Raw genomic sequence first — 72,089 nt, forward strand, 5'->3', positions numbered from 1 at the left:
AATAGACTGTCACCTAGAACCCATGCGTGAAAATCGCACCGCATCCGCACTTGCTTGCGGATGCTTGCGATTTTCACGCAACCCCATTCACTTCTATGGGGCTTGCGTTGCGTGGATTATCGCACCGCAACGCACAAAGAGGAGCATGCTGCGATTTTCACGCAACGCATAAGTGATGCGTGAAAATCACCGCTCATGTGAACAGCCCCATAGAAATGAATGGGTCAGGATTTAGTGCGGGTGCAATGCGTTCAACTCACGCATCGCACCCGCGCGGAATACTCACCTGTGCGAAAGGGGCCTTAATGTTTGTGTGTGTGTGTCATTAAAAGATATCAACACTATCCACTATAACAGTGACATCAACAGCACTCTCCCCCAAAACAGTGACCTCCACAGCCCCCCACCCCTTAACATTGCCCCCCCCCACAGTGCCCCATCCCTTAAAATTGGACCACCACAGCAGCCCACCCCCTTAACTTTGACCTTTACAGCAGCCTTCCCCTTTAACAGTGACTTTCACAGCATACCACCCCCTTGACAGTGACCTCCACAGGAGCCCGCCCCTTTACTGGATCGGGGGCGTGTCCTTTTGAACAGCTCACTGTAATACAGCAGCACTGTGCTGTCTGAGTGTGAGCTGCAGGGAGAAAGTCGCCCTCCCTCCCACCCCTGCAGATGACAGAAGTTGATTTTTACCTTCATTTTTTCAATCCCCGGAGGCTCAGGAGTGGGAGGAGCGTGGCCTAACCAGTTCTGGGCGTGGCTTAGTGGGACCTGGGGGCGGGGTTTATGTCCTTTGATGGTGGGCACATTGTGGAAGGGGGTGTGATACGATATATCAGTATAAATAAGCAGTCTGTGCCTTCAGTGTGATTGCACTGTAGATATGGAGAACTTACAGTGTACTCATTCCAGACAGGAAGCATTCATGATATGTAGGTTCCCCCTGTAACAGGGAGAAGTCTGTCAATCAGGAATACATTACATTCCTGTTGCTGGCATTGGCCTGAAACAAGTAAACTGTATGTTTTCATATATGCAACTGAGCCCCTAGGAGCAACGGGGGCGTCGCTGTTACACCTAGAGCCTCCGCTCTCTCTGCAACTGCCGCGCCCTCTGCACTTTGATTGACAGGAGAAAGCAGAAGGGTCTGGGATCCAAGGAGTTATTGTGATTGCCTGGAGCCGGGAAGGAATTTTTACCCCTAAAAGCAGGAAAATTGGTTTCTACTTCATGGAATTTTTTTGCCTTCCTTTGGATCAACTTAGAGGATAACAGGCTGAACTGGATGGACGGATGTGCCGCCTCATTAATGTATGGGGGTAATAGTGATCTTCCTACAGTGGTCTGTTAGTAACAGTACGGTGGTAATATTCAGTCACTATTTAGCTGTATTACTAGTAGTCATGGTGCGGCATTATCTGGATTGGGGGCCACTCAGGTGACGGGTGCTGACCCCCTATCTATGCCCCGCAGTCATGCCACTGATTATGACACTCAGACTCTGTAGCCGATGACATCACAGATAGTGTTTCTAAGGAAACAAGAAGCGTTATCGTGCCAGGATTCTAATGATGACATCACAGATAGTGTTTCTAAGGAAACAAGACGCGTTATCGTGCCAGGATTCTAATGATGACATCACAGATAGTGTTTCTAAGGAAACAAGACGCGTTATCGTGCCAGGATTCTAATGGTGACATCACAAAATGTGTTACCATGGCAGGATTCTAATGATGACATCACAAAGGGAGGCTTAGTATGAGAGCGGCCATCTTGAATGTACTTTATTAACCTACCCTTAATGGAAATAAAACTAGTGGATGGAGTATTACCTGGGGGATCAGTTATTTTGAGACTTGTACTAGTTTTCCGGCTATAATAACAGTCACAAACTTTAGCGCATGCAGATTGTATGGAAAAATTTGTGACTTTAAATATTACACTTTTAAATATTGGTAACGCGCCCCTTCAGGATCCAGCTCGGAGCTTACTTACTATACCCTTCGGATACCCATGGAAAATAGCGGCTGAGTACGGTTTGTGCAATTTGATAATTAAGAGAAATAAAACTCAATTTTTAAAAACAAAAAACACAATGTTTATTTATAAAAGGTTTTGAATGAATTTTCTGCAGCTTTGGTTCCGTCTTCAGGATTGGCTGGATTCAGGTCCGCTAACTTGTAGAGAGGAGGTCGGGGGTCGCACCTCTGGCAGATTTTCAGGGACAGGATATTGTCACCAGAGGTTCCTGACGTTATTTTGTAGTCGGATCCTAGAAGAGAAAATACCCAAATAAAAAAAACTGTTTACAAAAACACAAGGAGAAGACGGAGGGAAGCGGCCAAACTTACCGGACCTGGTGGTGCTCTGCTCGTCTTCACTGGAATTTCAGATGGTTTGGATGGTAAAACCATCTATAGATGGTAAGTGGGCCCCAAGGGGTAGATGGTAAGTGGGCCCCAAGGGGTAGATGGTAAGTGGGCCCCAAGGGGTAGATGGTATATGGCCCCAAGGGGTAGATGGTATATGGCCCCAAGGGGTAGATGGTATGTGGCCCCAAGGGGTAGATGGTATGTGGCCCCAAGGGGTAGATGGTAAGTGGGCCCAAGGGGTAGATGGTAAGTGGGCCCAAGGGGTAGATGGTAAGTGGGCCCCAAGCTGCAGATGGTAAATGGCCCCAAGCCGCAGATGGTAAATGGCCCCAGGCGGCAGATGGTAAGTGGGGCCAAGCAGCAGATGTTATATGGTGGCCAAGGGGCAGATGGTATGTAAGGGCCTATCGGCAGATGTTACAGCCGGCGGCAGATGTTACAGGTTGGCCGCTTTCTCTTCCGGGTACTTAAGGCCCTGATGTTGCTGGTGTTCCCCGGAAGGTCCTCCATCTCCACGTCATCCGGATATTGGCGAGGGCCAACATCCATTTTTTCATCACTCACATCGGACTTCATATCAATATCATCAGGATATTGTCGAGGGCCGACATCCATCTTCTCTACAGGGTTCACCACAGGAATCGTCTTTCGCGCCAACCTCCTCTTCTTCGCGGACTTCCCCATGGTGAGAGACAGCTAGAGATACTGACACTGCTGTCAGGGCGTGACCCCAATTTATGGGCTTAGACCACACCCCCTGATTATTATGTCATAAGTAAGCGAGTCATGCCCATTATGACATCACAAGTAAAATGGTCATGCCAGAGGAGGGGGGGCCAGGGGGACAAGCATCTATTGATGACATCACAATAAGTGCCTTAGCATGAGAGCGGCCATATTGGATGTACTGGACTCACGTTTTTAATATCACATCATGTACATACATGTTCTTGCCTGAAATTTTCTTCATGTTTGTTCATTCTTTTCACATAGATTTTGGGATGAGGGGTGGGATATATGACCACAGGGGACTTTGGTTCCTATAGAAGCCAATCACAGCGCAGCTTTCAGTTCGCATTTGGCTCTTTGAAAATAAAAGCTGCGCTGTGATTGGTCGCTATGGGCAACAAAGACAGTTTTACTGTTAATCTGACCCGATGTGTTAGATGATGGGAGTGATATCATGTGTAAGAGATGGTGGGAGTGATGAATTATGTATAAGATGATGGGAGATATGCATTGTGTGGGACATGATAGGAATAAAACATTGGTTGTATGATGGTGGGGGTGATAAACTGTGTATGAGAGGATGGGAGTGATACATTGTGTGTGAAATGATTGGAGTGTTTACAGATATTTATCTATAATGTAACATTTTCACAATAAAAAAATATTTTAAAGATATTTCTGATACTTTACAGTGGATTATTGTATAATATACAGGACTATACATGGGGGGCAGTGTAATATACAGGACTATACATGGGGTGCAGTGTAATATACAGGACTATACATGGGGGGCAGTATAATATACAGGACTATACATGGGGGGCAGTGTAATATACAGGACTATACATGGGGGGCAGTATAATATACAGGACTATACATGGGGTGCAGTATAATATACAGGACTATACATGGGGTGCAGTGTAATATACAGGACTATACATGGGGTGCAGTATAATATACAGGACTATACATGGGGGGCAGTGTAATATACAGGACTATACATGGGGGGCAGTATAATATACAGGACTATACATGGGGGGCAGTATAATATACAGGACTATACATGGGGGGCAGTATAATATACAGGACTATACATGGGGTGCAGTATAATATACAGGACTATACATAGGGTGCAGTGTAATATACAGGACTATACATGAGGTGCAGTGTAATATACAGGACTATACATGGGGTGCAGTGTAATATACAGGACTATACATTGGGTGCAGTATAATATACAGGACTATACATGAGGTGCAGTGTAATATACAGGACTATACATGGAGTGCAGTATAATATACAGGACTATACATGGATGCAGTGTAATATACAGGACTATACATGGGGGGCAGTATAATATACAGGACTATACATGGGGTGCAGTGTAATATACAGGACTATACATGGGGGGCAGTATAATATACAGGACTATACATGGGGGGCAGTGTAATATACAGGACTATACATGGGGGGCAGTATAATATACAGGACTATACATAGGGTGCAGTGTAATATACAGGACTATACATGGGGTGCAGTGTAATATACAGGACTATACATGGAGTGCAGTATAATATACAGGACTATACATGGATGCAGTGTAATATACAGGACTATACATGGGGTGCAGTATAATATACAGGACTATACATGGGGTGCAGTGTAATATACAGGACTATACATGGGGTACAGTATAATATACAGGACTATACATGGGGTGCAGTATAATATACAGGACTATACATGGGGTGCAGTGTAATATACAGGACTATACATGGGGGGCAGTGTAATATACAGGACTATACATGGGGGCAGTGTAATATACAGGACTATACATGGGGTGCAGTATAATATACAGGACTGTACATGGGGGGCAGTGTAATATACAGGACTATACATGGGGTACAGTATAATATACAGGACTATACATGGGGTACAGTAATATACAGGACTATACATGGGTGCAGTGTAATATACAGGACTATACATGGGGTGCAGTATAATATACAGGAATATACATGGGGCAGTGTAATATACAGGACTATACATGGGGTACAGTAATATACAGGACTATATATGTGGTGCACTATAATATACAGGACTATACATGGAGTGCAGTATAATATACAGGACTATACATGGGGGGCAGTGTAATATACAGGACTATACATGGGGTACAGTATAATATACAGGACTATACATGGGGTGCAGTATAATATACAGGACTATACATGGGGTGCAGTGTAATATACAGGACTATACATGGGGTACAGTATAATATACAGGACTATACATGGGGTGCAGTATAATATACAGGACTATACATGGGGTGCAGTGTAATATACAGGACTATACATGGGGGGCAGTGTAATATACAGAACTATACATGGGGGCAGTGTAATATACAGGACTATACATGGGGTGCAGTGTAATATACAGGACTATACATGGGGTGCAGTGTAATATACAGGACTGTACATGGGGGGCAGTGTAATATACAGGACTATACATGGGGTACAGTATAATATACAGGACTATACATGGGGTACAGTAATATACAGGACTATACATGGGGTGCAGTGTAATATACAGGACTATACATGGGGTGCAGTATAATATACAGGAATATACATGGGGCAGTGTAATATACAGGACTATACATGGGGGGCAGTGTAATATACAGGACTATACATGGGGTGCAGTATAATATACAGGAATATACATGGGGTGCAGTATAATATACAGGACTATACATGGGGGGCAGTGTAATATACAGGACTATACATGGGGCAGTGTAATATACAGGACTATACATGGGGTGCAGTATAATATACAGGACTATACATGGGGGGCAGTGTAATATACAGGACTATACATGGGGCAGTGTAATATACAGGACTATACATGGGGGGCAGTGTAATATACAGGACTATACATGGGGGGCAGTGTAATATACAGGACTATACATGGGGAGCAGTGTAATATACAGGACTATACATGGGGGGCAGTATAATATACAGGACTATACATAGGGTGCAGTGTAATATACAGGACTATACATGGGGAGCAGTGTAATATACAGGACTATACATGGGGTGCAGTGTACAAACCGGATTCCAAAAAAGTTGGGACACTAAACAAGTTGTGAATAAAAACTGAATGCAATGATGTGGAGATGGCAAATGTCAATATTTTATTTGTAATAGAACGTAGATGACAGATCAAACGTTTAATCCGAGTAAATGTATCATTTTAAAGGAAAAATACGTTGATTCAAATTTTCACGGTGTCAACAAATCCCAAAAAAGTTGGGACAAGTAGCAATAAGAGGCTGGAAAAAGTAAATTTGAGCATAACGAAGAGCTGGAAGACCAATTAACACTAATTAGGTCAATTGGCAACATGATTGGGTATAAAAAGAGCTTCTCAGAGGGGCAGTGTCTCTCAGAAGCCAAGAGGTAGAGGATCACAAATTCCCACAATGTTGCGCAGAAAGATAGTGGAGCAATATCAGAAAGGTGTTACCCAGCGAAAAATTGCAAAGACTTTGCATCTATCATCATCAACTGTGCATAACATCATCCGAAGATTCAGAGAATCTGGAACAATCTCTGTGCGTAAGGGTCAAGGCCGTAAAACCATACTGGATGCCCGTGATCTCCGGGCCCTTAAAGGACACTGCACCACAAACAGGAATGCTACTGTAAAGGAAATCACAGAATGGGCTCAGGAATACTTCCAGAAACCATTGTCAGTCAACACAATCCACGTGCCATCCGCCGTTGCCAGCTGAAACTCTACAGTGCAAAGAAGAAGCCATTTCTGAGCAAGATCCACAAGCTCAGGCGTTTTCACTGGGCCAGGGATCATTTAAAATGGAGTGTGGCAAAATGGAAGACTGTTCTATGGTCAGACGAGTCACGATTCAAAGTTCTTTTTGGAAATCTGGGACGCCATGTCATCCGGACCAAAGAGGATAAGGACAACCCAAGTTGTTATCAGCGCTCAGTTCAGAAGACTGCATCTCTGATGGTATGGGGTTGCATGAGTGCGTGTGGCATGGGCAGCTTGCATGTCTGGAAAGGCACCATCAATGCAGAAAAATATATTCAGCTTCTAGAACAACATCTGCTCCCATCCAGACGTCATCTCTTTCAAGGAAGACCCTGCATTTTTCAACAAGATAATGCCAGACCACATTCTGCATCAATCACAACATCATGGCTGCGTAGGAGAAGGATCCTGGTACTGAAATGGCCAGTCTGCAGTCCAGAGCTTTCACCTATAGAGAACATTTGGCGCATCATAAAGAGGAAGGTGCAACTGGTCTCCTCGGTCCCCAGACTTCTGTTGAGTGTTGTAAGAAGAAGGGGAGATGCCACACAGTGGTGAAAATGGCCTTGTCCCAACTTTTTGGGGATTTGTTGACACCATGAAATTCTGATTCAACATATTTTTCCCTTAAAATGGTACATTTTCTCAGTTTAAACTTTTGTTCCGTGATTTATGTTCTATTCTGAATAATATATTAGAAGTTGGCGCCTCCACATCATTGCATTCAGTATTTATTCACGATTTGTATAGTGTCCCAACTTTTTTGGAATCCGGTTTGTAATATACAGGACTATACATGGGGTCTAGTATAATATACAGGACTATACATGGGGTGCAGTGTAATATACAGGACTATACATGGGGTCTAGTATAATATACAGGACTATACATGGGGGTCAGTGTAATATACAGGACTATACATGGGGGGCAGTTGTAATATACAGGACTATACATGGGGTGCAGTGTAATATACAGGACTATACATGGGGTGGCAGTGTAATATACAGGACTATACATGGGGTGCAGTGTAATATACAGGACTATACATGGGTGCAGTATAATATACAGGACTATACATGGGGGGCAGTATAATATACAGGACTATACATGGGGTGCAGTATAATATACAGGACTATACATGGGGTGCAGTAGCCTTCCGGGTGCAGTATAATACAGGACTATACATGGGGTGCAGTAATAATATAACGGACTATACATGGGGTGCAGTATAATATACAGGACTATACATGGGGTGCAGTATAATATACAGACTATACATGGGGTGCAGTGTAATATACAGGACTATACATGGGGTGCAGTGTAATATACAGACTATACATGGGGTGCAGTGTAATATACAGGACTATACAGGGGGGGCAGTGTAATATACGGACTATACATGGGTGCAGTGTATATACAGGACTATACATGGGGTGCAGTATAATATACAGGACTATACATGGGGTGCAGGATAATATACAGGACTATACATGGGGTGCAGTATAATATACAGGACTATACATGGGGTGCAGTATAATATACAGGACTATACATGGGGGGCAGTATAATATACAGGACTATACATGGGGTGCAGTATAATATACAGGACTATACATGGGGTGCAGTGTAATATACAGGACTATACATGGGGTGCAGTATAATATACAGGACTGTACATGGGGTGCAGTGTAATATACAGGACTATACATAGGGTGCAGTATAATATACAGGACTATACATGGGAGCAGTGTAATATACAGGACTATACATGGGGTGCAGTATAATATACTGAATGGACACGTTGTTCAAGTAGCTTTGAGGCATACGGAATAAGTGAAATGGAGAATCTTTGTAACGAACCCCGTAGTAGTAGCGTCTGGTTCGTCTGGTTTACCCGAACGGAAAAGCACGCAGTGAGAATAGCCCTCCGTTCGGTTGCTTGTTCAGTATTTTCCCAAGGTATAACAGCCAGCAATCTCAGCGGTATCACTCCCACACACATCGCAGGTACCCAAACATCAGCCAAAACGTGATGAAGGTTGTAAAAAGACTCTCTCTTTATTGAACAGAACTTGTATTTATACTGTACCCCCTGAAAGGGGGGGGGGGGCCTTCCCAGGGGGAGGCAAGAAACAACAAATAGTACATGCTTTACAGTTTGGTCTCTCCCTTTGTTTGCATGGAGATAATTAGTCCAGACACTGTATAACTTAACTATCTCCAGACAATAAACCCACGAAAATTACCCATTACACAAATTACATGGTACATTTACAGGCCACACAATACACATATATTCACATGGCTCCCCCTAAGTCCATGGGTCGGCATATCCGCCTAGACCCTGTCGGGTTGGCTCAGAGATGTCCGAAGAGCGAAAGCTTTTATGTGTTCAAGTCCGGTTGACGGGACAATCCATCCGCATTCCCATGTTGTTTGCCTGGCCTGTACTGCATAGTAAAATTGTACGGTTGTAAGGCCAGGCTCCAGCGTAATAGTCTTGGATTGTCCCCTGAGACGCGGTTCAACCATACAAGCGGATTGTGGTCCGTCATCAACGTAAAGGGGCGACCATACAAATAGGGTTGGAGCCTCTTTAAGGCCCACACCAGAGCTAAGCATTCTTTTTCCACAGTGGCGTAGCTGACCTCCTGGGGTAAAAGTTTCCTGCTGAGATGCGCCACTGGGTGCTCCAACCCATCTTCCCCCACCTGGCTCAGCACGGCTCTCAGCCAATACATGGAGGCATCGGTGTGCACAAGAAAGGTTTTGTTATAGTCTGGTGCTGCCAACACAGGTGCCTTGCTGAGGGCTAACTTTAGTTGCTGGAGCGCTTCTGCGCACTCCGGAGACCAGGTTGCGAGCTTGGGAAGGGCTTTTTTGGTTAGGTCGGTCAGGGGTTTGGCCAGGGCGCTATATTCTGGGACAAATTTCCGGTAATACCCCGCCATTCCTAAGAATGCTAATACTTGAGTCTTGGTAGTAGGACGGGGCCAATTAGCAATGGCCTCTACTTTGGCCGGCTCGGGACGCTGCTTACCTGACCCCACTCTATGCCCTAAAGATTGGACCTCCGCCATTCCTAGATTACATTTGTCCGGTTTCAACGTTAGTCCGGCGGTCTGGAGGTGCTCTAAGACCCTGGCTACGTGTTCTAGATGGGATTCCCATGTGCGACTATAAATGGCAATGTCATCCAAGTACGCACATGTGAAGTCCTGAAACCCCTCTAGAAGTCTGTCAGCCATTCTCTGAAAGGTAGCCGGCGCATTCTTCATTCCAAAGGGCATAACCTTGAATTGGTATAGCCCAAATGGAGTGACGAATGCCGACTTGGGAATGGCTGCTGGCTCCAGAGGGATTTGCCAGTAGCCTTTGCATAAATCTAGAGTGGTTAGGTAATGACCCCCAGCCATCTTATCCAGTAACTTGTCAATTCTAGGCATGGGGTATGCATCTGTTATAGTGCGGTCGTTGAGCTTCCGGTAGTCTACGCAAAACCGAGTCGTACCGTCTCGCTTTGGCACCAGTACTACCGGAGAGGCCCAAGGACTTTGGGGTGGCTCCATCACCCCTAGCTGCAGCATCTCTTGTATCTCCGCTAACATATTATCTCAAACAGCTACAGGGATACGGTAAGGCTGCTGTCGCAGGGGGTGTCTCCCTGAGTCTCTACTCGGTGTACTGCAGCAGAGGTATACCCCGGGACAGCAGAAAACATCTCCTTGTATGTCTGTAGTAATTGAGAGGCTGCCTGTTTCTCTTCGGGGTTTAACCCCTCGCCTATTTGCACTTGGTCTATAGAGATAGGGTCAGTGGTGAGTAAATCTGGCAGGGGTAAGTTTTCACTATCTTCCCCTGCCGGCGCGCACACCGCCGCTATATCCTCTGCCCGTTCGTAATATGGTTTTAACATGTTCACATGAAAGGCACGTCTGAACCTCTCATCTGAACTCTTGCACACTATATACGTAGTGTCGCTTAGCTTCTCTACTACCTTAAAAGGGCCTTGCCAAGAGGCCTGTAATTTGTCCTGCTTAAACAGCTTCAGAGCCCAGACTTGCTGACCTATGTCAAAGACCCTATCTCTGACACCCCTATCGTACCATCTCTTTTGGCGGGTCTGAGCCGTCTGCAGGTGCTGGCGAACAGATTCGGTGAGCGCCTGCAATTGGTCCTGAAACTCCAGCACATCGTGGACGATAGGTACCCCCTCCTCTCCTGTATTGTCCTCCCAGTGCTCCCGTATGAGATCCAGGGGTCCTTGGACTCTTCTTCCTAAAAGAAGTTCGAAGGGGGAGAACCCCGTGGATGCCTGGGGCACTTCCCGGTAAGCAAACAGGAGGTGAGGTAGGAATCTTTCCCAGTGAGGATTGGACGCTGTGAAGGTTCGGAGCATCTGTTTCAGAGTGCCATTGAACCGTTCACAGAGTCCATTCGTCTGCGGGTGATAGGGTGTACAGAACAGGAGTTTCACGCCACAACTTTTCCGTAATTGTTGGGTCAGATGGAACGTGAATTGCGTCCCTCTGTCCGATAGAATTTCCCTCGGGAATCCTACTCGGGTGAAGATCCTTACTAGAGCTTCTGCCACGGTTTCAGCCCCTATATTGGACAGAGCCACAACCTCCGGATACCGAGTAGCAAAATCTACCACCGTGAGGATGTAGCTCTTTCCAGATGTGGCCGATTTGCAGAGCGGCTCTACTAAATCAATGGCTACCCTGCTAAAGGGTTCTTCAATAATAGAGAGGGGGGAAGTTTAGCCCTATGGTGATCCCCCCTCCTACCTGTCCGCTGACATATCTCACATGTCCTACAGTATAGTTTAATATCTTGAGAAATTTTTGGCCAAAAGAAGGTCTGCGTTAACCTATCCTTCGTTTTGGTCACTCCTAAATGCCCAGCCAACGGAATATCGTGGCTAAGCTTTAGCAGTTCCGCCCTAAACTTCCGGGGTACTACTTGTTGCCGTTTAACTACTTGGGTATCTCCCTTCCCAACTCCCCCCCGTTATCCTATACAACAGCCCCTTTTCCCAACTAAACCGTTCTCCTCCCTGCTCTTCCATGAGTTTCTCTGCCTCCCTCCTGTAACCTGCTAAGGTGGAATCCCCCCTCTGAGCCTGCTCAAACCCTGCTGGGGTATCCCAAAAGGGAGTAGGGGTCAAGGGGGGCAATAGGGACGAATGTCTTACCTGAGGTTCCTCCGGGTGCGCAGGTTCTCCCCTCCATGCTTGAGCCCTGGTAGTAACGGGTAATCCTTCCATTGGAGATTTGCCAGCCAAATGGGATGTAAGGCAACCCACATCATTCCCCAACAATACTTCGGCCGGCAAAGTTTGCATAATGCCCACATCCATCTGTTTACTGCCGGTGCCCCAATTCAAAAGCACCCTCGCTGTAGGAAGCTTGTGGATAGCTCCCCCTTCTACTCGAACTGCCATAGTGCGGTTGGTGCGGGCAGATGGACGAATTTTTCGCATAGAGCTTCGGCCTCCTCCCCATCTACGGTAACTCACTGTCGGTGATGATTCCGGTTGTCAGTTTCCGCCTGTGCCGTATTGGCCTCGTACAAAATGTTCCACTGTTCTTCACTGAACATTAGGCTCCTGCTGGTAACAGTGAGCGGTGGCCTTGTAAGGATGTGCAGCTGGTGAGCCCCCTCTGTTTCTGAGTGGACAATTGGGCTTAATGTGCCCCGGTTGGTTGCACAGAAAACACACTTTGGGTTGATGCCTGGGGTTTGTAGTTGCTTGGTAGGGTACAGGTTTTTGTATTGGGGAAAAAGGGACAAACGGTTTGGAGCTGGCTCGTACCTCTTTGACTTCCGACCGTCTGGTGTCCTGATACTCATCCGCCAATTTTGCTGCTTCTTCTACAGTTTTTTTTTTTTATCTCTCACCCAATGCCTGAGATCCTTCTCCAGATCATCATAGAATTGTTCCAACGTGAGGAGCTGCAAAGCATCCTCCAACGTTGAAGCTTGAGATCCCTGCAGCCAGTTGTGTGCTGCCCTCTTTAACCTGCAGGCCCATTCGGTGAAAGTCTTTCCCAGTCTTTTTTAATTCTCTGAATTTCAGACGATACGCCTCTGGGGTGATGGAAAATCGGGACAACAGTACCTCCTTTATCTTTTGATAATTGCGAATGTCCTCCTCCGGTACTGCTCTATAAGCCTCTGCCGCCCGCCCAGTTAACTTGCTGCTGAGTACTGAGACCCATCTTTCTTCCTCCATTCCCTCTAACATGCATTGGCGTTCAAAGTCTTTTAAAAAGCAGTCAATATCTGCTCCGTTGTCATCAAAATTTTTAAAAGCAGCATGATTTACCTTTTTAGGATATCCATTTGTAAATCCAGGGGAATGTAGTGAGTCCCCTTGCATTGACCCGGTTCTGGATTGCTGCGCTACATGTGCACTGTGGGCGTCCGCAATCACCTGTACCACAGCCCCTTCCGAGGGATTTGGTCCTAGCAGCCGAATAAACATCTGCAGTTTTTTTTCCAGCTCATCTGGTTCCGTATTTCCTCTCTCCATATTGCTGGCTCCGTCACTCTGCATTAGTTCGGCAATTAGTGTAGCTTTCGACTTGTTACTTGCCGCAATGCTTCGAGCTTCCAGCAGGTCTTTTAATGTGGTTCTCTTTAGTAGCTCGTACTGCTGAGCCATTCACTTATTCTCCTGTCCGGGATGTCCCTTCAGGATACGACATCCCTCTGCTTGCCACCAATTGTAACGAACCCCGTAGTAGTAGCGTCTGGTTCGTCTGGTTTACCCGAACGGAAAAGCACGCAGTGAGTATAGCCCTCCGTTCGGTTGCTTGTTCGGTAGATTCCCAAGGTATAACAGCCAGCAATCTCAGCGGTATCACTCCCACACACATCACAGGTACCCAAACATCAGCCGAAACGTGATGAAGGTTGTAAAAAGACTCTCTCTTTATTGAACAGAACTTGTATTTATACTGTACCCCCTGAAAGGGGGGGGGGGCCTTCCCAGGGGGAGGCAAGAAACAACCAATAGTACATGCTTTACAGTTTGGTCTCTCCCTTTGTTTGCCTGGAGATAATTAGTCCAGACACTGTATAACTTAACTATCTCTAGACAATAAACCCACAAAAATTACCCAATACACAAATTACATGGTACAATTACAGGCCACACAATACACATATCTTCACAATCTTGAACTGGGTTTCTCTCATCCGCTCATTAGGGACTGCTTTATACACTGCCTGAATACCTAAGCGGGCGACTGTCTCAATCTCCGTCATCCCCAGTTGAGTTCCCCATTTTTTGCACAAAGTCGCAGAAATTGTATCCTCCCAGGTAGCTCTAAGTATGTTATATATCACTGAGATAGACATCTTATTCTTATGCCCCAGAAACGAGTCAAACTTGTTCTGCTGCCATTCAGTAGATAAGTCCCTTATTAAGCCCTTTACATAGCTTTGTACCTGTAAATAAGGAAACTAATCTGGTCTCCATTTCTCCTCCAATTCACTCGGCAAAGCCCATCTAGCCTCTCTTTCATGTAGCAAATCTCCTATCTTAGTCACTCCCCTGGTTGCCCAGGTCTGGAAAAAGTTGTCACTGTGTCCAGGGGGGAAGTTAGGATTACCCTGTAGTGGTAGATGTTTAGAAAACTGATAAGGGAGGCTAAAAAGCTTTCTCACATTTTTCCAAGTAATGATTGTGTCTCGGAGTATCAGCGACCGCCTTGCTATAGGCGGGAGTTTTGATATCTTAGTATGTAAGAGGGCCATCAAGTTCCAGGGTGATGCCAGCTGACGTTCTAAACGCAAATTAGAATAAAACTATGTTAGGTTTGCCCAATCTAATATATGTCTGCTAAGGCAAGCAAAATTGTATCCCCTTAGATTTCGGAAATTAAGTCCTCCCTGTTCCTTCCTAAGCTTCAGCTTCTTTAATGCGAGGAAATGTGTAAACTTTTTTTCTAGGTCTGCAATATCTGCATGACGTAGAAGCAAGGGTATAGTTTGAAGTGGGTACATCGGCTTTGCCGCCTCCATCATTTTGATCAAGTGGCAACGCCCCATCAGGGAAAGAGGTAAATTTCTCCATCTGTCAAGGTCCCTTTTAATTTTAGAGAACAATGGTGGGTAATTAAATCTATATATGGAATGCGGTGATTTTCCTATTTTAATCCCCAGGTATGTAAGTTGTGTCAACGGTTTAGCAATACCAAATCCCATAGAGCAGATATAGCCCTGCGCCAAAAGAAGCAATTCACACTTGGACCTGTTTACTGAGTACCCTGAATATCTTTCGAAGCCACTCTCAATAGCTCCATCACTTTCCCTAGGTGTTGTTTTGGGCGGGCCAAAAATAAGATTATATCATCTGCGAACAATGCCACTTTTACCTGAGACCCCCCCAACCTTGATACCCTCAAAGACATTGGATCCACATAATTCTCTAGCTAGTGGTTCCAGGGCTAGATTAAATAAAAGGGTAGATAGGGGGCATCCCTGACGGGTGCCTTTCTAAGGATTGAAGGGTTTAGATAGGAAGCCCTGAGTAAAGACCCTTGCCTTCGGGTTATGGTACATCTGGGATAAATATGTCCTAAAAGCTCCAGTGAAGCCCATCTTATCCAGCACAGCTCCCATCCATGCCCAATTAGGATTCCTTTTAACCAATGTTATGGCTGAAATACGTATTCTGTCATGGAACTTTAAAGGTTTGGGTTCCCCAGGGAAAAGATTGATTGGTTTTCTCACACATCAGGCGTTACAACTTTCATATTTTGTGTATCCAGGAAACACATCTCATTCCAGACCATTCTAGCATACTACAAAAACCTTGGGTCCAGTGGGCGAGACATGCTTGTCACACTACACACTCCAGAGGCGTCTCCCTTTTGGCACACAAGTCTGTCAGATGGGAGGTGAAGAGTTTGGTTGTGGACCCAGAAGGACAATACATTTTCGTCTTAGACTTTATTAATTGCATACATTATGTTATTATAGCTGTTTATATCCCCCCCACCAGCTAATATGGCGATACTCAACCAAGCAGCCGCATTCGCTGCAGCGCATCCACAAGCCTTGACTTTGTATGGGCGACTGTAATATGTGTGGGGATGTGCTCGTGGTAGGCTACGGTAGCGGCGGCAGTATTGAGGCAATCATAGACAGTCTTTGTGATACACTGTGACTTTATTCACACCAACGGCATAACAGGCAATGTGCAGACCACACAGGTGCATATCCACATAGTGCATAAAACAAAAGTCCTTCCCTAGAAAATAAACAGCAGGTTTGAGTCACCTTGTTTTGGACAGACCACAGCAGTTCTGCAGGCTTCTAGGCTATCTGCCTTTGTCTCCCTCAGGCCAGAGCCCCTTCGGCTCGTAGCACCACAGGTCCCAGGGCTATCCTTCAATGTGTGCTGCGCCCAGACTCTCCTTCACCAGCACTCACTCTGTCTGTGGAAATCTCCAGCACAGCAAGACACACCCCACCCCCATCATCAGCAGGCTGGGTTCTTAAAGGCCCAGCTCCACCAAAAACCTGGGCTGGCCGTGGGGAACAGTAAGAACCGGCCCGGACACGCTGCGCCAGCAGCATTCGCCGCTGTAACCGCAATGATCCGGTTCTTACTCCACCGAGGCCAGGACCTCTGGTGGCACGTATCGTCCGTCCATTATTATTCCGGGGACTCTCCTACATATCCCCCCCCTTTGTTCACCCCTGAGGGCTTGAACATACCGTTCAAGCCTGAGGGGGTGAACACACGCACAGCAGTGTACCCGGGACAGGGCATCTGCGTTCCCCTGTAAGCGGCCGGCCCTGTGCTCAACAGTGAACTTAAAGTTTTGGAGGGACAAGAACCACCTGGTAACCCGAGCGCTCCCCTCCTTAGCCCGACTCATCCACTGGAGAGGGGAGTGGTCGGTCACCAGACGGAACCTTCTCCCCAGAAGGTAATATCTGAGAGACTCGAGTGCCCACTTGATGGCGAGGCACTCTCTCTCCACAATGCTATACCGGGTTTCTGCTGGGGTAAGCTTGCGGCTTAGAAAAACCACGGGGTGCTCTTCCCCGTTGAGCTCTTGGGAAAGCACAGCCCCTAGTCCTACTCCCGAGGCATCTGTTTGAACTACAAACTCCCGCTTGAAGTCGGGCGTCACCAGAACTGGGGACTCACATAGGGCCGACTTCAAACGGGAGAACGCCTCCTCCTCCTTCTCCCCCCAGCGAACCATCACCGACTTTCTACCCTTCAAGAGGCCGGTTAACGGGGCTGCCAAGGTGGCAAAATGGGGAATGAACCTCATGTAGTACCCAATCAGGCCCAAAAATGACCGTACTTGCTTGGACGTACGAGGCCTGGGCCAATTCCGGATTGCTTCAACTTTATTTACTTGGGGCCTAATGACTCCGCGTCCAATCACATACCCCAAATAGCGAGCTTCCTCTAGTCCCACCGAGCATTTTTTTGGGTTGGCAGTTAACCCCGCCTTCCTTAGAGAATCTATCACTGCCTGAAGTTTTGACAAATGACCCTCCCAGTCTGGGCTAAACACGACTATATCATCCAGATACGCGGAGGTATACTGGTGATGGGGCTTGAGGACGACATCCATCAGACGCTGGAACGTAGCCGGAGCGCCATGTAACCCAAAAGGCAACACCCTATACTGAAAAAGCCCCTCCGGGGTGACAAAGGCCGTCTTCTCCTTTGCCGCCTCCGTCAGAGGTACCTGCCAGTAGCCCTTCGTGAGATCTAGGATCGAAAAATACCGGGCTTTTCCCAGCCGCTCTATCAACTCGTCTACCCGAGGCATGGGATAGGCGTCAAATTTTGATACCTCATTCAATTTCCTAAAATCATTACAGAACCGTAATGAACCATCCGGTTTGGGAATAAGGACAATCGGGCTATCCCACTCGCTCTTTGACTCTTCTATGACCCCTAGACGTAGCATCGATCTTACCTCCTGCGAAATGGCCTGTCGCCGAGCCTCCGGTACTCGGTATGGTCTTAGGCGGACTTTCACCCGGGGCTCGGTGATAATGTCATGCTCGATCAAGGTGGTACGTCCAGGAAGGTCAGAGAATACGTCCCTATTCCGACTAACAAATTCTTTCACCTCTTGTGCTTGTTTGGTCGACAGTCCGTCCCCTATCGTCACCCCAGCGGCGCTCTCCGGAACACCTGGTGACCCCGGGTCACTCCCTGACGTCCCGACAGAGGGCGGGCTGTCTGCAAACAAATTCTCTCTGTCTCTCCAAGGTTTTAGTAGATTCACATGATATACCTGTTCGGGCTTCCGCCTCCCTGGCTGGTATATCCTGTAATCAACTGGGCCCACCTTCTCCTTAACTTCATAGGGTCCTTGCCACCGGGCCAAGAATTTACTCTCGACCGTGGGCACGAGTACAAGAACTCGGTCCCCCGGGTGAAATGTCCTTACCCGGGCGGTTCGGTTATATACCCGACTCTGGGCCAGTTGTGCCGCTTCCATGTGCTCACGGACGATCGGCAACACGACCCCTATTCGGTCCTGCATTTTTCCTATGTGCTCTATCACACTTTTATGAGGCGTAGGCTGTTGCTCCCATGCTTCCTTAGCGATATCCAGTAGCCCACGGGGATGTCGCCCATATAACAACTCAAAGGGCGAGAACCCCGTGGACGCCTGGGGCACCTCCCGTACCGCAAACAAAACATAGGGCAACAGTAAGTCCCAATCCCTCCCGTCCTTAGCCACGACTCTTTAGCATGGACTTCAGGGTCTTATTAAACCGTTCTACTAACCCATCGGTTTGGGGATGGTAGACGGACGTGTGCAGGTGTTTAATATTTAATAGCTTACACAACTCCTTTGTTACTTTGGACATAAAGGGTGTCCCCTGGTCCATCAGAATCTCCTTTGGTATCCCCACCCGGGCAAACATACTCATGAGCTCTTTAGCCATTACCTTGGCCGACGTATGGCGCAATGGGACCGCCTCCGGATAGCGAGTGGCATAGTCTAACACTACCAGGATGTGTTGGTGACCTCGGGCTGACTTAATAATGGGGCCTACCAGATCCATGGCGATCCTTTCGAAGGGCACCTCTATAATGGGCATAGGTACCAGTGGACTGCGATAGTGAGGTTGGGGGCTAGTCAGCTGACACACTGGACAGGACTGACAGAACCTCCGGACTTCCTCATATATCCCAGGCCAATAGAACCGTTGTAGAATTCGCTCCAGCGTTTTCTTAACCCCTAGATGACCACCCAACACATGCGCATGCGCTAAATCCAAGACCATTCGCCGGTAAGGCTGGGGCACCACCAGTTGTTCCACCACCTCCTGCCTCACCTTGTCTACCCTATATAACAGGTCCTGGTTATAGGCCAGGTGAGGAAATACGGTATCGGCGCCGGGACGCTGGGCAACACCATTAACCACCGACACACCTTCTCTAGCCCGTAATAACGTCGAATCCTGGAGCTGTGCGGTCCCGAAGGTTTCTCGGGGTACCTCCAGATCCAGGATGGACGAACTTTCTACTGTCTCACCCGCCAATACTTCTAGGGGAAACCGGTCAGGGTTATACTCTACCTCCTCTACGGTGACCCCTACAGCTGGGGTCCCTGCCTCGGGGTCCTCGGGCTCGGGACCTGGACATTTTCCTTCCCCATAGGTAGGCAACCCGTTCCTCCACAAAGTCCAGAACAGGGGAAAGTCCCTCCCCAATATTGCGGCATAAGGGAGCCGTCTCCCCACCCCGACGACATGTGGTACCTCCTTTCCACACACTGCCAGGGTAACCTTAGTGGTGGGATACTCCCTGCGATCCCCATGTATACAGACAATGGTAAGGGTTCGCCTTTCTGGGAGTTTTTCCGTTACCAGCGACTCATGGACCAGAATTACCAGGCTCCCAGAGTCCAGCAGGGCCTGCACGGAGTGTCCATTAACAACGACATCACACACCGGAGGGTTGTCCGCCACCAGCAGGGGGTCAGCTATATACACCGGTTGGGCATAAAAAAAGAGGACCGGCGAGCGAACCCGCAGTCCATGGGTTCGGATGCCCTAGGGCAGTTGGATGCCACATGTCCCCAGTCCTGACAATGCCAACATCTGATCCTCGCAGCCTCCCTCCTCCCCAGGGTATTCCTCCCACGGACTGGAGATCCACTCCCCTCCTTATGTGGTGGGATCCCTTTTTCAGGATCCCGGGTCGGCAACGGGGGCTGACGTGACTTCGGTAGTACCGCTGAGTCCCGCACCAAATCCTGAGTGGCCATATACCTCTCCACCAGGCTAACCAGTTGTTCCAGGTTGCCTGGATCGCCTTGTCCCACCCAGCGCTGTATGGCTCTCGGGAGGGTACGCACGAACCTGTCGACCACGACCCTTTCAACCATCTGAGAAGTGCTCAATATTTCAGGCTGAAGCCATTTTTTTACTAGGTGAAGTAAGTCATAGGCTTGTGACCGGGCGGGTCGGGACTCGGCAAACACCCACTGATACACCCTGTGCGCTCGCACATAGGTGTTTACCCCCAACCTGGCCAACACCTCAGTTTTTAGCCTCTCATAGTCCTTGGCCTCATCGCAGCTGAGGTCAAAATAGGCCTTTTGTGCGTCCCCCACCAGAAAAGGCGCCACCACCTCGGCCCACTGCTCCAACGGCAGCCTCTCTTGCTCCGCGGTTCTTTCGAATACCATCAGGAATGCCTCTATATCATCTCCCGGACCCATTTTCCTCAGGGCGGATCGGACTTTGTCCCTGGCGGTAGACACAGTCGGGGTTGTTGCAGTTGAAACTCCTTGCAGGGATGTTCGCACCGACTCTTGCATGGCTACCAGCTGCTGCATTAGGAGAGTGTTTGTTTGCTGCTGTGCACACATAGCCTCCTCATGTCTTTCCTTCTGAGCCTGCAATGCCTGTTGCTGCTGTACATTACTCTGAATCAGGTGCTTAATGGCCTCCTCCATCTTGTCAGGAACCATAAAACTTGCAGGCCTGATATATGACATGCAGTCCAACACAACTTTTGCCTCAGGCCTGCCTCACTGCAGGAATGCCCGCTCCAAGCCACCAATTGTGGGGATGTGCTCGTGGTAGGCTACGGTAGCGGCGGCAGTATTGAGGCAATCATAGACAGTCTTTGTGATACACTGTGACTTTATTCACACCAACGGCATAACAGGCAATGTGCAGACCACACAGGTGCATATCCACATAGTGCATAAAACAAAAGTCCTTCCCTAGAAAATAAACAGCAGGTTTGAGTCACCTTGTTTTGGACAGACCACAGCAGTTCTGCAGGCTTCTAGGCTATCTGCCTTTGTCTCCCTCAGGCCAGAGCCCCTTCGGCTCGTAGCACCACAGGTCCCAGGGCTATCCTTCAATGTGTGCTGCGCCCAGACTCTCCTTCACCAGCACTCACTCTGTCTGTGGAAATCTCCAGCACAGCAAGACACACCCCACCCCCATCATCAGCAGGCTGGGTTCTTAAAGGCCCAGCTCCACCAAAAACCTGGGCTGGCCGTGGGGAACAGTAAGAACCGGCCCGGACACGCTGCGCCAGCAGCATTCGCCGCTGTAACCGCAATGATCCGGTTCTTACTCCACCGAGGCCAGGACCTCTGGTGGCACGTATCGTCCGTCCATTATTATTCCGGGGACTCTCCTACATATGGTACTTGACCCCTTGTTGGATAGATTTACACAGGGTCTCCGACAGACCATCCTGTCGCTCCCACTCCACTGGCGGGCTTGGTGGGGGAGATGGGATAGGTGGATGTATGGAGACACAGACACCCCCTTGACCGCGTCTATTCCTGCCATTCCTCTTTCCACCAAACTCTGTCTCGCATTGACTATGTATTCAGCAACTCATCACTAAATAATCGTATCTCCCAGGTCGAATATGGGATTAGAGGTATTTCCGACCGCTCCCCTTTATACTTAGTTGTCACTGCAACTACAATAAGTCCCTTTGGTAGTATGAGAATCCACCCTTTTTGGTTGACCCTGTTGACGCCACATGATCGAATTCCTGATCAATTATCAGTGTTCCTGGCTTGTCAGGACCCCTCCGAGAATCCCTTTGGGAGACACTGAAGGCTTATCTCAGGGGTTGTCTGAAATCTTCTATAGCATACGTTAAAAGTGCTTCTGCTCGACGGGAGTCTGATATGGCACGGGACTGCATCAGTCTGGAGGCTGCATATGTCGCCAACCCTTCTGATTCTAACAAGCCTGCATGGCTTTCCCAGGGCCGCAGTACCTCAACCTCCTGAAAGAAAAGGCTCAACGTAAACTCTTCTTCACTAAGCAATCATATTTTGAATTAGGTAATCAGTCTAGTAAATTATTAGCACACATAGTACACCAAAACCAACATTCTCCCGCGGTGTTGAAAGTCTATAGCACCACAGGATCCACGTTGATCGAAACAGAGGCGATTGCTCACCGCTTCCATGAGTTTTATCAAGATCTTTATAGATCTCACTTACAGGTTCCCATAAGTGAAATAGAGGAATACCTTTCTGCATTGGATTTACCTCAACTTTCTCCCCAAGATGTGGGCTCTCTGGACGCCCCTTTTACGTCTGAGGAAATTAAATTGGCAATCTCATCTATGTCTAATGGGAAGTCCCCAGGGCCTAATGGCATTCCATTGGAAGTGTATACCAAATATATGAACCCACTTCTAGAGCCCCTCAAACAGATGTATGCCAAGGCGTTTTCTGGAGACACCCTACCCCTGTGATTGTGTGATGCTACTATAATAGTTATCTTAAAACCAGACAAAAATCCGCTAGAATGTGGGTCGTATAGACCAATATCTCTGCTTAATATTGTATAATATTATAAGATTTTAGCAAAAATACTTGCCAACAGATTTAATAAGTGTATCCTGAGTATTGTCCACTCTGATTAATCTGGCTTTATGCCGGGGAAATCGACATCGGAAAACATTAGAAGGTAAGGTAGGTACCACACAACAGCAAAGATGGGCCTTTGCGTCTCTTGACGCAGCTAAGGCTTTTAATTCGGTTGAATGGCCATATCTTCTGAAAACTCTCCAAAGATTTGGTTTTGGCCCGGTCTTTATCAAATGGGTATCTATTTTGTATAAGAATCCCAGGTCTAATGTTAACGTAAATGGTATCCCCTCCTCTTACTTCACTCTCGGTAGGGGCACTAGACAGGGGTGCCCATTTTCACCCCTATTATTCGCGTTAGCCATTGAACCATTGGCGATTAGTAAAAGACAATATTAAATGTTTTGTGGCATTGCCCTGGGAGACAGGGAGGACAGAGTAGGTCTGTACGCAGATGATATGGTATTATTTATGTCCGATGTGGAAGACACTTTCCCTCAGGCAATGCGACTAATTAACGATTTTGGCAAATACTCTGGTCTTTGTATAGTGGTCGAAATCTTTTTTCTTTCCACTATACAAGGTCCATGATAGAACCACTTTTTTGAGCTGCCGATTGTTTAACATTTTAAATACTTAGGAATTACAATCACCAAAGACTCAGGATCTTTTAATTCATTTAAATCTTTTAAAGATGATAGTTATTTTGGAACATGCCCCCTATATTGTCTCTAATAGATTTTTTCATCAGCTGAAGTCATTATTCTCACCATTTTTTGGGGGATCAGGAAGACCCAAATTATCACTATCCATTCTAATTCGTCCTAAACCCAATGGTGGTATGTCTTTACCTGACATGCATCTGTACTACATGGCAAGCCAACTTAGATATTTGAAATCCTGGTTACTCTCTAGGATCCAGATGCCAAACTCAGAGGCCCATTTGGCTTTCTACCTAAATACCCAATACCTTTGGCCGGTGTTAGAAAACCCCCAATTATTTCCACAACTATTGTTACCCAATCATAGAGTGGCCATCCAAGTATGGACGGCAGTGAAGAAATTATGTGAGTACTCAGACGTAATGGAGGGGCTTGCACTATGGGATAACCCTATGTTTCCTGATTTATTGTCATTTCATGATGCCCCTTTTTGGGGAAGTCACAATATTTGTCACATAGTCATAGAGGATAGCTATCAAAACAAAGTAGTCATGTCTTTTACCTGTAACGGTCACGTACACACACACACACACACACACACAGGGGGGAGGATAGTGACCACTGCGCTCCACCCTCACCCCTGACCCTGCCTACTTGCCTCACGAGTCCTGATGACAGGGGACAACTGGACGGCAGTCCCTAACTTAGGATACGTGCGGGAAGTGCAGACAAGACAAATAACGGATAGTGAACGGACCGGGTCAAAACCAAGAGGACAATGCAGTACAGAGGGATAAGCAAAGAATGGTCAGGAGAAGCCGGGGTCATAAATACCAGGAGAGTCGAGAAGTACCAAAGGAGTCCGCAGAGAATAGTCAGGTGTAAGCCGAGGTCAAAATACCAGGAGGGATGCGCAGTACAAGAGGAGCAGGCAAAGGATCGGGGAACAGGATCAGGTAAGTAAACAGTTATCCAACAAATGCCAGGAACCTAAATTAACAGGCAACCTGTGGCCAGCAGGCTGCCTGTATTTATTGTGGGGAGTAAGGATCATGTGACGTGGCCAGCCGAGCACCGAGTGATCAGCTCGGCGCTCAAGGCAGACCTAGGAGCAGGGAGCCTCCCAGCTAGCAAAGCCGCCCTGGGAACGAGGTCAAACACAGATCCGAAGCTAAGCAGCAGGTCTGCGGCTGATGGGAGACCGAGTGTGCCTTCGGCACCCCGTTACAGTACCCCCCTTTTACGAGGGACCACCGGACCCAAGACTTCAGGCAATGAAATTTTCGAACAAGTCTAAGAGCATGAACCTCCCAAGATCTCTCTTCAGGTCCATACCCCTTCCAGTGAATCAGGTACTGCATGGAATTACTCACCTTCCTGACATCCACTATTTTAGACACCACATACTCGACAGCATCATTAACAAGAATCGGCAGAGGCGAGGCTTTTGATGGTACTACCGGTTCAAAATATTTTTTAAGTAGAGATTTATGGAACACATTATGAATGTGGAATGACTCGGGCAGCTTCAACCTAAATGATACCGGGTTAATCACCTCTGTGATCTTATATGGTCCAATAAAGCGAGGAGAAAACTTTTTAGAATCTACCTTAAGAGAGAGATTCTTGGAGGACAACCATACCTTATCCCCAACCTGAAAATTCACCCCCCTTTAACGTCTCCTATCAACCTTCCGAGAAATTTGAGCCTTTTCTGAGTTTGATTGAACCCGGGCCCAAACTGTGCACAGTTCAGAGGAGAGCCTATCTGCCTCAGGGTTAGAGGAGGAGACGGATGACCCAGAATGAAAACGTCGATGGAAACCATGGTTACAAAAGAAAGGTGAAACCCCAGCAGAAGAATTGACACAGTCAGTCAAAGCAAATTTAGCCAATGGAAGAAATTTAACCCATAATTGCTGGTCATCAGCAACATACAACCTCAAGAATTGTTCCACAGACTGATTAAAGCGTTCAGTCTGCCCATTACTCTCAGGGTGGTAGGCAGAGGAAAAAGACAATGAAATTTGACATTTTTGACAGAAGGCCTTCCAGAATTTGGACACGAACTGCACACCCTTGTCAGAAACAATATTTTCCGAGATACCATGCAATCAAACAATTTCTTTCACAAAAATAGACGCCAGGGTTTTGGCATTCGGGAGTTTAGACAGGGGAATGAAATGGACCATCTTGCTAAACCTATCGACCACTACCCAAACCACAGTCTTACCCTCTGCCGGCGGTAGGTCAGTTATAAAGTCCATTGAGATATGGGACCAGGGTCTACTGGGAATGGGTAGGGGTCGTAGGTTACCAGCAGGGCGAGTCCTAGGTGTCTTGGACCTGGCACAAACCTCTCAGGCTGACACGTAGGACTTGACATCCCTAGTTAGAGTGGGCCACCAATAAAATCTAGAAACCAGATCCTTAGTGCCCTCAACACCCGGATGTCCACAAAAGGCAGAATCGTGACACTCACCCAACAGCTGGACACGAAACAACTTATCTGTTGGGGTGGATACCGGTGCCAGATGTTGTTCAGACCTAATGCGAGCCGAGATATCCTGGGTTAGAGCTGCTATGAAGATTTTTGCTGGTAGGATGGATTCAGGTGGTACCTCAGAAGGTACCTCAGTAGGTTGAAAAGCATAGAAGCTCAGAGATAATGTGTCCGCCTTCACATTTTGACTTCGCGGCCTGAACGTAATGGAAAAATCAAAACGAGTAAAAAACAGAGCCCATCAGCCTCTTAGCAGACTCGAGAAACATAAGGTTTTTATGGTCAGTGACAACAGTTACACAATGCCTTGCCCCCTCCAGAAAATGTCTCCACTCCTCAAATGCCCATTTAATGGTCAGCAGCTCCCTATTCCCTATGTTGTAGTTTCTTTCCGTGGGAGAGAATTTCCTGGAGAAGGCGGCACACGGTCTCAGGTTAGTGAGGCTAGCAGGACCTTGTGAAAGGACTGCTCCTGCGCCGTCCTCGGACGCATCCACCTCAACAATAAAAGGTCTCTCCTGATCTGGCTGGATCAGGATGGGAGCGCTACTGAATGCCTTTTTTAATTTTTCAAATGAAGAAATGGCCTCAGTAGACCAATTCTCCAAATCCGCCCCTTTCTTAGTAAGGTCGGTCAATGGTTTAGCAATTACTGAAAAATTCTTAATAAATTTACGGTAGTAATTGGCAAAACCTAAGAACCGTTGTAAGGCCTTTAAGGATGAAGGCCTTACCCATTCCTTAATAGCTAGTACCTTACCAGGATCCATCTTAAAAAGCGAGAGGGGTCAGGACATGCCCTAGAAACAGTATCTCCTGTACACCAAAGACACGTTTCTCTTGTTTAGCAGACAACTGATTCTCCCTCAACACCTCTAATACTTGTCTAACATGAGACACATGAGATTTGAAATCAGGAGAAAATATCAAAATGTCGTCAAGATAGACGATGACAAATTTAACTAAAAACTCTCTAAGAATATCATTCATAAAGTTTTGGAACACAGCTGGGGCATTGCTGAGTCCAAAAGGCATAACCTGATATTCAAAGTGTCCTGCCAGAGTATTGAACGCCGTCTTCCATTCGTCTCCCTCCTTTATTCGGATTAGATTATATGCCCCTTTCAGGTCAATCTTAGAAAACCAGGATGCCCCCAGAACCTGGTTAAATAAATCCAGAATCAATGGGAGAGAGTATCTATTCTGGATTGTGATCTTATTTTATTTCCGGTGATCGATACAAGGACTAAGACCACCATCCTTCTTCTTAATGAAGAAAAAACCTGCTCCCTCATAAGGTCTATGGGGGGATAGACCCTCCAGGGTAGGTGATTAGAACACATCAGAATATTCCCTAATGACCGTGGGTAATATATCAGATTCTACTAAGACCCCAGCTTGTACCACAGATAAGCACGAGTCACACTTAGGTCCCCATTTCACCAACTCCCCCCTGGACCAATCAATAGTGGGGTTGTGTAATCGGAGCCAAGGCAACCCTAATACCACCTTGACCAGTAAGTACTCCAGGACTAAGAGGGAACATTTCTCAGAGTGGCACACCCCCACGGTTAAAGAAATCTCTGAGGTACATGACCTCACCATACTACCTACCAGGGGAGTGGCGTCAATAGCCATGACATGGATAGGTGTAGGAAGAGAAAAAATTGGAATACCCAGGCTAATGGTGTACTCATAGTCAATAAAGCTGTTACCTGGCCATTTATTAACCCCCAGAGATATTGTTATAGGTACCAAAAGCTTACATTTCGTAATATCAGGGTGTACCGGGTCTTTAGGTTGCCTTGCCTTGGGAGACTTAACGGAGAGGGCCTTCTTAGGACACTGGTTAAACCAATGGTCAGGATCTCAGCAGTAAAAACACACTCCACGTCTGTGGCGCAGATTCCCTTGAGTCATGCTGACCTGCATAGGTTCTTTAGTAGAGACCTCAGCGTTGTTTCTGGGATAGACCTCAGGCTGGACCACCACCTGAGGAGAAAACTGTCGTTCCTGTCCTCTCTCTCTAACCCGTCGGTCAAGTCAGACTACAAGGGTCATCATCTCCTCTAGAGTCTCTGGAAGCTGATAACTCACTAGAAGATCCTTTAAGTTATCAGACAGACCTGACCTGAACTGACTCCTAAGTGCTGGTTCATTCCATTCTGAGGGAACACACCACCTTCTGAATTGGGTGCAATACTCCTCCGCAGGTTGATCGCCCTGAACCAGAACCTTTTGAACAGTCTCGGCTACCAGTGTCCTGTCTGGTTCATCATACAGGGTACCCAGGGCCTGAAAAAAAAACTCCACTGATGTTAAACAACTGGCGTCAGCAGATAAAGAAAATGCACAGTCCTGGGGATCACACTGTAACCGGGAAATGACAATGCCCACTCGTTGACTCTCGGGGCCAGAGGATACGGGGCGCAAACGGAAAAAAAGTTTACAATTTTCTTTAAAGGAAAGAAACTTCTTCCGATCTCCAGAAAAGGGCTCAGGAAGCTTAATCTGGGCCTCTAAATGTGGACTGGAGGCCTGAGGGATGGAAGTACCTTGTCCTCGCTCAAAAGAACAGAGTTTCTCCCCTAGCTCCTTCTCCATCTGCGTCAGGTTAGAGACATGGTCAGTCAGGGTCACCAGAGGATTCATGATACAGTGATTAAGTTATGGCCTGTTAATCTGTGACGGTCACGTACACTACACACAGGGGGGAGGATAGTGACCACTGCGCTCCAACCTCACCCCTGGCCCTGCCTACTTGCCTCGCAAGTCCTAATGACAGGGGACAACTAGACTGCAGTCCCTAACTTATGATACGTGCTGGGAAGACAGCCAAGACAAATAACGGAACGTTAACGGACCAAGTCAATACCTAGAGAGCTACACAGTACTAAGGAATGAGCAGAGAATAGTCAGGAAAAGCCGAGGTCAAATACCAGGAGAGAAACAAAGTACAATAGGAGTCCGCAAAGAATCGTCAGGTGGAAGCCGGGGTCAAGATACCAGGAGAGATGCGCAGTACAGGAGGAGCAGGCAAAGGATCATCAGGGAACAGGATCAGGTGAGTATTCAGTAGTCCAACAATTAGCCAGGAACCTAGAATTAACAGGCAACCTGTGGCCAGCAGGCTGCCTATATTTATAGTGGGGTCTGAGGGTCATGTGACGTGGCTAGCGTCACATGACCGACAGACAGACAAGTCGAGCACCGAGTGATCAGCTCGGCGCTCAAGGCAGACCTAGGAGCAGGGAGCCTCCTAGCTAGCAAAGCCGCCCTGGGAACGAGGCCAAACACAGATCCTCGCTCTCAAAGCTAAGCAGCAGGTCTGCGGCTGATGGGAGACCGAGTGCACCTTTGGCGCCCAGTGAGACCTGGATCTTAATATTTTTATAATTACATCTAATTAGAAATTTAGTATAGCCGCTGTTTGTCATTTTCCTTTTTTCTCCATCCCCCTCACTAACATCTCTGAGATGGTCACACATGCTCTGTTCCATCCTTCAGCTGCCATCAGCTGGATCTACTGTTAGAAGCTGTGACAGTTACATTGGACCTGCCTTCTGAGCTGTGATAGGTTGAGTGCTATTGCACAAAGGACATGCCTCCGTCAGGGGTGCATCACCAATGAGGCCAGGTGAGGCGATCGCCTCAGGCAGCACCAGCTAGGGGCAAGAGGGGGGCAGCGGAAGGGCCATGGGCAATGAGCGCATTCATTGTGACAAAGGGGTTAAGTTAAGAAATTGGCATTGGAGGGCGGCTGTTTCAGTTTTTGCCTCAGGCAGCAGAAAGGCTAGGTGCACCCCCGCTGCCACCATTATGGGAGAGAGCTGCAGCTGAAAAGATACTCCAAATAACTCTAGCAGAGCAATGACTGGAGAGATCACTGGATCCATGTCAGGTACAGGGCTGGTTCTAGCTGTGTTAGAAAGAGATTCTCATGATGTCAGATTTTTTTATTTTTTTTAACATCAATCATCGGATAACCCTTTTATCATGTCTTCTTCAGTGACTACAGGGTTGGACTGGCCCAATAGAGTACCAAAGAATCCTTTGATGGGCCCATTCTCTCACTATAATGGAACCCTAATGGAACAGGGCCCGTAAGGGCCTGTAAACTCCGAAGGTGGGTCTTCACAATCATTTCCTCTGATGGGCCCAAGGGACTTCATTCCGGCGAGGGACTACATACCATTATTGCAGTGGTGGACCTGCCTTCCTGCTCGGGCTTCAATGCCACATCTAGTGTCTTAAGATGCTCCCTTTGGTGGGTCGTGCTCCACCGTCTCAGATACTGAACCAGGCATAATTTATCGGTTTTGCCTGGCGTGTTGCTGACAAGCTATGAGTACATGTTCTGGATTCTAGGTGCAGATCCAGTGTAAATCCTCATCAAATCCGCTGACGTGTAGTGACGGCCTAATAATATGTGACAGTCGGAGTTTGGGGACATGGCGCTCTCCTTATGGGAAGCACTGACACATAAAAAATGACTATTATTATAAATTGAATTATAAATGGCACATGGTAGGTGAGGGAGGTTTCTCTGTAGACAGTTGTGATATATGAGGCCCATGATCCCATTTTGATCTATTGAAGTTTTTGAAACTCATATCAGTAAAGCAGTCAATGAAAATGTAGGAATATAATAGATTTATTGATATATATATACACATTTTATATATAGGATATCAGCACTAGAAATGATGGAATGTGGAGTAATCGGTGGTTAATTGGAGGCCCAGCATTGCTTTTGCACTTGGGGCCCAGGATGCCTAAACTTTCCCAGTCCTACCTAGAGCCAAATCTATAGGGAGCTATTTACAAGGACTATCTATAGGAAGGGGAAGCTGGTGAGACATTTGCACTGGGTGCTGGGCCACCGCACATTGGTCAGGGCATTTAAATAAAGGCCTAGAGCAGAGAACTTAGTCTTCCCAGGTGAAGGAAAATCTAGCCAATACACTCTGCCATCTCTAGCCAAACTGAACCCTTCACCCACCAGGCCCGTGCAGTCAGGGTCGCCCACACTGAGCTTTGGCATTCATTAATGCAGTTAGAAAATACAAGAATCTTTCAACAAATATTTGAAAATCCACAAATTGCTGGGACTGTTCCTCCATCTAAACAGGCCTAATCTTCATTTCTGCATGCTTGTACGAGTATTGGTACCCTCTGCCAGCATACCAGTTGATGCCATCTGCAGCAGATGTGTGCACTCCTAGGTGGTAGAGTCCATTAAGGTTTGCCCTGTGGCAATCGCTATACCACCAGCCGCCTTTATACAGTGAGGAACAACTGCCCTCAAGAATGTCGTTGTCTTCATCTTTAGTGCTAAACTTCATGTTGTTTAGACCTCCCATAGAATCTCCTGCAAAATGACAGAGACATATCAAATATCAGAACGGTTTAAAGGAGTTGTCCGGGCTTTTTACTATTGATGACCGATCCTCACGATATGTCATCAATATCAGGGCGCTGCCTTCTCCTCTGTTTTCCTGCTCGCCGCAGGAATTGCAACGGTGAGCAGGTGTAATTGCAACTATGGTGTCCTCATTCACTTCTATGGGATGGCTCCCTCCGATCCACTTGAACAGACGGAACCATCCCATTGAATTGAACAGAGACGCCATAGTTGTAATTACACTTGGTCACCGCTGTAATTGCTGCAGTGAGCAGGTAAGCAGAGCCGGCCATACGAGCGCTGCCTTCTCCTCAAACACCTTCCTTGCTGGTGTAGACTTAGAACATTTTCTATGTCTAAAACAGTTGTACAAACTGATAAATGAGGCCCTCTTCCCCGTCCACACCACACACCTTCTTCAGACCTGCGTGAGCGAGGAAAAGTCACAGATTCAACCACAAATGTGTGACAGATATAGAAAATACTGAAAACTATCATACAGTATATCAGTTAGTAAATGACCCCCATAGTGTCCCCCTGCTAACCACCCCACCCCTAACCAATCAGTGGTGTAACCTGCAATTGCTCAATTTACCTTCTGCATCACCAGGACAGGACAGGTCCTCCAGAGTGAGAGACACTCTTTGTGATCGCTACCGCTGGAGATGAAGATCCTGAACAGCGGATGTTCAGAATTCCTACTTTCTTTTTTAACCGCTTCCCGACCACCTAATGCAGGGATGCGTCCTGCGGGCGGTTGGTTTATTCCTACTTGACGCATCTACGCGTCATCTCGCGAGATTTCCTGTGAACGCGCGCACACAGGAGCGAGCGTTCACAGGATCGCAAGGTAAACGAGTGGATCTACAGCCTGCCAGCGGCGATCATTCGCTGGCAGGCTTAGATGCGATTTTTTTTAACCCTTGGAAGGTATATCAGATGCTGTTTTGTTAACAGCGTCTGATATACCTGCTACCTGGTCCTCTGGTGGTCCCTTTTGCTTGGATCGACCACCAGAGGACACAGGTTACTCTGTAAGTAGCACCAAGCACCACTGCACTACACCCCCCCCTGTCACTTTTTAACCCCTGATCACCCCCCTGTCATTGATCACCCCCCTGTAAGGCTCCATTCAGACATCCGTATGTGTTTTGCGGATCCACAAAACACGGACACCACGGATCTTCAAAACACGGACACCGGCAATATGCTTTCCGCATTTTGCGGATCGGCACATTGCCAGAACTATATGGAAAATGCCTTTTCTTGTCCGCAATTGCAGAAAAGAATAGGACATGTTCTATAGGCTCTACAAAAAACGCAGTGTTCGCCCGATCAGGCCTGATCTTGTGCGCACACTTGCATTCAGTCCGCCCCGCCACAGTGACAGAATTATTTTTTTTTCTGATCACTGCAAAAACACAGTAAAATCGCCGCGGCGCTATAAAGATCACTTTTGAGGGGCATGGCGAGTTCATAGAAGTTTGTTTTTTTTGGCACAAGTTAGCGGAAAATTATTTTATTTTATTTTTTTCTCTTACAAAATCATTTTCCTCTAACTTGTGCCAAAAAAAAATATATTCTAGGAACTCGACATGCCCCTCACGGAATACCTTGGGGTGTCTTCTTTCCAAAGTGGGGTCACATGTGGGGTATTTATACTGCCCTGGCATTTTAGGGGCCCTAAAGCGTGAGAATCCAAATGCCTAAAAATGCCCTCCTAAAAGGTACTCATTGGAATTTGGGCCCCTTTGCGCACCTAGGCTGCAAAAAAGTGTCACACATGTGGTATCGCCGTACTCAGGAGAAGTTGGGCAATGTGTTTTGGCGTGTATTTTTACATATACCCATGCTGGGTGAGAGAAATATCTCTGTAAAATGACAACTTTGTATAAACAAATGGGAAAAGTTGTCATTTACAGAGATATTTCTCTCACCCAGCATGGGTATGTGTAAAAATACACCCCAAAACACATTGCCCTACTTCTCCTGAGTACGGCGATACCACATGTGTGACACTTTTTTGCAGCCTAGGTGGGCAAAGGGGCCCAAATTCCAAACAGTATCTTTACGATTTCACAGGGCCTTTTTTACACATTTGGATTACAAACTATTTCTCACGCTTTAGGGCCCCTAAAATGCCAGGGCAGTATAAATACCCCACAGGTGACCCCATTTTGGAAAGAAGACACCCCAAGGTATTCCGTGAGGGGTATGGTGAGTTCAGTTAAAATTTAATTTTTTGTCACAAGTTAGTGGAATACAAGACTTTGTAAGAAAAAAAAAAAAAAATCTTCCGCTAACTTGTGACAAAAAATAAAAACTTTGATGAACTCACTAAACTCACTATGCCCATCAGCGAATACCTTAGGGTGTCTACTTTCCGAAATGGGGTCATTTGTGGGGTGTTTCTACTGCCTGGGCATTGTAGAACCTCAGGAAACATGACAGGTGCTCAGAAAGTCAAAGTGCGTAAATTCACATTTCTGCACCATAGTTTGTAAACGCTATAATTTTTACCCAAACCAATAAATATACACTTATTGCATTTTTTTTTATCAAAGACATGTAGAACAATAAATTCTGAGAAAAATGTATATAGAAATGTCGTTTTATTTGAAAAATTTTACAACAGAAAGTGAAAAATTTCATTTTTTTGCAAAACTTTTGGTCAATTTCGATTAATATCAAAAAAAGTAAAATGTCAGCAGCAATGAAATACCACCAAATGAAAGCTCTATTAGTGAGAAGAAAAGTAGGTAAAATTCATTTGGGTGGTAAGTTGTATTACCGAGCAATAAACCGTGAAAGTAGTGTAGTGCAGAATTGTAAAAAGTGGTTTGGTCATTAAGGGGGTTTAAGCTAGGGGCGCTGAAGTGGTTAAGTCAGTACAAACGAGTACCTTGTTGACGAGCAGGTACTGGCAGCAGACCCTTTAGCAAGATAGCCATCACTAATTAAAAATCTAAGAACCCCTAACAATTCATTAATCCAATAGACAGCATCAGGCAGCACTATAGTTTCCCAGTACACATATTATACAGTGCCTTGCAAAAGTATTTACCCCCCTTGACTTTTTTCGTGTTTTGTTACATTACAGCCTTAAGTTTAATGTTTTGTTAATCTGAATTTTATGTGATCAGAACACAATAGTTTAAGTTGGTGAAGTGAAATGAGAAAAATATCTAAATAAAAGTCTGTGGATGTTCTCATTTATCCAGGTCATGGTATATCTGTAAAGAATAAATCAAGGCAACTGGACGTACTGTAGATTTCTTCAAGAAATCTACAGTACGTCCAGTTGCCTTGATTTATTCTTTACAGATATATAAATAAAACTATTGTTTAGAAATAGAAAACAGAAAATTTCCATTTGCGTATGTATTCATTCCCTTTGTTAGGAAACCCATAAAAAGTTCTGGTGCAACCAATTAGCTTCAGAAGTCACATAATTAGTGAAACGATGTCCACCTGTGTGCAATCTAAGTGTTACATGATCTGTCATTACATATACACACCTTTTTTGAAAGGCCCCAGAGGCTGCAACACCTAAGCAAGAGGCATCACTAACCAAACACTGCCATGAAGACCAAGGATCTCTCCAAACAAGTAAGGGACAATGTTGAGAAGTACAAGTCAGGGTTAGGTTATAAAAAAAACCTCATGAACCGGGCAAGAAGGGCATAAATCAGAGAAGCACCACAGAGACCTAAGGTAATCCTGAAGGATCTGCAGAGTTCCACAGCAGAGACTGGAGTATCTGTACATAGGTCGACAATAAGCCGTACGCTCCATAGAGTTGGGCTTTATGGCAGGGTGGCCAGAAGAAAGCCATTACTTTCAACTAAAAGCAAAAAGGTATATAACCAGGGTTAGGGCGATATTTCCTCTCTATAAACTGATCCTTCATTTTAGCTGCTTCTGCCTCAAAGTCTTGATCCTGTGTACAATTTCTTCTGATTCTGCGGAACTGGCCGAATGGGACAGAAGCAGCTAAAATGAAGGATCAGTTTATAGAGAAGAAATATCCCGAACAGGTGGTTGATACTACACTAGAGAGAACCAGGAAATTAGATAAAAGGATCTGGTTCACAAGCGAGAAACCAGTGAGGGAAACAACACAAAAGAGTGAAGCCATAAACACTAGAATTATCCTCCCATTCAACAGCAGTCACAAGCGGTTACAGAAAATCATCAAAACCCACTGGCACCACATTCTGAGTGATAAAAAAGTAGGGCATCTCCTACCAGTGATACCATCATTAACATTTACAAAGGCACCTAATCTAGGTTTAAAAATAGCCCCATCGATCAAAACACCAAAGATATCGAAAAACAAGAATACAATTCTGGGCACCTGGATGAATCTTCAGGGCTTTTTTAAATGCGGTAAATGTATGGCATGTAAGGTCAATTCTACATCTAGGAAGACCACTACAATTTCTTCAACAAAAAATAACCATACATGGGAGATTAAAGACTGCCTATCCTGCAATACTGCCGGTGTCATCTATCTGATTCAGTGCCCTTGTAGGAGACAGTACATAGGCAGAACTAAACGCCCTATGAAGACCAGGATGGCTGAACATATAGCCAATATAAGAAAGGGGTATGACAAACATTGTCTATCCAAACACTATAAAGATATCCACAATAAGGACCCGTCTGGCCTGGTGTTTATGGCTCTTGAAAAAGTGGAGAAACACTGGCGGGGGGAAACTTTATTAAGCAGATGTCTAGAATAGAATCAAGACACATCTATGAGTTTGGATTGCTGTTGCCAGTGGGATTAAACGCAGAATTAGAGATCTTCGGGTTCTTATAGACTGGGTGCCCCCGTTCCGACTCTTGCGACTCAGTCGGGTCGCTTATCGACACTGAGTCGTGGACTCGGAGGTGGGCCCCCAGTCCTATATACCACGATCAAGTCCAATATAATTTGGACCTCAAAAGTCGTGTACCCTTCAGTATACCTGACCATGCATTTTTATTCATTTTTTCTCTCTCATTTTCTCTCTCATTTATCTTAATTAAAGTATATTTTATAATTTTATATTTTTATTCATGTATTTATTATCTATATTTTAACAATGTACAGTATATGAAAATATAATGACCAACAGCAAGGTCAAATGAATGTATCCACAGAATAGATTTTATTATTCTATATTGGAGATCCAGAAAAATAGGAATAACTCCCATAGGCAATCTGTAATAATAATTCTGTTTATACAAGACATGTAGAATGCAAGAAGGAATATATATCATGAAAAACGCATGTATACAAAAAAAAAAAAATCGCAGGAAAAACGCATAGCAAAAACGCATGCAAATTTTTCCTTCTGTAGTGAATCCAGTGTTCCAGGATTTGGTGCTTAACAAGGATATAAAAGGCGGAGGCAGACAGGTGATGCTGTACCACTGACGAAGGGAAGGAGAGTTCCCGAAACGCGTCTGGGCTGCACACCTGTGAGAGAAGCACCTCCGCACCTTTATGCATGGCCATGCTAACAACATCCAAATAGAGGAACATTTGGACAAACAGGACGCAGAGTAAATTGTTTCACATTTACGGCTCTTCACTGACTGGACACAGACCACGCTTCAAGTCCTGCGAGATTTCGGGCAAGCGGACTATCGGTGGTAGGAGCGAGATGGCGGCAGTGCCCCGCGCCGCTCGCCGTCACCTTGCACGTCCTCAAAGAGACTTACGGGATACAAACCAACAGGAAGGTAAGAAGGCTGTGAAATCCATCTGTGAAATCCTATGTGAGGGGCAGGAGACAAAACCAGCACAAATAACCCCACTACGTACATTCTGCTAAACGACACTGTGGGGTGGAATACTATATGAGCAGGAGTATAGCTGGGTAAAACTGCATTGCCCAGACTGGAACTTGCAGACAACACAAGCACCGGAATAGTGTGCAGGAATTAGGAGTTGCATTATCAACCTACGTGTGTATACACACCATTGGACACTGAAGTTCAGCACCTGCACAGTAACCCATAACGATGCAGACACATACACACATCAGTATGTTGTGAATATAGGGACCCATCCTATACAAGAACCTTGATTGTGTGGATATCAGTATTACCTTTGATTTTATTTTGAATATTTTATTTGAATTTTATTATTATTGTACACGTGTAGTCCAATTGTGATTTCATTAAATTTTATGCACATCATCTAATACTGTGGTACAAGTGTTGTGTGCTCACCCTAACCCTGGTTATATATCGATTACTCACTTCTAGAGGGTGGGTGTCCCTCTAATTGGGCTAGCAGCACCTTATCCAGAACTCTGCCTGAAGTGAGCCACCACCTTGAGTATAAAAACAAAAAGGCACGTTCTGAAAAAGTGAAAAGGCATATGGGAAACTTCCAAAATGTATGGAGGAAGGTGCTCTGGTCTGACTAAAATTGAACTTTTCGGCCATCAAAGAAAACGCTATGTCTGGCGCAAACTCAGAACATCACATCACCTAAAGAACACCATCCCCACAGTGAGACATGGTGGGGGCAGCATCATGCTGGGGGGATGGGACTGGGAAACTGGTCAAAGTGGAGGGAAAGATGGATAGTGCTAAATACAGGGATATTCTTGAGCAGAACCTGCACCACTCTGTGCGTGATTTGAGGCTAGGACGGAGGGTCACCTTCCAGCAGGACAATGACCCCAAACACACGGCTAAAGAAACACTTGACTGGTTTAAGGGAAACATGTAAATGTGTTGGATTGGCCTAGTCACAGCCCAGATCTCAATCCAATAGAAAATCTGTGGTCAGACGTAAAGATCGCTGTTCACAAGCACAAACATCCAACCTGAAGGAGCTGGAGCAGTTTTGCAAGGAGGAATGGGCAAAAATCCCAGTGGTAAGATGTGGCGAATGCTCATAGAGACTTATCCAAAGCGACTTGGAGCTGTGATTGCCGCAAAAGGGGCTCTACAGAGTATTGACTTTAGGGGGGTGAATAGTTCTGCACATTGGCTTTTTCTGTTATTTTGTCCTATTTGTTGTTTGCTTCACAATAAAAAAATAAATAAAAAAACATCTTCAAAGTTGTGGACGTGTTCTGTAAATTAAATGATGCAAATCCTCAAACAATCCATGTTAATTCCAGGTTGTGAGGCACCAAAACATAAAAAAAAGTCAAGGGGGCGAATACTATTGCAAGGCACTGTACATAGCTAACATATCAATACACACTGTTTGGTGTATTCATAATCCTATACAACCTTTGGGGGTCATCCAGGGCCACCTGTAGAGCTACTGCTCCCATTCAGCCAGCGTATTAGAGGTTATTTTATATGGAGTTAAACAAACCTCTGTGAAGGACATTTTGGCCAAATTGCCTCTCACCTGCAGTTCCTTCCTGATAGGCTCCAAGTATTAATTTGTATTTCTCTGATTCATCCAATACTTTGAAGCTTGCATACTTGGCGTACACGATTTTGCCTTCAAAATCTTGTAGATCAACACGTAATTCCCATGTTCCTGGAGATAGATGAGAACAGAAGCTTTAGAAGCTGGAAACTAACATAGCTACAAAAAGAAGGCTTGAAGAGCCTTTCCCAAACTGAACTCATTCCAACAACATGAAGGAGACCATACCACACTTTAGTCTCGGAGTAAACAATTCTATGCAAACCTAACTGCAGCACAAATCTTATAGGACATCTTCAGAGATATGGAGCCCTATGTTCAAGCCAGGGCCTTTGTTAAATACCTGGTCTTATGACCAGAACTGACCTGAGAAATACATATCATGCCTGGGAGTGAGACGATCGGGATAGAAATAACTGTTGACAAGCATTAGGCCAATAGCTATCTTATGTGTATGGACCACTTCAATTCTACATAGCCATTATGTGTGGTCTAGAAAAGATGGTAGGGATCTCCAGAACAAGGATGTGGATCTGTAAGTCCAACTTTGGGTAAATGCAGTAACCAAAACTCTATCCTAATCTAGTTTTATAAACCAGAGAAGATGATGAGCAGTGCCCTCAAATAATGGAGCTCTAGGTCAGCTGGTCCATAACAGGCCAGCGACAACTGCTTATAGACCCTTCAACCTTGGATACACAGTAATAGGTCCAGCAGCGAGCAGAAAAAATAATAAAATTTTATAATAAAAAAAGTAATCTACAGGTTTCTCATTACCTGTTGAAGTTATTTGATGAATATTGTCATTCCCCAGCCAAAACTCACTTAGCCGACTGCCAAAACCTTTCTTATAAGCAGCCCAAGTGCGGAAGAAGTCTACTGACCCATCCCAACGTCTCTGTATTACCTAAAGGCAAGAGAAGATCAGATTCAATAGGAGAGGATATGGTCGCAATGGATCCACATTTTCCAAATAAATTACCTCCTTGTAACTTCCTGTTCACATGTTGTATATACTTACAATCCATCCTCCATCATCTGTGTCCATATCACACAGGACTTTCAGGGGCTGGCTGCCATCTGGGTTTATGTTGTACCAGTCACTGAGGACTGCCCCCTGATATCGTATTTCTTTGCAGTTCCTAGCAGCTATGAGACATATAGAAAAATTATTTTAGCTAATTTTGATTTAATAGAAGGATAGGGTTCTTTATTTAGGATTGTCACCTATCATGAGGAGCAGAACGCAGCTATAAAGAACATCTTTCATTTCAGAAGACCCTACATTTCTGAGCACACAGAAAGACTATTGAGTTACATAGTAAAATAGTTTATAAGGCCGAAAAAAGACATCTGTCCATCCAGTTCAGCCTGTTATCCTGCAGGTTGACCCAGAGGAAGGCAAAAAAAAACTTGTGAGGTAGAAGCCAATTTTCCTCACCCCATTTTTCCAATTCCTTCCCAACCCATCTCAATAGAAACTGTATAATACTTGATCTCCCCTGTGGTGCTGTTTTAGGGGAACTAAACACTTGCTCCCAGGTCCCCTCACAAATTACAACTGATCACATTGGGTCCTGGCAGCAGAAGACCTTGTGGTCAACTTATTGTCAGGGGACCATTGGTGGAGCAGAGGTTCAGCTCTCACTGAGGATCCATTTACACGGGCAAATAATCAGCCATAACGAATGAAGATACTATATAGTAACAGTCCCTTTACATGGGCTAAGAATCCGCTCATTAGCGATTATCTGGTGGTGAAAAGGTGCTGCCGATTACCCAATGAATGAGCGAAATGCTCGTTCTTCGGGTAATTGGATCATTTGTGCAGGCATCTAAATCGTTGTTTGCCGGCAACAAATTCTGTTGTCTAAATACTGTGGAGGAGATCGCTGCATTTACATGCAGTAATCTCCTCCACTGATGAGCAGGCGATTGCCGGAAAGGAAGGTTTCCTTCCTGACAATCGCCTGCTGAATTGTCCCATCTAATGGGACCATAAGTCGCTTATTTTTTTCAATTTATATATGAGGATGGTTGTAGGTCCTCACATGGTTTGCATATCTGTCAGCAGCACTTCTCCTGCTTTAACTGAGGGGATATGCTGCCGACTAGCCATAATTTCTATGTTCACATAAAAGATGTAATCAACAATAAATGAGCTTTGTCTCGTTTGTTGATAATTGATGGACGTACTTACACAGGGCCATGATAGGGAACGATCACTTGGACGATCATTTCCCCGTGTAATGGGGTCTTTAGACACCTAACTTACCATACACTGGCTCAGTCGCCCCACTTTCTCCTTTCTCTCCTATAAGGAAAAGATATATATATAAATGTAAAGGAGCATTTATTAGAGCAGTTGTCCTTCCATATCCCCCCTCAGCTCTCAGGTAGATGGTAGAACGTACAATCCGATTTTACCCAAAATGCCCATGGTTTGAAATATCTAAAAATGCAGCCTGTAAAGAAAGATTTTTACATCCTGATATTTTTTGGTCTGCTATAAGTGTGCCCATAGAATCTCCACCAACTATATCAGAACTTGGGCTCATTATTGTATCAGAGCCTGGGTTCAGCAAAGGATCTTCTGACCCTCTGGTTGTGGGGCCAGGCCAACCATGTCAAAGTGGACAACATATTTTGCCATGGTTGGAAATCAGTCTCCAATATTCCACACTGTAGGGCACCAGGAAGCTGAGATACGTGGAGCTGTTTGGTGGAGTTCTTATAGTGCAGAGCTGCATAAAGGCCTTTCTACACAGGACAATAATCATGTCAACGAATCCGAACCTTCATTCCCGATCATTGGCTATCATGTGAACATCCCTCTGCTATCAGCTGAGAAATGAGCATCTTACATCTTCTATGAGGGCACAAAAATGGTCACAGCACCAAACAGCTAGCAGTATCTCAGCTTCCTGGAACCTTCTTAAAAAGGTGACTTGGAATGCAACGGCCGATGGTAAAGATGACCATAGACATTAGATAAATGTCAGCCAATGCTTGCTGATTTCGTCAACCATGTAACATGTATGGTTCTCAATTCTCCCACGCCAGAAGATGTTAGGGAGATGAGGATCAAGCAGATGAAATCAATCTTTTGTTCTTTCACAACACATGCAGAACTGGCCAAGCTGATCAGCAATGTTTATGAGGGGAACATGGAGATATGTTTTCTGACAGCTATCTCATAGGTATGGCCAGCCTTATTCAAAGTCTCAGCAGCCATGTCTAAGTAAGTCCTTAAAAGTGGAAGACGCCAGAAAGATGGCATCCTTGCCATGCTTCCAGTTAATGAAAGAATACAGATTTATCTGAATTTCACATTGTAATATATTATTATGTGTAAAAGTTCTTTACTAACCTTTTTCTCCTGAAGGTCCAACTTTTCCTTGTCCCCCCACAGATCCTGTTTGCCCTGGAAAAAAATAGTAAATGCAGCGTGATACATAGACAATGGGAACCCTATAGCAAAGGTAAATAGTAGGCGGCTTGACACCACCACATCCCTGTGCCAGATCTCACCATCCATCACAACTGGTTCAAAACCAAACTGGAGCCCCATAGCAGCCACATGGACTACCCCTGTGGTATGTGTGCCAACCTTTTGTAAATTCATAGATTTCTAAACATATAGGGACATTTTATAAGATGAAACATATGGTGATATTCTATAGTTCCATAAACATCATTAGTTATTATTTTTGTACTAACCCTTTTCTCCCGGTGCCCCAACATCTCCTTTTTGACCTGGAAGGCCAGGATAACCAGGGCAGCCTCGAAGAATCGACAATTTGTCAGTGTCCCCAATCCCTAAAACTTTCACTTCTGTCAATAAAAAAAATTACACACATATGAAGGACAGCTAAAATATTACAAGCATGTTATAGACACACAAATGGAAATTAAATGAAGACCAAAGGAACAAATACAAGATATGTCTGTGAAGGTTCTCATGTATCCAGGTCATGGTAAATTTAAAGACTAAATCAAGGCAACTGGACTTACTGTAGATTTCTTGAAAACGTTTTACTTGTTTTTCCAACGAGCTTTCTCAATCCTGAGTGACTGTACAAGAATTCTCTGGGAATAAATATGTAAGTGAATCAACATCTGGTAACTATACCCAGTATGGGGTCAGAGATCATTATACCCAGCATGGGGTCAAAGGTGTTGATCCCATTATCCTAATTGGAGTCAGTAGATGACAATGACCTCCCAGAAAAAGGTGTCAAGACAGCAATGTATGTGGCAGACAATAGATGTCTACCCCCCCCCCCCCCCATCTCTATTCAAGCTTGGCTTCTCCATTTTTACGTAGATGGCCTCCTTCACACCTCGTTTGTACCAATCGGCCACCTTATCCAAAACACGTACTTGACTGTCTTCAAAGGTGTGACCTGTTTCTTTTAGATGTAAGTACACGGCTGAATCTTGACCAGAGGTTTTGGCTCTTCTATGCTAATGGTTTCAACACCTTTGACCCCATGCTGGGTATAATGACCTCTGACCCCATGCTGGGTATAATTACCAGATGTTGATTCAGTTACATATTTATTCCCAGAGAATTCTTGTACAGTCACTCAGAATTGAGAAAGCTCGTTGAAAGAATGAGTGAAACGTTTTAAAGAAATCTACAGTAAGTCCAGTTGCCTTGATTTATTATTTAAAAATACAAGATACATTCATACACAGTATAAGTTCATTTACTGATATTGTGCTGGTTTCTGCCTCACCCTCATATTAATACATGACGTGTGGTTAAGGCTGTGTTCACACAATGTGAATGCATTGCTTTTCTCTTTTTCTTTATATTATTTTTAAAACATTGCTGTAAAATGGCTGTGGTATCATAAATGCTACTGTTGTCTTAATTTTCACAGAATCATAGCAATAATCACAATACAATTATAATCTGTGAACACAGCCTAAAGAGTAATGATCAGTTGCTCATGAAGTACTCACCCGGACATGACTGATCACTGCTACAGAGCCCGGACACCATTCCCAGCAGTAGTAGTACTGGCACACGCATCACAGCCTCAATAAGTTTACACCTGCCTTCCAGATGACTCTCAGACCTTTCTAAATAAAGTTGTAGCCAAGACCCTTCCCTTTTATATATGTCATGTGTCCCCTCCCCCCCACTGTACTTTTCCAACTATGTGACCCCGCCCCCCGCTCTTGCATTGTGTGCTCCCGCTCTGGCGCGCTCTGCAAATAATACCCCTGCAATAAATCCTTCATTCCTCACTTCAAACACAATGGGAAACACTCCCACAGCCCCCTCCTCTGTTGAGGAGCTCTCAGTTAACCCTTCCCATGGCTTGCAAAATGCTGGTCAGCTATCACTGCCCACCAATGTACTTGTCACAACTTCTCAGTTAGCCCCCACCTCAGCCCCCATGCCAGTCCCTGTGTTACAGCAGCCTGAGACCCCTGCTGTCCTCATTCTCCCTGAGCAGGCAGCTCAGCATGTTATCCCACAAAGGCGCTCTCCCTCCACCTCTCCTGGACATTGCTCTGACCGCCTTTCTAGGCGCAGGTCGAAATCCAATTGGCATAGCTGTTCCCGTCACCGCTCACAATCCTTGCAGCGGATCCGCAGAAATGTCCGCCGCAAGGACCTCTCGTTGGCGGTTGCCTTCTTCATCGGAGGTCAGCTGCTGCAGCGCTAGTTCTGGCAGGTCACATTCATGCCGTAGGCGGGGAGCCACTCACTCAGCCAGAAGGTTGTCCCGCGGGGCCAGTCAGGTCAGCGCGGTCCAGGAGCCGGATCCTCCAGTTGTTCCTGCGGTGCCTCCTTCTACTTCTACTGGCGGTGAGTTTAATTTTAATGGGGCCTGGGGTTCGGCATATATGGGTCAGCAGTTAGTTCCAGTCCTTAAGGCATTGCTGGCGCAACTGGACCCGATGGGTTCTCATATGCCCCACAAGCCTACTGCCCTGGTGTTCCTCTGCCTAGGGCCAGCGATCACAAAGAATCCTTATTTTGCAGCCTCTCCTCTCTGGGAGTGCATTTAGACATTGATACTAAAAATAAAATTTGGAACAACCAGTATGTCGATATTTGGTGTAACAGTCACGTCCACACACACACGGGGAAGGATAGTGACCACTGCGCTCCACCCTCACCCCTAGCCCTGCCTACTTGCCTCACGAGTCCTGATGACAGGGGACAACTGAACGACAGTCCCTTACTTAAGATATGTGCAGGGAAGACATAAAAGACAAAATACGGAATGTGAACGGACCAGGTCAGAACCAAGAGAGCTACGTAGTACAAAGGGTTAAGCAAAGAATGGTCAGGAGAAGCCCGGGTCAAATACCAGGAGATTAGAGAAGTACCAGAGGAGTCCGCAAAGAGTAGTCATGTGGGAGCCGAGGTCACAATACCAGGAGGGATGCGCAGTACAGGAGGAGCAGGCAAAGGATCGTCAGGGAACAGGATCAGGTGAGTATTCAGTAGTCCAACAAATAGCCAGAAACCTAGAATTAACAGGCAACCTGTGGCCAGCAGGCTGCCTGCATTTAGAGTGGGGTCTGAGGGTCATGTGACGTGGCCAGCATCACATGACCGACAGACAGACAAGTCGAGCACCAAGTGATCAGCTCGGTGCTCAAGGCAGACCTAGCTGCAGGAAGCCTCCCAGCTAGCAAAGCCGCCCTGGGAATGAAGCCAAACACAGATCCTCGCTCCCAAAGCTAAGCAGCAGGTCTGCGGCTGATGGGAGACCGAGTGCACCTTTGGCGCCCCGTGACAGTACCCCCCCTTTTACGAGGGGCCACCGGACCCAACACTTCAGGCGATAGCCTTTCAGGGTGTTCTAAATGAAATTTTCGAACAAGTCTAGGAGCATGAACATCCCTGGCAGGTACCCAAGATCTCTCTTCGGGTCCATACCCCTTCCAGTGAATCAGGTACTGTAAGGAATTACGCACTCTCCTGACATCCACTATCTTAGACACCACATACTCGACAGCATCACTAACAAGAACCGGCGGAGGCAAGGCTTTCAACGGTGCAACAGGTTCAAAATACTTTTTAAGTAGAGATTTATGAAATACATTATGAATATGGAACGACTCGGGCAGCTCCAACTTAAACGATACCGGATTAATCACCTCCGTGATCTTATACGGTCCAATAAAATAAGGAGCACATTTTCTAGAAGCTACCTTGAGAGATAGATTCTTGGAGGACAACCATACTTTATCCCCAACCTGAAAGTTCACCCCCTTGGAACGTCTCCTATCGGCCTTGAGTTTTTGAGAACTTTGAGACTTTTCTAGGTTCCGGGCCCAAACTGTGCACAGTTCGGATGAGAGTTTATCCGCTTCAGGGTTAGAGGAGGAGACGGACGAGCCAGAATGAAAACGGGGATGAAAACCATGGTTACAAAAGAAAGGGGAGACCCCAGCAGAAGAATTGATTCGGTTAATCAAAGCAAATTCAGCCAACGGAAGGAATTTGACCCATAATTGCTGGTCATCAGCAACATACAACCTCAAGAATTGTTCCACAGACTGATTAAGGCGTTCAGTCTGCCCATTACTCTCAGGATGGTAGGCGGAAGAAAAAGACAATGAAATTTTACATCTTTGACAGAAGGCCCTCCAGAACTTGGACACAAACTGCACACCCCTGTCAGAAACAATATTTTTCAGGATGCCATGTAAACGAACAAAACCATCTTGCTAAACCTATCGACTACTACTCCACCAGCGGTAGGTCAGTTATAAAGTCCATCGAGATATGGGACCAGGGTCTACTGGGAATGGGTAGGGGTCGTAGGTTACCAGCAGGGCAAGTCCTAGGTGTCTTAGACCTGGCACAAACCTCACAGGCTGACACGTAGGACTTGACATCCCTGGTCAGAGTGGGCCACCAATAAGATCTAGAAACCAGATCCTTAGTGCCCTCAAAACCCGGATGTCCAGAAAAGGCAGAATCGTGACACTCAACCAACAGCTGGAGACAAAATTGTACGGCAACAAACAACTTATCTGTTGGGGTGAATGCTGGTGCCAGATGTTGTTCAGCCTTAATGCGAGCCGAGATATCCTGGGTTAGAGCTGCTAAGAAGATGTTTGCTGGTAGGAAGGATTCAGGCGGTGCCTCAGTGGTTTAAAAAGCATGGAAGCTCAGAGATAATGCATCTGCCTTCAAATTTTTACTTCCCGGCCTGAACGTAATGGAGAAATCAAAACGGGTAAAAAACAGAGCCCATCGGGCTTGCTGGGGATTCAACCTCTTAGCAGACTCGAGACACATTAGGTTTTTATGGTCAGTGACAACAGTTACCCGATGCATTGCCCCCTCTAAAAATGCCTCCACTCCTCAAATGCCCATTTAATAGCCAGCAGCTCCCTATTCCCTATGTCGTAGTTTCTCTCCGTGGGAGAGAATTTCCTGGAGAAGAAGGCACACGGTCTCAGGTTAGTGAGGCTAGTAGGACCTTGTGAAAGGACTGCTCCTGTGCCGTCCTCGGACGCATTCACCTCTACAATAAAGGGTCTCTCCTGATCAGGCTGGATCAGAATGGGAGCGCTACTAAATGCCTTTTTTAATGTTTCAAATGAAGAAATGGCCTTGGTAGACCAATTCTCCAAATCTGTCCCTTTCTTAGTAAGGTCGTCAAAGGTTTAGCAATTACAGAAAAATTCATGATAAATTTACGATAGTAATTAGCGAAACCCAAAAACCGTTGTAAGGCCTTTAAGGATGAAGGCCTTTCCCATTCCTTAATTTCCAAAACCTTACCAGGGTCCATCTTAAAGGCGTGAGGAGTCAGAACATGCCCTAGAAACAGTATCTCCTGTACACCAAAGACACATTTCTCTTGCTTAGCGGATAGCTGATTCTCCCTCAACACCTCTAATACTTGTTTGACATGAGACACATGATATTCGAAATCAGGAGAGAATATCAAAATGTCGTCAAGACAGACAATAATACATTTACCTAAGAACGCCCTAATAATATCGTTCATTAAGTTTTGGAACACAGCTGGGGCATTGCTGAGTCCAAAAGGCATCACCTGATATTCAAAGTGTCTTATCGGAGTATTAATTGCTGTCTTCCATTCGTCTCCCTCCTTGATTCGGATTAGATTGATGCCCCTTTCAGGTCAATCTTGGAAAACCAGGTTGCCCCCAGAACCTGGTTAAATAAATCTGGAATCAATAGGAGAGAGTATCTATTTTGGACAGTGATTTTATTTAATCTCCGGTAATCAATACAAGGCCTAAGACCACCATCCTTCTTCTTAACAAAGAAAAACCCTGCTCCCATCGGAGAGACTGAAGGTCTAATATGCCCTTTAGCAAGGCTCTCCTTAATATAATCTTCCATAGCCTTGCGTTCGGGCTTAGAAAGATTATAAATTCTCCCTTTAGGAAAATTGGCACCCTCTATTAGCTCTATGGCGCAATCTTAAGGTCTATGAAGGGGTAGAACCTCTGGAGTAGGGGATGAGAATACATCAGAATATTCCTTAATAACTGAGGGTAATGTATTAGACTTTACTGAAACCCCAGCCTGGACCACGGATAAGCATGAGTCACACTTAGGTCCCCATTTCACCAACTCTCCTTTGGACCAATCTATTGGACCAATCTAACTGAGGGTAATGTATTAGACTTTACTGAAACCCCAGCCTGGACCACGGATAAGCATGAGTCACACTTAGGTCCCCATTTCACAAACTCTCCTTTGGACCAATCTATTGTGGGGTTATGTAAACGGAGCCAAGGCAACACTAGTACCATGTCAACCAGTAGGTTCTCCAGGACTAAAAGAGAACATCCCTCAGAGTGGCACCCACCCACGGTTAGAGAAATTTCAGAGGTACATGACCTCACCGTACCACCAATCAGGGGAGTAGCATCAATAGCCATGACATGGATAGGTGTAGTTAAAGCAAACATTGGAATACCCAATTTACTAGCATATTCAAAGTCAATAAAGCTGGCCGCTGAACCGGAATCAATAAAGGCCTTACCTGGCCACTTATTAACCCCCAGAGAAATTGTTATGGGTACCAAAAGCTTACATTTATAAAAATCAGGGTGTACCTGGTCTTTAGGTTGTCTTGCCTTAAGAGACTTGTCAGAGAGGACCCTCTTAGGACACTTGTTGATCCAATGGTTAGGATCTCCACAGAAGAAGCACTCGCCGCGTCTGCGACGAAGATTACCCCGGGTCATGCCAACCTGCATGGGTTCCTCGGTGGAGACCTCAGTGTTGTCCCTGGAAAAGGCCTCTGGCTGGACCACCATCTGAGAACAGAACTTTCGTTCTAGTCGTCTCTCTCTAACTCGTCGGTCAAGTCGGACAACTAGGGTCATCATCTCCTCTAAGGTCTCTGGAATTTGATAACTGACTAATAGATCTTTTAAATTATTAGACAGACGGGACCTAAACTGACTCTTCAGGGCTGGTTCATTCCATCCGGAGGGGACACACCACCGTCTGAATTGGGTGCAAAACTCCTCCGCAGGGAGATGGCCCTGAACCAGTGCCCTAACAGTTATATCGGCTACCAGGGCCCTGTCTGGTTCATCATAGAGGGTACCCAGGGCCTGAAAAAAAACCTCCACAGAAGTTAGACAACTGGCCCCAGGAGGTAATGAGAATGCCCAGTCCTGGGGATCACCCTGTGGTAGAGAAATTATAATACCCACGCGTTGGCTCTCAGGACGGAAGGACACGGGGCGCAAACGGAAGTAGAGTTTGCAACTCTCCTTAAAGGAGAGAAACCTCTTCCGGTCTCCAGAAAAGGGTTCTGGGAGCTTGATCTGGGGCTCAAAATGTGGACTGGAGGGCTGAGGAGTGGAAGAACCTTGCCCTAACTCAAAAGAACAGAATTTCTCTCCTAGCTCCTGCACCATCTGTGTCAGGTTAGAGACATGGTCAGTCAGGGTCACAAGAGGATTCATGATACAGTGGTTATTGGGCCTGTTAATCTGTAACGGTCACGTCCACACACACACACAGGGGAAAGGATAGTGACGACCACTGCGCTCCACCCTCACCCCTGGCCATGCCTACTTGCCTCACGAGTGCTGATGACAGGGGACAACTGAACGACAGTCCCTTACTTAGGATATGTGCAGGAAAGACAGACAAGACAAAATACGGAACGTGAACGGACCGGGTCAGAACCAAGAGAGCTACGCAGTACAAAATGTTTAGCAAAGAATAGTCAGGAGAAGCCAAGGTCAAATACCAGGAGAGTAGAGAAGTACCAGAGGAGTCCGCAAAGAGTAGTCAGGTGGGAGCCGAGGTCACAATACCAGGAGTGATGCGCAGTACAGGAGGAGCAGGCAAAGGATCGTCAGAGAACAGGATCAGGTGAGTATTCAGTAGTCCAACAAATAGCCAGTACTCTAGAATTAACAGGCAACCTGTGGCCAGCAGGCTGCCTGTATTTATAGTGGGGTCTGAGGATCATGTGACGTGGCCAGCATCACATGACCAACAGATAGACAAGTCGGGCACTGAGTGATCAGCTCGGCGCTCAAGGCAGACCTAGGAGCAGGGAGCCTCCCAGCTAGCAAAGCCGCCCTGGGAACGAGGCCAAACACAGATCTTCGCTCCCGAAGCTAAGCAGCATGTCTGGCGCCCCGTGACATTTGGTCTTTGATTACAGTCGATCAGCACACGGTTGATAAGGAGCGCAGGCCCAACTCTGATAGATTTATTGATCGCAGGCCTAAGGTGGCTGACACCATGGGTAATTGGTTACAAGCTTTTACAGTCTTAGGCTATGTTATGGGACTGCAGCACCCAGAACACTGTTCAGAGTTATTTGTTTACATGGATTCTATATATAGTGCTTACAAGTCTTATGGTGGATCCGCTTGGTGGCGGTATGATGAAGAATTCCATAGACGATTTGGCACTCCAGCCAGAACTTGGTTGGGGAGTCAAAGCCACGGATCTTTAATTACGTCTGATGTCTCAAAGAGTCCCCCCCTTTCCGGCCGCGGCCCCTGTCTCCCCTTCTGGCAGCCAGGGGCCCGTCGCCATTCGCAGACCGGGAGCCTGCTGGCTTTACAACTAAGGACATTGCAAATTCTTTGCACTCTGTAAGTACAAACACGAATGCTTAGTCTGTGGTGGGTCCAATTCGGCCATCCGTTGTTCGTGATTTCCCCCCCCAGACCCGCAGCCCCCCCAGTGGGAAAGACTCCAGTGTGCCTGGTCGTGATGTCCCCGTGGCTTGACCAATACCCCAATAAAAGCGCTGCGGCCCAGCTGCGATTTGGCTTTTCCTTTGTTTTTTTTAATTTCTATTTTTCCAGCGTCCCGATTCATTCCGATAATTTACCTTCTGCTAGGTGTTTTGCAAGCTAAAATTCGCAAGGAGGTGGAATTGGGAAGAATAGTGGGCCCATTTACTTTGCCTCCTTTTGTCAACATCCGAGTTTCTCCTTTGGGACTTGTTCCAAAGCGGGAGCCCGGGTGCTTTTGCCTGATTCACCACCTCTCTTTTCCCAAGGGCGCCTCGGTTAACTAAGGCATTTCAAAAGACGACGCCTCTGTTTCCTACGTTTCTTTCGATAGGGCGGTAACTTTAGTTTGGGAAGCTGGCAGGGGGGCATTGATGGCAAAATCTGACATCGAATCGGCTTTTCGCCTGCTTCCTGTGCACCCTGATTGTTACCACCTGCTGGGTTGCATGGTAGATGGGCATTACTATTACGACACCTGTCTCCCTATGGGTTGCTCCATTTTCTGCCATTTCTTTGAATTATTTAGCTCTTTCCTGGAATGGGTCATCCGCTATGAAACTGGTTCCCGCTCCTTCATTCATTACCTGGACGATTTTCTTTTTGTTTCCCCAGGAGATTCCTCCTAGTGTCAATTTCTTTTGAACTCTTTTTGTTTTCTAATGTCCAGGTTTGGCGTCCCTCTTTCTGCCGATAAGACCTGGACCCAGCCACTTCTATTATCTTTTTAGGTATTGAAATTGACTCATCTGCAATGTTTTTTCGACTTCCCCAGGATAAGTTGTCTAAGCTCCTCGCCCTTATTGAAGGTTTTTGCACGGTAAAATCCGTCATCCTCAAGCAGCTTCAGTCCCTTCTTGGGTTCCTAGTTTTTGCTTGTCGGGTTATGCCCATGGGTAGGGTCTTCTCAAGACGCTTATCCCTGGCAACACGAGGCGTCTCTAATCCCCATCACCACATCCGTTTAACCCTGTAATTGAAGCATGACCTATATATATATGTAGCGTGACTTCCTCAAGTGTTATAACGGCCACACGTGCTGGCAGCTTCCTGAAATCGCCAGCCCCGACCTGTCCCTTTTTACCGACGCAGCGGGTTCCTCCAGTTTCGGCGCAATTTTGGGAATGGACTGGTGTGCCTCCTGGCCATCTCAATTGTGCACTCCCACTTTGCTCGAACATTACTTTATTAGAACTATTTCCCATTATTGTCGCTATTGAATTATGGGGTTTCAAATTGCAAAATAGGCGGGTTTGTTTTTGGACTGATAATATGGCGGTGGTACATTGCATTAACAAATTGCCCTCTTCTTCTCTTCCAGTTTTGTCATTGTTACGTCACCTTGTACTTAGATGCTTGCAATTAAACATTTATTTCCAGGCTTTACATGTTCCGGGTGTTGTCAATGTTGCTGCTGATGCTCTCTCACGTTTTCGTTGGCAGGAATTCCGGAAGCTTGTGCCGGATGCGGCGCCGGAAGGTTGTCAGTGCCCTACTCACCTGTGGCACATACCGATGAATGGCTGATGCCCCTTATTCGAGCTTCAGTGACGCCAAGGACCTGGTCTGGTTATGGTAAGGCTTGGGCGGACTGAGCAGCGTTGGCGACTGACCTGCCAGTTCACACGTCTGTTGCTGATAGGCTGCGAGTTACTATTGATTATATGTTGCAATTGCGGGCCCCTGGGGGCTTCAGCGGTGGTTGCCCAGCGCAGGTTGTCAGGTATTAGTTTCCACTTTAGTCTCCGGGGCTGGTCGGACGTCACAAAATTTTTCATAGTTCGCCAAGCCCTTAAGGGGTGGCGGAAAGAATATGTTCGTAAGGAATGCAGGCGCTTCGTTTCTTGTCAGCTTCTCACCCAGTTAGTCCAGTCATTAAACAAGGTCTGCTGAGGTTTTACTTTTTCATGCCGCTTTTTGCCTCGCTTTTTTCGGCGCTTTCAGAATTGGCGAGCTGCTTCCTCAATACAGGTTCCGCCGAGGAGGGCTTGCTCCTGCTGATGTCTCTTTTTCCGACTCGTCTGTGCGAGTTTGTATCCGTCGTTCTAAAACCAATGTTTTTGCTTGTGGTGCCGAGGTTTCTTTGCACTGCATTTCTGGCCTGGTTTGTCCTGTCCGCGCTGTGGAGGACTTCAATGCCTCCCGTGTAAATGGCACTTTTTTTTATGCCATGCCTCCGGCCTCCCCCTTACCCATTTTCAGTTTTGCTCCGTTTTCCGCCGTTGCCTCGCATCATTGGGCATGCCTGTCACGGAATATGGTTCTCATTCGTTTCGCATCGGTGCAGCCACGGAGGCCGCCACAGAGGGTTTACAGGATTCTGAGGTACAACGGATTGGTAGGTGGAAGTCAGCATGCTTTGTCTCTTATGTTCGCCCTGAGTTATTATAATTATTTTCTTCACAGATTCTCCTCGCCCCACGGTTTGTTTTCTGGGGCATTCCTACATTCTCTGGGCCGGCCAAAGAGCAGGGTTCAGGCCTGGTGGACGAAGCCTGGATTTCCGGAATGTGGAAGTCATGTGGCGTGGCATTCGTGGTCTTCGCTGGTCGCAAGTACTTCCAGAGACTGTTAATGTCAGTACAGTTATACAACCCTCGGTTGTTTTAGTAATTCACGCTGGGGGGAATGACCTCTGCATGCTCAAGGTTGCAGAGCTCATCACCCTCATTAGAGCCGATCTGGAAAGAATCCCTACTTTCTTTCGGGAAATTATTCTGGTCTGGTCTGAGATGATCTCTAGAGTTACGTGGCAGGGCGCCAGAGACACAGGTGCTATTGAGAGGGCTAGACGCACGGTGAATGCTAGGATCTCTCGCTCTGTTCGCTCCCGCAGGGTCGTGGTAATCCGCCATCATCAGCTGGAAGGGGACAACCAGCGCCTTATGCGACCTGATGGTGTCCACCTCAATGAAATTGGCCTGGACATTTTTCTTTCTGGCCTTCAAGACGCAGTGGAACAGGCCTTGTTTTTGTTGGGTGGAGGTCGGAGCGCCTGTTGGAGTACACGGGCTCCTCCGTGGAGGTCGGTGGAAATAAATTACTAAGACCGGAGGAGAAGGTGGACTTGCCCACTGTGGTTTCCATGGGGCATATCGCTTCTCATACTCCTGGAAGTAGTTTCTGGTGATAAGAGTTTTTGTGTTTTTTGGTAAAAAAAAAAAAGAGATAAAAAAAAAGTTAAATAAAGCTGTGACCGATCCTCACTCCACAAAACATGTGCCTCTGTCATTATTTGGTTTAGGCGGGGAAGACATGGGTTAAGCGGTTGGGTTTTTTAGTTATCTGCAGTCTAGTTAACGTCACAGCATATAGCGAGGGCGTTTTTGACTGCAGATACTATGGCAGCTCATGGGTTAAATCCCTCATGTCTCCTGCCGGCATTGTATTTTCTTCTAATGGGAGGAGGGGGGGGGGATTATTCCTTCACCACTGTGTATGCCTGTTTTAGTATTTGGTTAACTCCCTTATTCCACCCCCCCCCCCCTTTTTTTTCCCTGGTTCTGATTTATGGGCTCTCCTGTCCCTCCCTCTACAGTTAATAAATAGGAGGGCTTGTCACAGCTCGGTCTCTTTTCACCGGCACCTTCAACAGGAATTTTCCCACCCGCCTGCCCTTTTATTGTTCTCTCTATGATATTTTGTCTTACGTATCTTTCTGTTACAGTTGCCATGCTTCAAGTCACAGCTGGAGGTTGGTGGAAATAAATTGGAAATAAATTACTAAGACCGGAGGAGAAGGCGGACTTGCCCACTGTGGTTTCCGTGGGGCATATCGCTTCTCATACTCCTGGAAGTGGTTTCTGGTGATAAGAGTTTTGGTGTTTTGGGGTAAAAAAAGAGGTTAAAAAAAAAGTTTCATAAAGTTGTGGCCGATCCTCACTCCACAAAACATGTGCCTCTGTCGTTATTTGGTTTAGGCGGGTAAGACATGCATTAGCGGTTGGGGTTTTTAGTTATGTGCAGTCTTAGTACGATAGGGTATTTTAAGGACCATGAAAGGTCAGCACTTGTGTGAAGTGTCAATTTTGACAGATTTTGAGACGGCAATAGTATTTGGAAAGGTTAGCAATCCTCCTACCTCAGCATATCCTTTTACAAATAAGGAATATTTAGAAAATCATGATGTAAGGGGTTTTACTTGTTAACCATATACAGTATGTTTGTTAGAATGTTAAATTTAGGATACAATGTAACTCTATGGAGAGTCAACCTATAAAAAGGCTTTATCTCATGACATAGGGAGAGCATTCTTTAACAATGCAGCCAGCCGTTCGCAGGGGCAACACGTGAGGTGCCCGGTGGACCGATGAGGGGCCAAATAAGATAACACACAGTTTATCAGTTTACTCACGGTTAGCAGAAAGCCTCCCTGGGCCGACAGCACAGTGTTGAGGTGGACAGCACGAAATCCTCCGGGGCACGCTCTGTGGTAGGAAGCATCAGCCAAGATGGTGGTTGAGGTGCCCTTGATGTTAGGGGTGCTTAGGGTGCTTGTTGCGGCTGAGTCCCTTGATGGTTTTTGTCGTGACACCAGTACTGTTAATGGTGGTACAACCAGTAGTGGTAATAATGAGGTAGACAGTGGTAAGATGCAACTCACAACTTTTACTTAAGTTTTTATAATAGTAATTTGCATATACTCCAGAATGTTATTGATCAGATCAATTGCATAGTCCTTCTTTGCCATGAAAATGTACTTAATCCCCAAAAAAAACTTTCCACTGCATTTCATTGCTGTCATTAAAGGACCTGCTGAGATCATTTCAGTAATCGTCTTGTTAACTCAGGTGAGAATGTTGACGAGCACAAGGCTGGAGATCATTATGTCAGGCTGATTGGGTTAAAATGGCAGACTTGACCTGTTAAAAGGAGGGTGATGCTTGAAATCATTGTTCTTCTATTGTTAACCATGGTGACCTGCAAAGAAACGCGTGCAGCCATCATTGTGTTGCATAAAAGTGGCTTCACAGGCAAGGATATTGTGGCTACTAAGATTGCACCTCAATCAACAATTTATAGGATCTTCAAGAACTTCAAGGAAAGAGGCCTCATGCACACGACCGTTGTTGTGTCCCGTGGCTGTTGTTCCGTTTTCCGTGATTTTCTGCGGACCCATTGACTTTTAATGGGTCCGTTGAAAACTCGGCTAATGCACCGTTTGTCAACCGCGTCCGCGATCCGTGTTTCCAGTCCATATAAAAAATATAACCTGTCCTATTTTTTTCACGGAAAACGGTTTGTGGACCCATTCAAGTCAATGGGACCGTGAAAAAACGCGGCGGCACACCTGATTGACATCCGCGTCCGTTTTATTTCTATCTTTTGCCATGTCCAAACTGCCTGGCAAAATTTGTGCCAATAAAATGAAAAAAAATATATATACAGGAAGTTTAAGGTCGCAGGTTATGCTAATTGCTAGCCACCTGTGCCGAAAAGCTGTAGTGTGGTGAGGCAGCCATTGCAGCTTTAATTTCTTCAACCATGCCACGCTGGAATGTTGAGAAGCTTATCAATTTGGTACAGGAGAGGCCCGAGCTCTGGGACACCAGATGCAATTCCTATCTGGACCGAGTGAGAAAGGATGCTGCGTGGGAACAAGTGGCCCGTAGTATGAGACGGGCCAAATGGGCCAAAGCAGATAGCTGAGGCCGGGCAGATTTAGTGATAGCAATGTAGTTGTGCTGTCCTTGCCCTGTGTGTGCCAAAATGATGTAGTTATAAATTCCCTGAGGTCACAATAGTGTTTATTTTGTGGTCCAGCTTCATTTTGCATAAAGGCCTGTACGTGGTTTTTTAATGAGTCGTGCACTAAATGCCATAACCCACCATTTCTAACTTTAAATGGAGGCCCTCCCTTTGCCACAGCATACAGTACTCATGTCTAATCACATGTATGGGCAATTTTTATTTGGTGACACATGTGTCCTTGTTGTAATTGAGCATCTTAGAGTTGTCACCCTCACATATTCTAAAGTATTTTAGTCCAAATGGCTTGCACGACTAGTCTCCTCCTTCCTGAACTTATTCATTAGTATCCACACACCTGCAGTACTGCACCATGTGCTGGATAATCTGGCCAATTCTGATCATTTTGTGATTTGTCTTCTTGAACTAGGTTAACATTTCCTTTTTTTAAAATTTTACTATTTGTATGTATTTTTGGATTCTATTTATTTTTTATTCATTTGTATATTATGTCATTTCTTAACAGTCAAACAGATTAAAACACAAGTTGCCCTGACCAATTTAGAAGGGAGGTCACCAGCAAAGGCCGGAGTGTTGTGGGAACCTCCAGGAAAAGGTCATATATTTACACTGCGCAGTTGCAGTTTTTGAGGCCAGTTATGGATTTGAGGCCGTAAGTATTAAAAAAAAATTTTGTCATTAAAAATGTTGTTTAAACTTAGGTTAGAATCTTGGTGAGCAATAGTGGAAAAGAATGTAATAGGTTGTGTTGCGTTGTACTATTGATGACTGTTCTGTCCCCACATGAAGGCGAATGAAGGTGTAACTGACTTTGTGACTGTCCTAACTTCGTATCCAAGCAGTGGAGCAGACCAGACCGGCAGATGCTCAGGTTAGATGGATCCAGACGTAGACATGAGGATGCAATCAAACGTGGGTTTATTTGATCCAGAGCGGCGACATACGATGATGCAATACAGTGATGCAGTAGCAGAGTAGATGCTGTCATGTGGATGTCTTTCCTGAGGATAACTGCTGGTCAAAAACTGATGCCTTCACAAGCCAAGGTGTGTGTCTCCAGTCACAAAGGAGTGCAGCACTGAAAAATGGCTACAGGAAGTGACAAGGACCAAGGCTACTAAAACCACGCCCAGCAGAGAAAAACTTTATTTAACAAAAACAAGGCGTGCAGCATACAAATTCCGGCCAGCAGATGGCAGCAGAGAACAATACATAGAAACAACATAGTGAAAGAAGATATAATAATACAGTGCATGAATTAATTTGAAAGAAACAGCACAATGACCTATCCTTTGAGTAGGTCAGGCATGTCAAAACTGAGGCCATCCAGCTCTTTCCAAACTGCAAATCCCAGCATGCCATAATAGCTGTAAGCTATCCAGTCCTGCTGGGAGTTGTAGTTGTGCAACAGCTGGCAGCCAACAGTTTGTACATCTAAGGTAAACCAAAACGAACAAGTGGAAATGATGTATAAAAATATAAGTTTATTATAAAATATAAAAGGTGGAAAAACTACAGAATGATACAAAGATACGGAGAAGCGCAGGGTCACTAACGCCACAAAACACCAATGTATCTGAGAGTTATAACACACAAATAGGTACAATCCATTAATGATAATAAAAGCTCAGAGATAACCAGGATGGCCAAACAGTAGGGTCACCGCATTGAGACTATGCACAAATCGTGCAAATGACCATACCCGGTAAGCAATGAGCTTTCTCACACCAAACACAGTGCTTAAGTATTTAAGCAGACCGTAATAATGACGAGTACTCAGTATAGAAGTAAATATCTCAGTCAAAAAAGAAGGTGGTAACGGTATGCACCATGGATATATGAGGGACTCACTATGGATATATGCGGGAGTCCCAATCAGCGGTGTGAAGCGATACTAATTCAGAACGTACCTGAGGACATGGTGGTAAGTGGACAGTCGGACCCTGAGCGCACAACCTCGACGCGCGTTTCACCTTACGGCTTCGTCAGGAACCTCCTGGGTGATTATTTGACATTTATGCTTTGTAACCTCTGTATGCTAACCGCATCTATTATGGTAACCAAGGTAGCAGATCAAAAACTGCAAACAACCTACAAAGAAGAAACAAGCCCAAAACAGTACCCATAAAATAAACCGCCTTTAGCTTTGATTACAGCACGCATTCGCTGTGGCATTGTTTCGAGAAGCTTCTGCAATGTCACAAGATTTATTTCCATCCAGTGTTGCATACATTTTTCACCAGATCTTGCATTGATGATGGTAGAGTCTGACCGCTGCGCAAAGCCTTCTCCAGCACATCCCAAAGATTCTCAATGGGGTTAAGGTCTGGACTCTGTGGTGGCCAATCCATGTGTGACAATGATGTCTCATGCTCCCTGAACCGCTCTTTTACAATTTGAGCCCGATGAATCCTGGCATTGTCATCTTGGAATATGCCCGTGCCATCAGGGAAGAAAAAATCCATTGATGGAATAACCTGGTCATTCAGTATGTTCAGGTAGTCGGCTGACCTCATTCTTGGAGCACATACTGTTGCTGAACCTAGACCTGACCAACTGCAGCAACCCCAGATCATAGCACTGCCCCCACAGGCTGGTACAGTAGGCACTAGGCATGATGGGGCATCACTTCATCTGCCTCTCTTCTTACCCTGATGCGCCCATCACTCTGGAACAGGGTAAATCTGGACTCATCAGACCACATCACCTTCTTCCATTGCTCCAGAGTCCAATCTTTATGCTCCCTAGCAAATTGAAGCCTTTTTTTCTGGTTTTCCTCACTGATTAGTGGTTTTCTTACGGCTACACAGCTGTTCAGTCCCAATCCCTTGAGTTCCCTTCGCATTGTGTGTGTGTAAATGCTCTTACTTTCACTATTAAACATAGCCCTGAGTTCTACTGTTGTTTTTCTTCAATTTGATTTTACCAAACGTTGAAGTGATCGCCGATCACCATCATTCAGGTTTTTTTCCCGCCACATTTCTTCCTCGAATACGATGGGTCCCCACTATCCTTCCAGTGTTTAATAATGCCTTGGACAGTTCTTAACCCAATTTTAGTAGTTTCTGCAATCTCCTTAGATATTTTCTCTGCTTGATGCATGCCAATGATTTGACCCTTCTCAAACAGACTAACATCTTTTCCACGACCACGAGATGTGTCTTTCGACATGGTTGTTTAAGAAATGAGAAGCAAATCATAGCACCAGTTTGGGGTTAAATAACTTGTTTCCAGCTGAAAGATAATCGCCCATACAGTAATTATCCAATAGGAGGCTCAGAACTATTTGCTTAGTCAAATCCAGGTGGCAACTTTTTTTTGGGACAGGCAGTGTATATACCCGTATATATAGGATGTATACAGTAGTATATCAGTCCATCTCATATATATATATATACCCATATACAGTAGAGACCAAAAGTTTGGACATACCTTCTCATTCAAAGAGTTTTCTTTATTTTCATGACTATGAAAATTGTAGATTCACACTGAAGGCATCAAAACTATGAATAAACACACGTGGAATTATATACATAACAAAAAAATGTGAAACAACTGAAAATATGTCATATTCTAGGTTCTTCAAAGTAGCCACCTTTTGCTTTGATTACTGCTTTGCACACTCTTGGCATTCTCTTGATGAGCTTCAAGAGGTAGTCACCTGAAATGGTCTTCCAACAGTCTTGAAGGAGTTCCCAGAGATGCTTAGCACTTGTTGGCCCTTTTGCCTTCACTCTGCGGTCCAGCTCACCCCAAACCATCTCGATTGGGTTCAGGCCCGGTGACTGTGGAGGCCAGGTCATCTGGCGCAGCACCCCATCACTCTCCTTCATGGTCAAATAGCCCTTACACAACCTGAGGTGTGTTTGGGGTCATTGTCCTGTTGAAAAATAAATGATGGTCCAACTAAACGCAAACCGGATGGAATAGCATGCCGCTGCAAGATGCTGTGGTAGCCATGCTGGTTCAGTATGCCTTCAATTTTGAATAAATCCCCAACAGTGTCACCAGCAAAGCACCCCCACACCATCACACCTCCTCCTCCATGCTTCACGGTGGGAACCAGGCATGTAGAGTCCATCCGTTCACCTTTTCTGCGTCGCACAAAGATACGGTGGTTGGAACCAAAGATCTCAAATTTGGACTCATCAGACCAAAGCACAGATTTCCACTGGTCTAATGTCCATTCCTTGTGTTCTTTAGCCCAAACAAGTGTCTTCTGCTTGTTGCCTGTCCTTAGCAGTGGTTTCCTAGCAGATATTCTACCATGAAGGCCTGATTCACACAGTCTCCTCTTAACAGTTGTTCTAGAGATGTGTCTGCTGCTAGAACTCTGTGTGGCATTGACCTGGTCTCTAATCTGAGCTGCTGTTAACCTGCGATTTCTGAGCCTGGTGACTCGGATGAACTTATCCTCCGCAGCAGAGGTGACTCTTGGTCTTCCTTTCCTGGGGCGGTCCGCATGTGAGCCAGTTTCTTTGTAGTGCTTGATGGTTTTTGTGACTGCACTTGGGGACACTTTCAAAGTTTTCCCAATTTTTTGGACTGACTGACCTTCATTTCTTAAAGTAATGATGGCCGCTCATTTTTCTTTACTTATCTTCTTTTTTCTTGCCATAATACAAATTCTAACAGTCTATTCAGTAGGACTATCAGCTGTGTATCCACCTGACTTCTCCACAACGCAACTGATGGTCCCAACCCCATTTATAAGGCAAGAAATCCCACTTATTAAACCTGACAGGGCACACCTGTGAAGTGAAAACCATTTCAGGTGACTACCTCTTGAAGCTCATCAAGAGAATGCCAAGAGTGTGCAAAGCAGTAATCAAAGCAAAACCTAGAAAATGACATATTTTCAGTTGTTTCACACTTTTTTGTTATGTATATAATTCCACATGTGTTAATTCATAGTTTTGATGCCTTCAGTGTGAATCTACAATTTTCATAGTCATGAAAATAAAGAAAACTCTTTGAATGAGAAGGTGTGTCCAAACTTTTGGTCTGTACTGTACTTTGTATGACATTTATTGTATTGGATGTGTTAGTGGACACCCCTACCCTGTTTGATATTGTTATTCAAACGTAATACTGTATTCTGCTCAATACGAAAAATGTAAATTTAAATAAAAATGTATTGAACAATAAAAATCACATGATGCAAGGACAGGTGGCAGAAAAAGCATCCTCCAGAGACCGCATCATTTACAAATGGGGGTAAATATGGAAAGGTGTGTATATTATAATGTATGGTCTGGACTACACCCACTGGGATAGTGCTCTGTAAACAACGTAGTTACAAATAGTGCCAGGAATAAATAGTAATAACTGTGTCCAGAGCAGAGTATAAAAAACTAATGCCAATATTCAAACTCACCCATTTGCAATTGTGGTCAATGGTGGACGCGACCCCAACACGCTTCGTTTCGGCGTACCTTCGTCTGGGGAGCCCAAATTACAGGTCACACCTTCTAAAAAGGTCCCAGGAAGCTGAGATATGGCTAGCTGTACTGGTGCTGCCGAAATTTTTTTATACCCACATAAAAGATGTAACCAACTACAAAAGATTGTTTGCTCATTTTCAGCTGATCGCTGGGCGTGTTTACTATGATCGGGAACGAAAGTTCATTGAGATGATCCCTGGTCTGTGTAAAAAGGCCTTTATGTAGCTCTGCACTATGAGAACCCCACTTTCTGTACCCCTACGGGTGTGGAATATTGGAGACATATCCATTTGTCAGAAATTAATATGTGTTATAGATCCACAGTATGTTGTCCACATTAACCAGATCAAGCTGGCCCAACCACAGTATCAGAAGATCCTCCGGTGAACCCAGGATGTGATACAATAATGAGCCTGATGCTGCACATAGAGTTCCTGGTAAATTTACCAGTTTGCCGTTGCCCAGGGGGCCACCAAAGTCCTCCTCTTTGCCGCTCAGCGAGTACATAATGAGCTCTCAGCGGTAGGTTATGCTGTGAAAGTCCCTACTCATGCACCCGGCCAGCGACCGCACATGCCCTCCCGAATTCAACTGCTTTGGCCCACATCTCATCTCCTAAGCTCCCCTCTCCATATATTAACCAGAGGCAACTGTACGAGGAGGACAAACAATGGCAGCTATCGATGAATGCCACAGAAGGGCAGTTTTTTGGGCAGTATATTATGCTGCACTGGGGTATTTGGTTCTGCTGGGATTGTATTTTGCTCTATGGTATTGCTGCCCCCCACCTACTTGTGCTGCCCTGCATTCTGTCAATTTGAACCCTTCTACAACATGGGGCCACTTTTAGTTTTTTCTAGGTCCACTTTAAGTTCCCAGTCCCTGAGTTCCAATAAAGTTGGTGGAGACTTCTTGTACCTCCATACAGCATAGGCGCATGTGGCTTTGTTGTGTGCATGAGGCCTGACCAGGAAAGAAGGGAAGTAAAGAGCAGGGAATTAACATTTTGTGAAGCCTGGATGACTGTGTGACAGAATGATGACCCCATAACTGTTGCAAATGTAGCCATTTCCTGAACATGGCATCGAGACGATAAGGGGGACACAAAGAGATGTGTGTGTCTCATGGGCACTGTTATAAAAAGCCTGGAAAAATCAGGTTGCAAAAATACTTGATCTTTCTTTCCAGCGTGAATTTTCAGATCTTTCAAACCATGAGCACATTTTAGGTGAAATCTGATTGTACGTTCTACCATCTACCTGAGGGTTGTAGGTGGGATATGGAATGACAACTGCCCTTATAACACCCCTTTAAGCTGATATACAGTTGCAGAGTACCGCTCCTGTACATGGGCACTGCAAATCTTGTTATATTATATGTTGTATCATGTTGTATTGCACTTTTGTATAGAGATCCCTGTTAACAGGCTGTTAGGTGCACTACACATATTCCACCACTAGATGGGGATAGCACCACAGTATATATACCTCAGTTCAGGCCTAGTTAGGGAGTTGGAGTTAGAGTGTGGAAGTTGGAGGAGATGGAGTGAGGGGCAAGGGGGAAGGAGAGGACACCCTCCTCTCAGCTCTGTCTTGGGCTCCACGGCCCAGAGGGGCCAATTCATTGTCTCAGTGTCAAGTAAGGAAAGCAGGCATAGGTGAAACCTTCATTCTACCGTCTACTCTTCCAGGGTGCCAAGTGGAGTTTACAAATTTCTATGTGGAAAGACAAAGGAAGGACAATAGCCATTATTCTAGGCTCTAGGCGCCTTTGTATCAAGGTGAAGGATTTATTAGCTTCCGGCAGCCTCACCGTTACTTCTTGATTCTTTAAAAATCATGCAATGTGATTTCCTGTTTTTTCTTTTTATTCTGTCTCTCAGAGTGGGAATGCACCTACAATGTGAATTTCAGACCCCTCCATGATTTGAAGTGGGAGAACTTGCAAAATCGCAGGTTGTTCAAATACTTCTGTTCCTCACTGTATATTTTCTTTTTCTTATAGGAAAGAAAGGAGAAACAGGGGCGACTGTGCCAGTCTATGGTAAGTCAGTTGTCATTACATGGGGTAATGATCATCCAAGTGATCGTTTCTTTTCATTGCCCTGTGTAAACACGTCCGTTCATCATCGACAAATGAGACAACGCTAGTTTGATATTGATTGCACCTTTCATGTAAACGTGAACATTATTCGTTGTTGGCAGCACATTCCCTCTGTTAAACAGGGGAAGTGTTGCTGACAATTATGCAAACTATACAGGGACGAATCTATGATCACCGGGTAGATAATCTGCTCTTTAGTGAGAAATTAACGTCTGCTCCACCAAGGGTCCCAATAAGAACCAAGGGTCCCCTGACAAGTTGACCAGAAGGTCTTTTGCTGCCAGGACTCAGCATAGTTAGTTGTAATCTGTGAGGGAACCTGGAAGCAAGTGTTCAATTACCATACAACACCACCAAAGGGGAAACTAAGTATTATACAAGTTCCACTCAATGGTATGTCTGTGTGGTCAGAAATGCAGGGTCCTCTGGAGAGAAAAATGCAATTTCTAGCCACTTTCTGCTCTGCCTGGTGACAGTTTAAGAAAAGCTAAAAGGGTAGAAGAACTTCTATGATGGCGTTGCCAATAAAGGACATTGATCGTGGTAAGTATTTTAGCAAGATGATTTATTTGTCAACGCGTTTCAAGGTCGAAGCGCCCTCTTCCTCTTGACAATTCAAACAATCAATGTTTGTCCAGAGGAAGAGGGCACTTCGCCATTGAAACGCGTTGACAAATAAATCATCTTGCTAAAATACTTAACACGTTCGATGTCCTTACTGGAAGCACCATAATAGATGTTCTTCTACCCATTTTTCCTTTCTTAAACGTAGCCACAACCAGCCTCTATAATCTGTTCTTCTCTTGCCTTTATGTAATACAGAGACGTTGGAATGGTTCAGTAGAACTCTTTTGCACTTGGGATGCTTATAAGAAAGGCTTTGAAAGTTGGCTAAGTGAATTTTGGCTGGGGAATGAAAATATTCATCAAATATGAGAAACCTGCTGAACATCTCCTTTTTAATATTTTCTACTCATTGCTGGACCTATTACTGTGTTTCCAACGTTGAAGGGTCCAGGACTAGTTGACTTATCATGGACTAGTTCACCTGGAGCTTCATTATTTGAGGGTTGTACTCATATTGTTACCTGATTTATCAAACTATGAAAACTAGATTAGGTTAGAATTTTGGTGGTCTGCGTCCACCCAAAGTTGGACTTACATGAGAGCCACACTACCACTCTGGAAATCCCTCATTCATTGATCTAAACCACACATAATGATTATAAAGGTCTGAAGAGGGTCATACACCTAAGACAGCTGTTGGCCTAATCCTCTATCTCCATCTCTTCCCTTTCCCAGGCAGGATATATACTTCTCAGGTCAGTTGTTTTATATAAGACCAGACTTGAATGTAGGAACCTAACTCTATTAAACAGACAGATCTCTACTGCAGTTAGGGTTGCACAGAATGGTTTACTCCAAAGTGGTTTAATCAGAAGTATTTTACGATCGCCTCTATGTTGTCGGAAGGAGTTTTAGAAGGGCTCTTCAAGCACAGTTCCATGTTTTTGTAACCATTTTAGTTTTCAGTTTCCAAGCTCCTGTGTTTATCTTTTGCAAGGAATATGGGAACTAAGTGTTGATGTACAAGATTTTGAAGGCAAAATGGTGTTCGGCAAGTATGTAAGCTTCAAAGTTTTGGATAAATCTGAGAAATACATATTATTAATTGGAGCCTATCAGATAGGAACTACAGATGAGAGACAATTTCACCAAAATCTCCTTTACAGCAGCTGTTTTTACTCAATCAATAGAAATAATCTCTAGTATGTTAGCTGGAAAAATGCAGTAGGCCTACAGGTAGCCCTCAATGTCCTTCCCAAATAACATTGTATATGAATAGACCGAAGAGTGCATATTCATATGTTATAGCTATGTATATATGTATGATACTGCTGCTCCTATGATAAATTTATTGCTGGGGATACATTTTGACTTTGCAATATTGGCATTCTACTGTTCCACAGTGGTGGCCATTTTGCAAAAGTAACAACTGGGTCTACTGCCACATTGTCACTTTTGCAGTACTGTCTGAGGCACTAAATTGTTAGGTAAAGAAAATTCCCAGCCAAAAATCTTTTCACTCCTTTTAACGGGTTTGTCTGAGTGTTCAATGCTGGTGACCTATCCTCAGGGTAGGCTATTAGCAGGGGTGCACCACCAATGAGGTCAGGTGAGGTGATCGCCTGAGGCAGCACCAGGTAGGAGCAAGAGGGGGGAAACCGAAGGGCCATAGGCTGAAGGGAAAGGGTTAGGTTAAGAAATTGGCATTGGGGAGTGGCGGCGCCCTTTCAGTTTTCGCCTCAGGCAGCAGAAAGGCTAGGTGCACCCCGGCTATTAGTATGTGATTGTTGGGGTTCTGACACCCAGAATCCACTGCCGATCAACCTTCCCACAGCTTACCAAGCATGGCTGTTCTTGTTATCGCATCTCAACCCCATTGTCACAAGGGTGTCACCACCTATCGCTGACCCTGTGGTGCCTGAAGTCAGAAGGTCGCAGCACGTGGCTACTCGTCTAATTTCAAGGGATCGCTCCATGACCTAGTTGTGGGAATGGATTCCAGTCCAGGTTTTCCTGTTTTGGTTTGCGATCCTTTTTGTCCTATCTAAGTATCGGTAGTTTTCCTTTCAGCTGTTCTTTGTCTGCCACTCCCAGCTACTATATTTTCTCTCTTCCTACTACCCTTGTTGCCAGATATAGACCTTCCTTCCAGGTTATCTATTCCGACCTCTGGTGGTGTTGCTGTGGAGCTGCTGGAGCAGTTGGAACTGGTGCTGTCGGATCTCCGGTTCTCTCCAGTTTGTTTTCTACTGTTTGTTGTCTCACTTCGGGGATTATATGTGGTGTTTGTGTTGTTTGTCCACTCCCTGTTGTTACCCTAGGTGTCAGTGGTGAGGACTAGTGCTCCCACCGCCCTACTCACTACCTAGGGCTTCTTTCAGGGTAAGCCAGGGACGAGGCACATGATCGGCGTACGGGTGAGCAACCAGTCTAGGGACGTCAGGGCAGCCAGGTGCCAGTGCTAGTTGAGTTAGGGGTCACCACTCCTCCCTATCCCTCATGTAAGGGCACCCGGTTTCCCTCCTCTCTGCGCCACACGTCTGTTACCTGCCATAGCAGACGTGATATTATATTTGGCCCTTATTTTGGAAAAAATATATATATATCCACTATGGATCCTATTGCTGCTTTGGCAAAGCAGTTGCAAGGTCTGTCTCTTAAAGTGACAGAATTTAGGGCGTCGGCCCTTCAGCAGCAGCAGCTTCAGCAGTCTTTGAGCCCAGTGGTTGCTAGGGGTAACCAGGTCAATCCGGAACCTAAGGTTGCTCTCCCTGACAGATTTTTTGGAGGAAGAGACAAATTTGTGGTGTTCCGTGTAGCCTGTACATTATATTTCAGGCTGCGCCCAAATTCCTCGGGTAATGAGGAACAGCGGGTGGGGATTGTTATCTCCCTTCTTCAAGGGGATCCTCAATCCTGGGCTTTTTCGTTACCAGCTGGTACCCAGACCCTCCGGTCAGTAGATGAGTTTTTTTAGGTCCTGGGTCTCATATAAGATGACCCTGACCGAGTCTCTCTAGCTGAGTCCAGATTACGGCCGCATCAGCAGGGAGATCGGCAGGGGCGTTGCTAGAGTCTGAAGAGATCCGGGGCACGTGCACACATGAAGCCACGCCCCCACCCCATGAAGCCACGCCCTCAACCCATGAAGCCACGCCCTCATCACCACCGGGGGGGCCTTCACAGTAGTTATTACCCCCTTTTAGCAGTCCCCCCTTCAGTAAAAGGGGGACTGCTGAATGGGGTTAATAACTACAGTGAAGGGCCCAGCCGTCTGGGTAACCCCACAGATCAACCATAAGGGTACATGCACACGTTCAGGATTCATGTGCGGAGAATCCGCACTGAAATCCGCAGGTGTTTGCAGGCAAATCTGTGCAGTCAATCCGCATTATTTGGTGCGGATTTGCATGCGGTTTCGGTGAGGAATTTCCGCATGCGGATATCAAGTGAATGAAGAAAATAAAATAAATTGACATGCTGTGGATTTTTAAATCCGCACCGCAGGTCAAAATCTGCACGGAAAAAAACGGCATCATTTCAAATTCTCAAAGAATGCAATGTACATGACCTACGGTGCGGATTTTCCGCACGCAAATCGGCGCAGAAAATCTGCACGCAATCCTGATTGTGTGCATGTAGCCTTACAGTGTCATCCACAGATCCCCCATAAGTGTCATCCACAGATCCCCCATAAGTGTCATCCACAGATCCCCCATAAGTGTCATCCACAGATCCCCCATAAGTGTCATCCACAGATCTCATCAGTGTCATCCACAGATCCGTCACAGATCCTCATCAGTGTCATCCACAGATCCCCATCAGTGTCATCCACAGATCCCCATCAGTGTCATCCACAGATCCCCATCAGTGTCATCCACAGATTCCCCATAAGTGTCATCCACAGATCCCCCATAAGTGTCATCCACAGATCCTCATCAGTGTCATCCACAGATCCTCATCAGTGTCATCCACAGATCCCCATCATTGTCATCCACAGATTCCCCATAAGTGTCCTCAACAGATCCCCCATAAATGTCATCCACAGATCCTCTATAAGTGTCATCCACAGATCCCCTGCCAGTGCAAGATTACACCGAGGCAAGTGAAGTGAATAAATTAGCTAGTAGGCTGCGCTGAGCGGGGAGGGGATCTGTGGTGGATGACACTTATGGGGGTCTGTGGATGACACTTATGGGGGATCCGTGGATGACACTGATGAGGATCTGTGGATGACACTTATGGGGGATCTGTGAATGACACTGATGGGCATCTGTGGATGACACTGTTATGGTTGATCTGTGGGGTTGCCCAGACGGCTAGGCCCTTCACTGTAGTTATTAACCCCATTCAGCAGTCCCCCATTCACTGAAGGAGAGACTGCTAAAAGGGGTTAATAACTACTGTGAAGGTTCCCCCCGATGGTGATGAGGGCGTGGCTTCATGGGGTGGGGGCGTGGCTTCATGTGGGCTCGTGCCCTGGATCCCTTCAGACTCTAGCAACGCCCCTGCCGATCTCCCTGCTGATGCGGCCGTAATCTGGACTCAGCTAGAGAGATTCGTTGAGGGTCATCGTATATAAGAACCCAGGGCCTCAAAAAACTCATCTACTGACCGGAGGGTCTGGGTTCCAGCTGGCAACAAAAAATCTCAGGATTGAGGATCCCCTTGAAGAAGGGAGATAACAATACCCACCCGCTGTTCCTCATTACCAGAGTAATTTGGGCGCAGCCTGAAATATAATGTACAGGCTACACGGAACACCACAAATCTGTCAGGGAGAGCAACCTTAGGTTCCGGATTGACCTGGTTACCCCTAGCAACCACTGGGCTCAAAGACTGCTGCAGCTGCTGCTGCTGAAGGGCCGACGCCCTCAATTCTGTCACTTCAAGAGACAGACCTTGCAACTGCTTTGCCAAAGCAGCAATAGGATCCATAGTGGATATATATATATATATTATTTTTTTTCAAAATAAGGGCCAAATATAATATCACGTCTGGTATGGCAGGTAACAGACGTGTGGCGCAGAGAGGAGGGAAACCGGGTGCCCTTACATGAGGGAGAGGGAGGAGTGGGGACCCCTAACTCAACTAGCACTGGCACCTGGCTGCCCTGACGTCCCTAGACTGGTTGCTCACCCGTACGCCGATCAAGTGCCTCGTCCCTGGCTTACCCTAGTGCGGTGGGAGCACTAGTCCTCACCACTGACACCTAGGGTAACAACAGGGAGTGGACAAACAACACAAACACCACATATAATCCCCGAAGTGAGACAACAAACAGTAGAGAACAAACTGGAGAGAACCGGAGATCCGACAGCACCGGTTACAACTGCACCAGCAGCGCCATAGCAACACCACCAGAGGTCGGAATAGATAACCTGGAAGGAAGGTCTATATCTGGCAACAAGGGAAGTAGGAAGAGAGAATATATAGTAGCTGGGAGTGGCAGACAAAGAACAGCTGAAAGGAAAACTACCGATACCTAGATAGGACAAATAGGATCACAAACCAAAACAGGAAAACCTGGACTGGAATCCATTCCCACAACTAGGTCATGGAGCGATCCCTTGAAAATGGACGAGTAGCCACCCGCTGCAACCTTCTGACTCCAGGCACCACAGGGTCAGCAATGGGTGGTGACACCCTTGTGACAATGAGGTTGAGATGCGATAACAAGAACAGCCATGCTTGGTAAGCTGTGGGAAGGTTGATCGGCAGTGGATTCTGGGTGTCAGAACCCCAACAATCACATACTAATAGCCAGGGGTGCACCTAGCCTTTCTGCTGCCTGAGGCGAAAACTGAAAGGGCACCACCACTCCCCAATGCCAATTTCTTAACCTAACCCCTTCCCTTCAGCCAATGGCCCTTCGGTTGCCCCCCTCTTGCTCCTACCTGGTGCTGCCTGAGGTGATCGCCTCACCTGGCCTCTTTGGTGGTGCACCCCTGCTAATAGCCTATCCTGAGGATAGGTCACCAGCATTGAACACTCAGACAAACCCGTTAAAAGGAGTGAAAAGATTTTTGGCTGGGGATTTTTTTTAACATGAATCAGAGAAATGATGTTCATAAATGATCACTCGCATGAATCATGAGAAAAAGGTAGTGAATAGTGATCTGGATTAATTTAGACTTAACTTTTACTTTTGAGACGCTATAAAATATATCCCTCAAAATATACTAGAGGTTGAATGTAAAATACAATTTTCCACAGTCCCACACTCAGGGGGGCTCCTTGGAAACACAAACAGCTGTGTCTACACTTATACATTCAGTGTCAGACACTAAAGGGTGACAAGAGCTGATATGCACAAGCACCTTAGGTGCACAAAGACGAGGTAGCAGTAATCAGTGTATACTGGCACCCTATGTGCACAATTCAAGCAATAATGCGGAAGACAACATATACAGTGGGATGCGAAAGTTTGGGCAACCTTGTTAATCGTCATGATTTTCCTGTATAAATCGTTGGTTGTTACGATAGAAAATGTCAGTTAAATATATCATATAGGAGACACACACGGTGATATTTGAGAATTGAAATGAAGTTTATTGGATTTACAGAAAGTGTGCTATAATTGTTTAAACAAAATTGCAGGTGCATAAATTTGGGCACCACAAAAAAGAAATGAAATCATAATTTAGTAGATCCTCCTTTTGCAGAAATTACAGCCTCTAAACGCTTCCTGCTAGGTTCCAATGAGAGTCTGGATTCTGGTTGAAGGTATTTTGGACCATTCCTCTTTACGAAACATCTTTAGTTCATTCAGGTTTGATGGCTTCCGAGCATGGACAGCTCTTTTTAAGTCACACCACAGATTTTCAATTATATTCAGGTCTGGGGACTGCTTGAGAAAGATCCCAAAGAGGTGGATCGAAACGTTGCTGTCTGGTGAATAAAAATCGTCTTTATTTTACGCCTTGGAAGTGCCGTGGAGTTTCTTTTTACTGTATGCCTTGAAGGGGGACCGCCTTCACAGCCGCTGGCACTCCACCTGTATTTTTTTCGCATTGCGGCTCCTATTGCATTTTTCTTCCAGGTCTGGGGACTGAGATGGCCATTCCAGAACGTTGTACTTGTTCCTCTGCATAAATGCCTTAGTGGATTTTGAGCAGTGTTTAGGGTCGTTGTCTTGTTGTAGATCCAGCCCCGGCGCAGCTTCAGCTTTATCACTGATTCCTGGACATTGGTCACCAGAATCTGCTGATACTGAGTGGAATCCATGCGTCCCTCAACTTTGACAAGAT

The 72,089-nt window shown here is 45.7% G+C and overlaps 1 protein-coding gene across 1 annotated transcript; it reads right to left on the reverse strand.

The window, feature by feature from the left end:
- Positions 1–30,634: 30,634 nt before the first annotated feature.
- LOC122946108 (ficolin-1-like) lies at positions 30,635–43,852 on the reverse strand. The gene is made up of 8 exons (XM_044305457.1): positions 43,744–43,852; positions 42,493–42,606; positions 42,143–42,196; positions 41,048–41,086; positions 39,794–39,921; positions 39,550–39,679; positions 38,749–38,883; positions 30,635–31,346 (listed from the first exon to the last, which is right to left on the reverse strand). Exons 1-8 carry the CDS (start codon positions 43,811–43,813, stop codon positions 31,099–31,101), a joined length of 918 nt encoding a protein of 305 aa, XP_044161392.1. The 5' UTR covers positions 43,814–43,852; the 3' UTR covers positions 30,635–31,098.
- Between the last annotated feature and the right edge of the window lie 28,237 nt (positions 43,853–72,089).

The sequence above is a fragment of the Bufo gargarizans genome, chromosome 9 (genome assembly GCF_014858855.1).
Source record: "Bufo gargarizans isolate SCDJY-AF-19 chromosome 9, ASM1485885v1, whole genome shotgun sequence".
Lineage (NCBI taxonomy): Eukaryota > Metazoa > Chordata > Amphibia > Anura > Bufonidae > Bufo > Bufo gargarizans.

Excerpts from the sequence above, each read along its gene's own strand:
- LOC122946108 (XM_044305457.1), bottom strand. The coding sequence starts at position 43,813 with ATGCGTGTGCCAGTACTACTACTGCTGGGAATGGTGTCCGGGCTCTGT. Across the intron at positions 39,680-39,793 it reads CAGATGATGGAGGATGGATT|GTAATACAGAGACGTTGGGA; the intron begins GTAAGTATATAC and ends TCTTGCCTTTAG. Across the intron at positions 31,347-38,748 it reads CTATCAGGAAGGAACTGCAG|GAGATTCTATGGGAGGTCTA; the intron begins GTGAGAGGCAAT and ends GTCATTTTGCAG.